The 72,089-nt window shown below is 46.9% G+C and overlaps 1 protein-coding gene across 2 annotated transcripts; it reads right to left on the bottom strand.

The window, feature by feature from the left end:
- Nucleotides 1-38,174: 38,174 nt before the first annotated feature.
- LOC120651383 lies at nt 38,175-42,076 on the bottom strand. Of its 2 annotated transcripts, XM_039928859.1 has the most exons (4): nt 41,643-42,076; nt 41,206-41,275; nt 39,909-40,242; nt 38,175-39,820 (listed from the first exon to the last, which is right to left on the bottom strand). In XM_039928859.1, the coding sequence occupies exons 2-4, from the start codon at nt 41,247-41,249 to the stop codon at nt 38,669-38,671; spliced, it is 1,530 nt and encodes a 509-aa protein (XP_039784793.1). In that variant the 5' UTR covers nt 41,250-41,275; nt 41,643-42,076; the 3' UTR covers nt 38,175-38,668. The 2 variants fall into 2 exon arrangements, with proteins under 2 accessions (XP_039784793.1, XP_039784794.1); XM_039928860.1 differs by lacking the exon at nt 41,206-41,275.
- Nucleotides 42,077-72,089: the final 30,013 nt, after the last annotated feature.

Below are 72,089 nucleotides of genomic sequence, written 5' to 3'. Positions count from 1 at the left end.
CCCAGCGAGCCCATCACGGGCCCAACGAGCCCATCCGCCGCTGCCGCCGCCGCCCGCCGGATCCAGGCTCCACGGCCGCGCCGCGACCGGATCTATCCCATGGAGAGCGCGTCGGGCCGCCGTAACCGGAGGGAGAGAGGGCGCCGCCCCTCCGCCGTGGCCTCGCGCCGCCGTCGAGGTTGGTAAAGAGCACCGCCACCGCCGTCGGCTTGGGGGAGGGGCGCCGCCACCGCCGTCTGGGTGGAGGAGGGGCGCTGCCGCCACCGTCGGGGTAGGGGGAAGGGGCGCGGCGCCATCATCGGGGAGCGTGCTAAGGCTGTCGTCGCCGGCGGGGGAGGGCTTGGCGCACTTGGCGGCGGCCTCCTCGCCGCTCGGCTACATGAAAATGGGATAGGGCGGATTGGGGAGCGCCGACGAGGTAAGCCGTGGAGCACGACCTCCCGATCCACCGCCGTCCTCACCAGATCCGCTCGAGGGATGAGCGGATCCGCACCGGAGAGGGTCCGCCACCTCCGCCTCCGAGCTCCCCACCATCGAGCTTCGTTGGGCCCCCTGCTCTTCTAGCAGGCTCCCCGCGGCTGCAGCACCTCACCCCGCCCGCGACGCACTGCCTGCCCGCGACCGCGTGCGGCGCTCCCTGTCAGAAGGCAGAGGGGAGGCAACGGGGGTGTGGGAAGGGAGCGGCAATGGAGAAGGCGAACGAGAGAGAGAGAGAGAGAGAGAGAGAGAGAGAGAGAGATAGAGAGAGAGGGGCACACGGGACTGGTAGCCATGGGGCGAAGAGGGATGGGGTGGGGGTGGTAGTGGGTTAGGGTTAAGTTTTTATTTTATAGCTGAGGGCCGCAGACAGGGCCTGGGTTGGTCCGGATTTTATGAGGCGGTTGTCTTATAGATGTCCGACTCCATAAATAATTAACCGAGACGGTTATTTAAACCGACTCGATAAATAAAATGTCCGCCTCAGATAATCTATTTTGCGAGGTAGTTTTGGAAACCGCCTCAGTTAATAGAAAATGACCGCCTCAGTTAATCCCTGGCATTAACCGAGGCAGTTATTTTTCATCTCTGCCTCCGAGGCCTTTCCAAAGCGTCTCGGTTAATCAAGTTTTGTAGTAGTGTGCACCAGTTAAACAGACGGAGGCATCAGTGCATTCGACTATGCATTGCCTAGAGAGCATATCAGACAACAAATGACCAAGTGCTCAGCATCGGTTAAACCGACGCCCGTCGGTGCATCCACATCAGCATTAGAGCGAGTCAGGAAGACCAGCGGCTAGGTGCAAGCCGTGTGTGACCGGTTGAACCGACGGTCCCTCACCGGTTAAACTGACGCTTACGCAGAAAAATGGCCAACGGCTACTTCAAGTTTTTGGGTTATATATATGACATCCCCCGGCTATTTTGAAGTTGTTGGAGTTCCTAGAAGACATACACACACACACCAAAAAACATCTCCAAGCAATCCAAGAGCGTAGTGATCACATCTTTAGTCCTTAGCACATATTTGAGAGTGTTAGTGCTAGGTTAGCTTGTAAGTGAGTGAGATAGCAAGGTGTTGCTGCCATGTGCTTAGTTCTAGAGTGAACCAAACTTTGTATCTCGATGTGCTAGCCCCTTAGAGCATTGGTGGCTCACCAGCATGTCAACAATCCTCCGGCTTAGTGTGGAGCGGCATTGGCAACTTTGTGCGGGGGACGTGGAGACCCCAATCCTTCATGGGCCGGCTCCTTAGTGAAAAGCGAGATCAAAGTGACCGTGATTGTGTTCATGAAAGAGACTTGATTGCCGGGAAGCAATACTCTTGATTGAGAGCTTCGGCAATGTGGATGTAGGAGTGACTTAGTGTCAAACTAAACCACGTGATAAATCCTCGTGTCGAGAGTTTGCTTCCTCTCCTCTCTCCTTTATGTTTCCGCATTTCATACTAGCAATCTTTGTGTACCTTTACTTTCATGAGAACATATCAGATGCAAACCAACCCCTTCGTGCAAACCGTGCAAACTTTAATCTGGGCCATCGGATCGACATCCAAGGGGCATGAGGGATTGGATAATTTTACAATTAATCGTCCGTCTCTAATCACACTTTGCAAATCCCCCTCCCACTCCCCCAGCGCACCCCCTTGGATGTTGATCTGGTGGGCAGATTCAAGTTTGCACAGTTTGCACGAAGAGGTTGGTTTGCATCTAATATGTTCCCTGCTTTCATAGAGTAGTATCTTGATAGGATTGGCTACAAGTTTCTAAACTCTTTTGGGATGAGAGTTTCAGACTAGAAGAATCGTAGTTGCATATATAGATAGCTTGATTTATTTTAAATTTATTTGCAAACTAGTTGTAGCCTTGAGGTAAGGTTTTAAGTTATCTAATTCACCCCTTCCCCTCTTAGCTAGAGCAGCCAATCACTTTCAATGAAGTAATCGGTGAGACCATCGGTGAAGGTGAAGTGCTGGACGATATTCATTGCTGCCCCAGCAGATTAGGCAGAACAACCTGCGGGTGAATGGCTGCAGCTGCCGCTCCACTGCCATGAGTTTCCTTTATAGGTCGAAATTGACCAAAAATTTCCCTTCAGTCAATTTTTTCATGTTTTTCCTACTTGTGCACGGATGGTCCAAATTCACTGGCGCAACGATCCCACACTTATAATATTTTATTCTTCTTTTTATTTATGAACAAGTGATTCTTAATAACTTAGAAATAGTTTCAAGTCAAATTCTACAATTTTTTTTGAAACAATTTGAATTTTTTAATTTGGTCTAATATTTCCGATATATCTTGTTTATCCTATTTATCTATTTATCCATAACCTCTGATAAATTTTTATTTCGGATAATGAAAATCCATATTTTTAGATAAAGGATAAAGTGTCTAACCGGCTTTATTCGTCTCAAGAGATGAAATCAGTCCACGTTATTACAAGACTCAAGTTCTCGTCATGGCACATGCACCATAGACCACACAATCACAGGTTGTAGCACAAAGCAAACTAACAAACACATAGGCTTGAGGCCTTGGTTGAGCTCTAGTGGACCTAGACCTCATAGGGAACCCACTCGTGGGTATAGCAGGGCGCAACTAGGCCGGATTCCACTGCACAGTGAGGGAGCGTGGACCGAGGTGGCGCAGATACTGTGGGGGGCTTGAAGAGACTATGCAAGGCACATGAAATGAGGATGCTAAGGCAGAACCTTGACTTAACAGAATGGTACAGAAGAGACATAGTCAAATTTTTAATGGCACTGAATGGATAGTTTAAATTTTGATGGCATAGAAAAGAAAAGGATGAGTTAAATTTTCAATGACATATTGAGAATTTTCTCAAAAAATTAATAGGATGGTACTTAGGAGCTTTTGTCCTAGGACAGAACCTGCTGATAGGTCGGGGTTTTACACCACGTTGCACATACCTGCACCTTTTTCCTTTTTGATAAAGGAGCTTGCACATTTGCTGACGACTCACGCAAGGAACGTATCACCGGATCAGGCTTGTAATCCCTCAAAGATCTAAAGCCGCACCCTCATGCAAAAGCATACTTGTATCTTTAACTTTCTTCCAAATGTGTATACTTCATCCGTCCACGAACGTAGGCATCTTCTTTCTGATAATCTATGCAAAATGCCAATCGTATAGACTAACAAAATCAAAAGCTAGCGCATTCTGAAAGCAATCAACGGACTAATTAAACCAAAAGCACATCGAAAAAGTGATTAAGGAGAAGCTGTTATCAGCAGATCAAGCGTGATCGATCCACTAAAACATCAATCGTACTATGTATGTAGGCGCAACCAACCATGCTTAGTTAGCTCCTCGATTAACCTCAGCAAGCAAAGCAGGAAACTATTAAACGCTTGAAACCTCCAGCAGCTGCCGGCTGGCTAATCACCTTGCGCTTGATCTCCAGCTTCAGGTAAATTAACTCATTCCCTTGTCATGTTTTTCTCCCTTGTATTTTTGGTTCATATAAATACAGTCCGTTATATATTTTTCTCAGATCAATCATGGATGGAATTAGCTATGGTGCCCAGTTATTATGCCCCCGTATCCCAGTTGATTTCGTTGGGCGCATGAATAGGGTGGTCTGGCAAATCAATGGGCTGATGCTGTTGAACGCCGTTCTGATTGGAGTGGTCGTATGCGTGGGCGCCTACGCCCCGCGCTACCGCCGACATCCCTTCATTGGGTTGCTGTTCCTGGGATCTACCACCTTGTTCCATCCCATTGTCTCTAGTGTTTCCTCGGCTGCTAATCAGGACTATCTCAGCTTCAACAACGTCCGAGGCGCTTTGTATTATCAAGTGCTCACAGCAAAGTGCCGCATGCAGGATGATAAAATCGCCCTAATCCTGGTATGGACAGGACTAGTGCTAATTATTGGCATCAATACAAGTACAGTAGTTGCCTGTGATACAAGAGAAGGTAAAAACATTGAACCCCCCCCCCCTACAGAACTGTTGGTTAAAGCAATCTGGTTGGCATACCTGGCATATTCCACAAGACTGTTCAATCTCTATTCAGGATCAGGACAGAAGATCATTTTTCATCTATTTGTTATTATCTTTACCAAACTGCTTCTCAAGTACTCTCTATTTTACATGTCCCGACGAGGATTGCGCCGATCATTTGCGCTTGGGCGCAATCCTCGTCTTATTGCCGGGTACATGGCTCAGCTGCGGCAGCGCCTAGGTGAAAGCCACGAAACTCCGCCTCAAATTGATGGGAGTTCTGTTCTTCCTGCACCTGCCCTTGTGGTTATGGGAGAGGATAATGTACAAGTGCAGAAGCAGCCTTATGGCTATAGCTTCAGACACACAATCCAGCAAGGCGCCAGACAAGGACAAGCAGCAGGAGATTAGTGACCTTGGACAAAGTTTGGCGCCTGGATGACACACTTCTCGGGACAACATCACAACTGTAGGAGAAAAACATGACTTAGTACTTAACATTTTCAGGATCTAGCACCTAATCAACATGAGCACAACCCAAATGAAATGATGAGTTTAGATCTAGACCGGCGAGAAGTGGCATCGCGGGCATAGCAGATGCACTGGCCATCTTGGCTGGGGACGAGAGCGACGTAGGAGCCGTAGTCGTTCCCGTAGATGTACCCGACGTAGTGGAAGGAGTTCGTCACGGGTACCGAAAGCCTTTGGGTCGCCACCGGCACTGTCCAGGGACGGCGGCGGCGGGTTGGCGACGGCCTTCAGGAGGCTCCAGTGCCGCCACGAATCGGGCGGCTGTAGTGGGGCGGCTAGGGTTTGGACTCAGTTGGACAGACTTTCCAAAGGCCGGGCCCCACTATTTATTATGGCGCTGGGCGACCTGAGGCCGCAACCACGTGTACGGTTGCGCCTCCGATCAGGGCGCGTAACGGGATCTAACGGCGTTCTTATCCTCTTTTTCCCGTTTTCTGATTTTCTAGATTTTCGGCGATTTTGACCACCAAAAATTCCAACATTGTCCCCTTTGGTCTAAAGGCCGATAACTAATGCCATACTTTAAAGTAGAGTTATGCAAGAGACAGTGAGTTACAATAGTGAACGAATCTCACTGCAACACAGTTGTCTACGACGCACAGAACTACTCAATCTAATGGGAGGTGGTTGTCTTATGACCCTTCCAAGATCACAGGCTATCCGATAATCCCATGCCGGCAATAAGCTCATGAAAAATATTGGGAGGTATGACTTTTGTTAGTAGATCCGCGAGCATTTCCTTAGTACTTATATGCTCTAACTCAATAGTATGATCTTGGATTCTATCCTTCACAACAAAATACTTAATCTCGATGTGCTTAGCAACACCACTCAATTTGTTGTTGTTAGCATAGAAAACTGCAGTTTTATTATTGCAGTATAATCTTAGTGGTTTACTTATGCTGTCTACCACACTTAGTCCGGGAATAAAACCCTTAAGCCACACAGCTTGCCCTATGGCCTCGTAACATGCCACAAACTCAGCTTGCATCGTAGATGCTGCTGTAAGCGATTGTTTGGAACTTTTCCATGAAATCGCTCCATTCGCAAGTGTGAAGACATAACCTGATGTCGACTTCTTAGTGTCAACACAACCAGCAAAGTCGGCGTCTGAATAACCAACTACTTTTAAATTCTCAGTTCTCTTTATATGTGAGCATGTATTCCTTAGTGCCCTGCAAATAACGCAGAACTTTCTTAACCGTTTTCCAGTGGTCCATGCCTGGATTAGACTGAAATCTGCCAAGCATCCCGGTAATAAATGCTAAGTCAGGACGAGTACACACTTGTGCATACATAATGCTTCTAACAGCTGAAGCATATGGAATTGTTCTCATTTGATCAATTTCTAATTGATTCCTGGGACTTTGAAATTGCCCAAACTTATCACCCTTAACAACTGGAGTAGCTGTGCTTGAATATTTGTGCATATTATATCTTTTAAGGACTTTCTCTATATATGCCTTTTGAGATAATCCCAATGCACCCTTGGACCTGTCTCGGTGTATCTCAATGCCCAGAACATAAGAGGCATCACCAAGATCCTTCATGTCAAAGTTCGATGAGAGAAATCCTTTTGTCTCATACAACAAGTTCTTATCGCTGCTTGCTAATAGGATGTCATCCACGTAAAGCACGAGAATGATTAAAGAGCTCCCCTTGACCTTAATGTATATGCAATTGTTCACCACATTTTCAACGAAGCCTGATTTCTTAATTACTTCATCAAACTTAAGGTACCATTGTCTGGACGCTTGTTTTAATCCATAAATGTATTTCTTTAGTTTGCATCCTAACTGTTCTTTGCCTTCCATCCTTCCGGTTGCGCCATGTATACACTCTCATGCAAATCACCATTAAGGAACGCAGTCTTAACGTCCATCTGATGTAACTCGAGATCGAATTGTGCTACTAGAGCCATAACGATTTTGAACGAGTCTTTGTTTGAGACAGGTGAGAAGGTTTCTGTATAATCGATTCCTTCTCTCTGTGTGAATCCCTTAGCCACAAGTCTTGCTTTGAACCGTTCGATTTTCCCTTTGGAGTCATACTTAGTTTTGTAGACCCATTTACAGCCTACTTTCTTAGCTCCATCAGGAATTTCTACCAAGTCCCAAACCTTATTTGTGCTCATGGATTTTAGCTCTTCTTCCATGGCCTCAATCCACTTGTGGGAGTATTCACTACTCATCGCTTCCTTAAACGAGTTCGGATCATCAACCTTCCCCATATCGTGTCCTTCACTTAAATACACGAAATCTTTTGAGACATTTGATTTTCTTTCTCATCCTGATCTTCTTAGAGGTTGCGGTTCCACTGCGGGAGCAGGTTCAACTTCTTGCTCTTGCTGAACCTCTGACGTCCCATCAGTGGTTTGATCCTGTGTGACCTCAGCAGGCTCTTCCACAATTTCTTGATGCTCGTTATTTATAGGCACATCCTCATGCTCACTTATGGCAGGTGTTCTCTCCGCATTAACTTCTGGAGGATCAACTACCTGAGTTGATGTTGTAAAGCGAGTCATAGGCACATAATAATTTTGAGTCATCGGAGTGGGATCATAAGTCCGCATTTCCTCAAGATCAATTTTGCTAGGCTCAGTGCATCCATTTTCCTCTAAGAAGACAGTATGCCTTGTCTCAACAAACTTAGTGGTACCCTTAGGACAATAAAATTTATATCCCTTTGATTTTTCCAAATAGCCAATGAAGTAGCAGCTTTCTGTCTTAGGATCTAATTTTCTAAGGGATGGATTAAATAATTTCGCCTCTACTGCACAACCTCAAACATGCATATAATTTATGCTGGGTTTCCTACCAGTCCAGAGCTCATAAGGAGTCTTAGGGACTGACTTACTAGGAACACAGTTACTTATGTGTGCGGCAGTTTTTAGCGCTTCCATCCATAAACTCACTGGCAATGTAGAGTTCTGAGCATACTGTGCACCATGTTCATTAGAGTGCGGTTTCTTCTCTCAGCTACTCCATTTTGCTGAGGTTCACCAGGAGTGGAATACTGAGCTACTATTCCATTTTCTTGAAGGAACTTAGCGAAGGGACCGGGGATTGTCCATATATGGCATGTCTCCCATAATATTCGCCCCCTCTGTCTGATCTTACCACTTTAATCTTCAACTCATGCTGATTTTCTACTTCAGCTTTGAAGATTTTAAACTTATCAAGTGCTTCAGACTTTTCTCTTATAGGGTAAATATAACCATAACGGGAGAAATCATCAGTGAAAAGTAATGAAATAACTAAACCCATCCACTGATCTTACATTAAATGGACCGTAGATGTCAGTGTGAATTAATTCTAATAATCCTGAACTGCGCTTAGCTCCATCCTTTTTAATTTATTTTACAAATTTTCCTTTAATACAATCAACGCATTGATCTAAGTCAGAGAAGTCTAATGTAGGGGGTATCTCTTCTCTAATGAGATGCTCCATTCTCCCCTTCGAAATATGGCCTAAACGTGAGTGCCATAATTTCGACGAAGTCTCATTACCTCTCTTGCGCTTATGGTTGATATCACTTACATTCATCACAGAGATATAACTTTGAGACAATAAATAAAGCTCATCATGTAAAGGTGCATAGCAAACTGTATCACCATCACAACTTATTACACATCTATTGTTCCCAAAACTGCACGAATATCAATCTCGATCTAACTTAGAAATAGAAATCAAGTTTCTCTAAATGGATGGAACATAAAGGACATCTAATAAACGAAGAGTGAAGCCATTGTGAAGTGATAACTGAAGAGTCCCAACGGCCTCCACTTCTGCTTCAACCCCTATTGCGACTTGGAGCTTTCGAGTCCCCCTTCTTATAGTCCGCGCGCTAGACAATCCCTGTGGGGAATTAGTAACATGAACAATGGCACCTGAGTCAATCCACCAAGTACTTAGTGGAAAATATGCATAAATGGACTCATCGACTATAGAAATTAAGTCGTCATTACCATTCTTAATGCACCACTCCTTGAAGCGGTCACAGTCCTTTGTGATATGGCCCTCTTGCTTACAATGGAAACATATGATGGGGCCATCTCGCTTAGGACCATCATAGGGTTTCTTAACCTTCTTATCCTTCTTGGAGCGGAAGACCCTCTTATTCTTGTTCTTAGAACCATCTTGCATCACATGGTTCACAAGCTCAGGTTGCTGTGAGCGAAGCCTTTGTTCCTCTTGAGCACACTTAGACACAAGTGTGGTTATGTCCCACTGCTTATCACTCCCATTGTGGTTATGTCATGAATCTCTTAGCACTCTTAGGCTCCTTCTCAAGAGCTCCCCTGATAGTGGGACTGATGGTCAAACCCATGACCATGAGAGCAACTCTATCAGAGAGCTCCCAACGCTCCTTTTCCTTCTCATAAGCAGCAGTGCGCTCAGCAAGGGTGGTGTCATCACCCCCTTGTGCAACTGGTGCTACAGGAGCTTTGTCTCTCATGGAATGATCCTTATCCATCATGACCAAAATCAGCTCGATCTCACTGCTCCACTTTGCGAAGTTATCGCTTAACAGCTTCTCCGCACCATTGACATAAGCAATGATACTGGTGGGAGTGGGATCTGAGTATAAGAAAAATAGAGTTTAATCAGTAATGACAACATAATGAATTAATGAATTAATCAGCGTTGTAAGCATCTAGGCCCTCTAGGTATGTTTCGGTGATTAATGACAGCCTTTATTGTGACTAATGAGTTTGTGCAGCTTAATGAATCATTATCGCTCATTTGGTCATATGTTAAAGAGGCCCCTCAATTTTATTATTCAAAAAGGCGATATCGGTATTCAACTCAAATTTATATCAAGACTAAGGATCTTTCTAGTCCTAAGTGTCGTAAGGTTGAGAAGGACACTTAGGTTAGTATAGGTTTTATAGTTTTGTAGTGATCGCAATATTAAGAGGGGTTAAGACCAAGTAACTTGAACATGGACATGGTCAATTAAAAATGGATGCACACTATGGTCACTCAGGTTCTAAGAAGTTCAAATAAGTGGTTCTCAACTTATATCTCAAGAATATTTGGATTTCATTCAAGACTCAAATCAGAAAAGGCAAAAATCAGAAAAAGTCTATACACCGGTTTAACCGACGACTCAACTTTTCTATACGTCGGTTAAACGCAGTTAACAGAGTCTGGACAGGTTCTATACATCGGTTAAACCGATGATGTTTGAATTAATGTCGGTGCATTAGTCCAGAGATGGTTTTTCCAGGGATTTCAGAAGTTGTACTCACCGGTTAAACCGACGATGGATTTGAGTTAACGTCGGTGCAGTTGTCCAGAGAGTTGGTTTTTCAGTTGATCAGTGGACAACTACACTCACCGGTTAAACCGATGATACGTCGGTCAATCTGCTCGAGTTGTAACTGCTAGTTTTCCAAATGGGTAGTTCACATTCATTGGTTAAATCGACGCTGGCTATTGGAGGTTCGTTAGATTAACCGGCGATAAGTAGTTTTCTGGCAGCTTTTTCTCCAACAGCTCTATTCGTGTGAGCTGCCTATATATACCCCTCCAATGGGTCATTTTGAGCACTCTTGACACCAGGCAACATTCATACACTATACTATTGTTGAGAGCCACCTTGAGCTTCATCTTCCATACATTTGTTCATTCAATCATTCAAGAAGCAAGACTAAGGACTTGAGTAGAGAGAAGCTTGTGTGCATCCGTTCTTGGTGATCGGTTCTTGCTCAAGTGAAGGCCCTAGCTTGTTACTCTTGGTGATTGGCAGCCCTAGCTTGTCCAAAAACTCAAAAGTGAATTCTCATGTGTGTAGGTGAACTACAAAGCCGGTGGAAAACATTTGGTACTTGATAGCGGTTGCTCTCAACACATGACCGGCAATGATAGCATGTTCACCTCTCATGAAGACCCCGGCGATCATGAACATGTCACCTATGGTGATAACTCAAGGGGGAAAGTCTTAGGTTTGGGAAGAATAGCTATTTCAAAAGATTTATCTATTTCTAATGTCTTGTTTGTAGAAGCACTTAGTTTTAATTTTATTTCTATTGCTCAATTATGTGATCTTGGACTAACGTGTACCTTTGACAAGAATGGTGTTGTAGTAACTCTTAAAGAAGACAAGTAATTGGTATTCACGGGGCTTAGGCATGGCAACATTTACTTGGTGGATTTCTCTTCAAAGCAAACAAGCTCCATGACATGCCTCTTCACCAAGTCGTCTCTTGGGTGGCTTTGACATAGAAGAATTGCTCATATTGGCATGAGCAACCTCAAGAAAGCCCACAAGAGAGGGATGATCACTGGCTTGAAGGACGTCACATTTGACAAGAACAAATTATGTAAAGCATGTCAAGCCGGAAAGCAAGTTGCAACACATCATCCCATCAAGACGACATTGTCTACCTCCAAGCCGCTCGAGCTACTTCACATGGATCTCTTTGGTCCAACTACATACAAGAGCATTGGTGGTAACCTCTATTGCCTAGTAATCGTTGATGATTTTTCACGTTATACTTTGTAACACCCGGTTTATAAAAGAACATAAACCGAGCAATCATATACGTGCCAGGATCAAGTCACACGTATATACAACAGAATGAACAGTATATCATAGCACATATCACGTAAAAAGACATAATAAAGCGAATACGAATGTTATTTATTACATTAATGACAAAAATGTCTAATACAGCGGAAGCGAAGTACAAAATACGATAAAAGCTCTCCGAAGCTGAAGCAGGGCGCCACAGGGACGTCGACTGGGAGACGAACACCTAGAAGTCCTCGTAGTCCTGGTAGCGCTGGACGAACTCCCTCGTGTCGGCAGGAACTGAGCAGCAGTAGCGTGGCCAAGAGGGAAAAGTAGAGAAAAGGCAAGGGTGAGTACACAACTTGTACTCAATAAGTATAACACAAACTATGAGGCTCTAGGCTGGCTGACTCAACTGCATTAGCTTTTAAGTGTTGGCAAAATTTTATTAAAGCTATTTACTACGAGTTGATGAATTACCATTAACCCAGTTACATAGTAATTAATCAGAATTAATTATGTAACTACTGAGAAACCAAGCCAAAACCAAGCCACCAAGGTAACCCCGAGAAGCACCTCCCTCGTCGGAAAGAGATAACTTCACTAATCAAAAGGAGGATCTGGGCCGCTCATAACCGTGAGCACGGCTAGTATACCAGTTTTACACTCTGCAGAGGTTGCACATCTTTACCCACAAGTCGTGAGCTACGCCAGATGTTCATCACACTTCCTTAGGTGAGATGACTAGCGACTCACTACGAGGCCGTTACAAAGGACACGTTGGTAAGGTGTAACCGCTAAGGAATCAGGCTCCGCAACGATGGTAACCACCTCGAGGGGGTACAAGACACACAGACCAGCCTCGTAGCCTGACCACCATTGAAGCTCACCACCCCCCATGCCCCGTCGGTAAGTTACTCCCGAACCAAAATGGCCTAATTAGTAAGCCAAGACCGTCCCATTCCAGTCTTGTGGTAGCGCTGTTGTCCCAGGTTGTCGCTCTATGAACCGGTCCTTATGGAGAGTGGCCAACCAAGCAATAAGCACCGTGCTGGCCCCCTAAACCATGTTTCTAACAAAAGCCAATTTTAACGAGACGTGAGCCACTCAAGCCACACAGAGTGCCACTCTCAGAATTAAGTTCAAGTAAACCATTAGTCAAATTAATTAAAAAGGACCAGAGTGTGTTATAGCGCAGCAACCTAGCACAACTAACCAAAATGCAACCCAAGGGTATATTTAAAGGATATAAACTGGCTAGGAAATCCTTAAAGGCATACAATATTAAAATGCAGTATGAAATTGTATTTAAAGATGATAGGTTGTTCATGTTATACTTGCCTTCCTCGTACTGCTCCTGCTGCTGCTCGAACTGCTCGGAAGAAGGCTGCTCCTGGTACTGGTACTGGGGCTCCTCAGATGGATCAACGTCTACTCACGAACACATGGCCAAAACAATGCACGAAAATAAGCATACAAGCAAACACTAACAAAAACTAAGAAACAGTACAACAATACATAAAAACAGCAAGAAAAACTAAGCTAAAACTATTCTACTCGTTACAACGATCGCGTGGATATAAAGAACGCTAAAAACGGAGCTAAAACGCATAAACTAGGCCCAAAACAAGTTCTAGGGGCTTATTTGTAAGAAAACTGAAGCTTCAGGGGCTTTTCTGCTAAAACCGAGGGCTAAAACGTAATTAAACACTAACTCCAGGGTCTAACTCGCAAAAACTACCAGACTGGACGGCGGGTTGTATTTTAAAGAAACCCAGGGTGTTAAGTGCTAAAAACCGGACCTAAATCTATTTGTTTTTGAACTACCAGGGACGGCGGGTTTATTAAAGAAGACTCCAGGGTCTCTTATGCAAAAGAGCCTAGCTGAAGCGGTACGCACGGATCTGATCCATTGGATCACGATCCGGCGGCTGAGAACAAAACGGTTCGGGATCTAATCTAAGCCGCAGGAAACGGATCCGACGGCCGGGATCGAATGGGCGCGCGGTGCGGCGGCGGGACACGCCGGAGCAGAGCTCCACGGCGGCAGGCTCGCCGGAGACGCCCAATCCGGCGCTCCGGGGGTCAAATAGGCCCGGAGTTGGGTCTGGGGTGGACTTCAAGGTATGCGTAATCCACTGGAAGTGGATTCGCGGGGCTGCAGGGTGCGCGGTGTGGTGCACGGCGATGAGGGCGGCTCGGGGCGGTGAGCCTCGCCGGCGTGGTGTGTTCCGGGGGTCCCAGGGCTACGGCCCGTCTAATCTAGCGCCAAAACGACAAAGGGGGTGAGCTGGTGCTTACAGAGGGCTCGGGGCGGTCGATTCGCGGCGCAGGGGACCGGCGGCGAGGTCTGGGCGGCGAGTCGGTGCTGGGTCCGGGGAGAGGTCGATGGGGCGCAGGTCCGGGCCTCCTGGGCGCCTCAGATCGACGCGGGTGCTCCTGCGGTGAGGACAGGGGTTCAGGGGGGCTCCGGGGTCACCGGCGGCGAGGAAAACGCAGTGGCGGAGGAGCTTACCGGCGGCGAGGTCTCTGCTCCGAGCGGAGGCGAGGCGGGGCGATGTGCTAGGGTTGCGGGCGGCGCGAGGAGTGGACGGGGCGCAGGGAGGGTTGCGGCGCTAGTTAAAGGGAAGAGCCGGGGATCGCGGGCGCGGTTGGGGAAGGGAATCCCCGGTGGTTTCGCCGGAGATCTCGGCGAGCCGTCCCGCGGGGACGACGACCCTGCCAGGCGGGCCCGGCGGGTCAGCGAGACGGGGAAGGGGATCGCGGGCGAGTGCGGGGTCGCGGCCGCGGTCGCTGATGTGCGGGCCCGGGGCGCAGCGGGTGAGGGGGACGCGCGCGCGGCGCTGTGCGGGACGAGCGTGGGGAGGCGCTGGCAGGTGGGGCCAGGCGCGACGGTGGCGGAGCGCGCGGCGTGGGCTGAGCGGGGCGCTGGCGCTGAGCGCGTGGAGGGAGGCAGGCCGCGCGCTTGGGCCGAGCTGGCACGAGCTGCGGCTGCTTTGCGGCCCGGCTGTAGCGAGCGGTGCTGCTGGGCCAGGCGAAGTCTGGGCTGCGGGTTTGGGCCGGGGAAAAGAAAAGGAAAGGCCCGCAGGGAAGGAGGGTTGGGTTGGGTTTTCCCATGGGCTGGGTTGTTTTGGGTTTGGGCTAGCCCTAGGGTTTGGGCTTCTTTTCTATTTCTAAACTACACCCAAACTAAATTGAATTCAAATTCAAATTTGAATTCAATCCTAGCACTCAATCAAATAAAAGAGATGCTCCGGCATGATGCAACAACAAAAATTTAAAACTATGATAAAATTTTAATTACTTAAGGAACAAAAATTAGATTAAATGCCATCTAAACACAATAAACCTTAGAAAATTAAATAAAGCCAATTTAATTTATTAAAAAAATGCTGAAATTTAAATTAGGGTGTTACAGACCCTACCCCCTTAAAGAAATCTCGTCCCGAGATTTAGCTGGGCTGGCTAGCAAAGAGATCTGGATATGTCTTCTTTAGCTCATCTTCTCGCTCCCATGTAGCCTCAGCTTCACTGTGGTGACTCCACTGAACTCGGCACATCTTGATGCGTTTGTTCCGAGTGACCCTCTCTGATGTCTCCAGGATCTTCACCGGATGCTCAGTATAGGTCAGATCTTCCTGCACATCGACTCCATCCAGTGGTGCCTGCTCCTCGGGTACTCGCAGACACCTCTTCAGCTGAGATATATGGAAGACATCATGAACTCCTGAGAGGCTGAGAGGTAACTCCAGGCGATAAGCAACTTCGCCTTTCCGCTCTAGCACCTTGAATGGCCCCACATAACGAGGTGCTAACTTTCCCTTGACATTGAATCTGCGAATTCCTCTCATCGGAGACACCTTCAGATACACATAATCACCGACACTGAAAGTCAGGTCTCTCCGTTTGCCATCAGCATAGCTCTTCTGTCTGCTCTGTGCAATCCTCAGATTTTCTCGCACAGCCTGAACCATCTGCTCTGCATCATCTATGATCTCAGGGCCAAAGAGCTGCTTCTCACCGATCTGATCCCAATAGAGAGGAGTCCTGCACTTTCTGCCATACAATGCCTCAAAGGGAGACTTCTTTAGACTGGCCTGATAGCTGTTATTATATGAGAACTCAGCAAACGACAGGCACTTATCCCAACTAGTACCATACTGGATAGCACAAGCTCTCAGCATATCCTCCAACACTTGGTTGGTTCTCTCTGTCTGCCCATCTGTCTGAGGGTGATAAGCCGTACTGAAACGCAGCTTCGTATCCAAAGAATCATGGAGCTGCTCCCAGAAACGAGAAGTGAACTGAGACCCTCTGTCAGATATGATCTTCTTGGGCACACCATGCAAGCAGACAATCCGAGAGATGTACAACTCCGCAAGTCTAGCACCGGAGTAAGTAGTGTTCACTGGAATGAAGTGAGCAACCTTCGTCAATCGATCCACTACTACCCATATGGAGTTGTACCCTTTCTGAGTACGAGGTAATCCAACAATGAAGTCCATAGTGATTTCCTCCCATTTCCACTCTGGAATCTTCAAAGGCTGTAACAGACCTGCTGGCCTCTGATGCTCAGCCTTGACACGCTGACAGGTGTCACAAATAGCCACGTACTCTGCCACTGAACGTTTCATCCCATACCACCAGAAACGTTCCTTCAGATCATAATACATCTTCGTGCTGCCCGGATGGATAGAGTATGCTGTATCATGGGCCTCACTCAGTATCAACTTCCGAAGATCCTTCACATCTGGCACACAGATCCGGTTCTTGTACCACAAGGTACCCTGATCATCCTCTCTGAAATGAGGAGCCTTGCCCTTCTTGAGCAACTCACGGATCTCCTGCAGCTTCTCATCATCTTTCTGATGCTGCCTGATCTCTGACTCTAGAGTCGGTACTGCCTCAAATGCTGCACTAGAAGTATGATGCAAGAAACCCAGACTCAACTGCTCGAACTCCTCGCATAACTCTGGAGGCATCTGGAAAGCCACGGCCATGTTGACATAACTTCTTCTGCTCAGAGCATCTGCTACAACATTGGCCTTGCCCGGATGATAGTGAATCTCCAGATCATAGTCCTTGACCAACTCTAGCCATCTTCTCTGCCGCATGTTCAGCTCATTCTGCGTGAAAATGTACTTGAGGCTCTTGTGATCAGTGTAGATATCACACCGCTGCCCATACAAGTAATGCCTCCAAATCTTCAGAGCATGCACAACTGCGGCTAACTCGAGATCATGAGTAGGATAATTCAGCTCATGCCGACGTAACTGCCGTGAAGCATAAGCTATCACTCTGCCCTCCTGCATCAGAACACACCCAAGACCATCCTTCGAAGCATCACAATATACCGTGAACCTCTTCGTCTGGTCTGGCAGAGTCAGGACTGGCGCCGTAGTCAACCTCTTCTTCAGCTCATCAAAGGCCCTCTGACGCTCATCAGTCCATACGAAAGCCACATTTTTCTCCAGCAAAGAAGTCAAAGGCTTCGCGATCTTGGAGAAATTCTCAATGAACCTCCGATAATATCCAGCTAAGCCCAAGAAAGATCTGACTTCCTTCACTGTCTGCGGTGTCTCCCACTCGAGCACATCCTTCACCTTGCTTGGATCAACAGCAATGCCTCCCTGAGAGATAACATGACCGAGGAATGGAACCTCGTCAATCCAGAACTCGCACTTGCTGAACTTGGCATACAACTGATGCTCTCTCAGTCTCTGCAATACGAGTCTCAGATGCTCCTCATGCTCTTCTTCTGTCTTGGAGAAGATCAGAATATCATCAATAAAGATCACCACGAAGACATCCAGATAATCCATGAAGACCATGTTCATCAGATGCATGAAGAAAGCCGGGGCATTAGTCAGGCCGAAGGACATGACCGTATACTCATATAGCCCGTACTTGCAGGTGAATGCCGTCTTCGGAATATCCCCAGGACGGATTCTCAGCTGAAAATATCCCGAACGAAGATCAATCTTCGAGAATATACGAGCACCTCGAAGCAAATCGAAGAGATCCTCAATACGGGGCAGTGGATGCTTGTTCTTGATAGTGACTGCATTCAGCTCACGATAATCCACACACATCCTCTTCGAGCCATCCTTCTTATCTACTAGCAGCAATGGAAAAGCCCAAGGAGAGAAGCTGCGACGGATATAGCCCTTGGCTAGCAACTCATCAATAGTCTTCTTGACTTCTTCATGCTCTATAGGTGCCATACGGTAGGGCCGCTTTGCAATAGGAGCTGTGCCAGGCAAGAGATCAATACAAAACTCAATGGCGCGTTCGGGCGGCATACCTGGCAGATCATCCGGAAAGACATCCGGGAATTCAGACACCACGCGAATACCGTCCGTGGGTCTAGCCTCCATCTGATGAAGAAATCCCGAGGGTTCTGAAGCACTGACTGTCACCTCTTGGCCATCAGATGCTGTCAGGTGAACTGCTCGATGAGCACAATCAATTCTGACTCCCCACTTGGCAAGAGTATCCATTCCCAGAATCACATCGATACCCTTGGTGTCTAGCACCCTCAGATCAGCACTGAACGTTGCCCCCCTTATGGCTACACTGACTTGGGGGCAAATAATATGGGATCTCAACTCCCCTCCCGGTGAAGAGACTAGCAGACACTTCCTTAATGCAGTGGTAAAGAGACTATGCTCCTCAACATATGACTTGGTGATGAAAGAATGAGTAGCACCAGTATCGAAAAGCACTGTAGCTGGATGGGAGTTGACCATGAACGTACCAATAACCACGTTGGGAGCCTCGGCCGCTGACTCGGCCGTCACGTGGTTCACCCTGCCCTGTGCTGGCGCCCTGGGCTGAGCTGGGCGCCCCTGCTGTCCCGCCTGCGCCTTCCGGGGGCAAGCGTTGGCGTAGTGCCCCGGCTGGCCGCAGTGAAAGCAGGTGCGAGGAGGTCCCTGAGCCTACTGTCCGGTAGGAGCTGCCGGACGTGGAGCCTGCGGTGCCGGTGGAGCTGGTGGAGCACGAGCCGGAGGTGCTGGTAACCTCTGGCCCTGACCTGCCTGCTGCTGTCGAGGCGGGTACTGCTGCGGTGGCCTCTGCTGGTACTGCTGAGGAGGCCGGTACTGAGGCTGGTACTGCTGGGGCTGCTGGAGTCGAGGACGAGTGTTGCTGCCGGAAGCAACGGGGACAACCTTCCTCTTCTTGTCCTCCATCTCCAAGTGCTTACGCTCAGTGTTGAGCGCACTGTCAACCAGATGGTTGAAGTCGTCGAAGCGGAGGTTGAGCAGCGCGTACTGGAGGTAGTCCTCAAGACCCTCCATGAAGTGCTCCTGCTTCTTGCGGTCATCCGCAACCTCGGCAGGGGCGTAGCGTGCCAGCTGAAGAAAGCGATCACGATACTCTGTGACCGACATAGTCCCCTGAATTCACAACGACAGATAGATATCGGAAGATTAACTCAAGATTCATAAAGATAGAACAAGGGGCATTAGCTCAAAAGAAAACGCTGAATGATTATACTTAAGATTACCTGCTTCAGAGCAAGGAACTCCTTCTGCTTCATCTTCATAACGCCCGCGGGGACGTTGTGGCTGCGGAAACGCTCCCTGAACTGGAGCCAGGTGAGAGCCTCGCGGTCGTGAACTGGGTGGGACTCCCACCAGTCCAAAGCTGCCCCTCGCAGCTGTCCTGCTGCGTACAAGACGCGCTAACGGTCATCGCACTAGGCGATGTCCAGCTGACGCTCCACTGCACGGAGCCAGTCGTCAGCCTGAAGAGGGTCGGACGTGTGAGAGAACGTCGGCGGGTGACCCCTCAGGAACTCAGCACGCCTGTCGCGAGGCTGCGGCGGTGGAGGAGGCGGAGGCTGAGTGTGAGCGTGCTGAAGAGCCTGAACGGTGTTGTTCAGGGTAGCCATCATCTGCATTTGGAGCTGGAAGTACTACTCCGGAGTCAAGGGCGGAGGCATCGGGATCCCAGTACCCTGGTTGTTCTGACCCTGCTGCTGGCCAGAACCGGAACCGGTGCTCCTGGTGTTCACCATCTGATTTGAACAAAAGATTTCACGAGTAAGGATATTGCAGGAATAAACTCAGATGGATATGATAACTCTTTGCGGAAAAAGACTCAGCCATGATAAAGTAGACAGGATAGAGTTGACTGTTTTACCCCCAACGATCTAACTCATTTTATTAATTAGTTAACTTTAACATCTGAGTGATTTTCTTTAAGCAAATTTTTAAACTACTAAGCTATGCAATCAGTCAAAAATCCAAATCAAACATGTAGCATAATAACAAGCAGACAATTTTCACAACTTAGCCGAGTTTAGCAATAGACTCGACTAACACAACGCGTCGCAGAACGTGCTATCGGGTTATTATAAAAAGGTCACCTAGCTAACTCATGGTGGTCAGATGACTGATTCAGGCCAAAATCTACGAAACTATTCTTCAGAGAGAGAAATCAAGGCAAGAAGGGTAAAAAGTCAAAGAAGTCAAAGGGTATAATAGTAAAATAGTTTCAGCAGACAAGGATTGGTGAGAAGAAGTCCTAAAACTCGACCAGTTCTATCTAGGCTTCGTCCTACAGTCGATATGGCTCTGATACCACTCTGTAACACCCGGTTTATAAAAGAACATAAACCGAGCAATCATATACGTGCCAGGATCAAGTCACACGTATATACAACAGAATGAACAGTATATCATAGCACATATCACGTAAAAAGACATAATAAAGCGAATACGAATGTTATTTATTACATTAATGACAAAAATGTCTAATACAGCGGAAGCGAAGTACAAAATACGATAAAAGCTCTCCGAAGCTGAAGCAGGGCGCCACAGGGACGTCGACTGGGAGACGAACACCTAGAAGTCCTCGTAGTCCTGGTAGCGCTGGACGAACTCCCTCGTGTCGGCAGGAACTGAGCAGCAGTAGCGTGGCCAAGAGGGAAAAGTAGAGAAAAGGCAAGGGTGAGTACACAACTTGTACTCAACAAGTATAACACAAACTATGAGGCTCTAGGCTGGCTGACTCAACTGCATTAGCTTTTAAGTGTTGGCAAAATTTTATTAAAGCTATTTACTACGAGTTGATGAATTACCATTAACCCAGTTACATAGTAATTAATCAGAATTAATTATGTAACTACTGAGAAACCAAGCCAAAACCAAGCCACCAAGGTAACCCCGAGAAGCACCTCCCTCGTCGGAAAGAGATAACTTCACTAATCAAAAGGAGGATCTGGGCCGCTCATAACCGTGAGCACGGCTAGTATACCAGTTTTACACTCTGCAGAGGTTGCACATCTTTACCCACAAGTCGTGAGCTACGCCAGATGTTCATCACACTTCCTTAGGTGAGATGACTAGCGACTCACTACGAGGCCGTTACAAAGGACACGTTGGTAAGGTGTAACCGCTAAGGAATCAGGCTCCGCAACGATGGTAACCACCTCGAGGGGGTACAAGACACACAGACCAGCCTCGTAGCCTGACCACCATTGAAGCTCACCACCCCCCATGCCCCGTCGGTAAGTTACTCCCGAACCAAAATGGCCTAATTAGTAAGCCAAGACCGTCCCATTCCAGTCTTGTGGTAGCGCTGTTGTCCCAGGTTGTCGCTCTATGAACCGGTCCTTATGGAGAGTGGCCAACCAAGCAATAAGCACCGTGCTGGCCCCCTAAACCATGTTTCTAACAAAAGCCAATTTTAACGAGACGTGAGCCACTCAAGCCACACAGAGTGCCACTCTCAGAATTAAGTTCAAGTAAACCATTAGTCAAATTAATTAAAAAGGACCAGAGTGTGTTATAGCGCAGCAACCTAGCACAACTAACCAAAATGCAACCCAAGGGTATATTTAAAGGATATAAACTGGCTAGGAAATCCTTAAAGGCATACAATATTAAAATGCAGTATGAAATTGTATTTAAAGATGATAGGTTGTTCATGTTATACTTGCCTTCCTCGTACTGCTCCTGCTGCTGCTCGAACTGCTCGGAAGAAGGCTGCTCCTGGTACTGGTACTGGGGCTCCTCAGATGGATCAACGTCTACTCACGAACACATGGCCAAAACAATGCACGAAAATAAGCATACAAGCAAACACTAACAAAAACTAAGAAACAGTACAACAATACATAAAAACAGCAAGAAAAACTAAGCTAAAACTATTCTACTCGTTACAACGATCGCGTGGATATAAAGAACGCTAAAAACGGAGCTAAAACGCATAAACTAGGCCCAAAACAAGTTCTAGGGGCTTATTTGTAAGAAAACTGAAGCTTCAGGGGCTTTTCTGCTAAAACCGAGGGCTAAAACGTAATTAAACACTAACTCCAGGGTCTAACTCGCAAAAACTACCAGACTGGACGGCGGGTTGTATTTTAAAGAAACCCAGGGTGTTAAGTGCTAAAAACCGGACCTAAATCTATTTGTTTTTGAACTACCAGGGACGGCGGGTTTATTAAAGAAGACTCCAGGGTCTCTTATGCAAAAGAGCCTAGCTGAAGCGGTACGCACGGATCTGATCCATTGGATCACGATCCGGCGGCTGAGAACAAAACGGTTCGGGATCTAATCTAAGCCGCAGGAAACGGATCCGACGGCCGGGATCGAATGGGCGCGCGGTGCGGCGGCGGGACACGCCGGAGCAGAGCTCCGCGGCGGCGGGCTCGCCGGAGACGCCCAATCCGGCGCTCCGGGGGTCAAATAGGCCCGGAGTTGGGTCTGGGGTGGACTTCAAGGTATGCGTAATCCACTGGAAGTGGATTCGCGGGGCTGCAGGGTGCGCGGTGTGGTGCACGGCGATGAGGGCGGCTCGGGGCGGTGAGCCTCGCCGGCGTGGTGTGTTCCGGGGGTCCCAGGGCTACGGCCCATCTAATCTAGCGCCAAAACGACAAAGGGGGTGAGCTGGTGCTTACAGAGGGCTCGGGGCGGTCGATTCGCGGCGCAGGGGACCGGCGGCGAGGTCTGGGCGGCGAGTCGGTGCTGGGTCCGGGGAGAGGTCGATGGGGCGCAGCTCCGGGCCTCCTGGGCGCCTCAGATCGACGCGGGTGCTCCTGCGGTGAGGACAGGGGTTCAGGGGGGCTCCGGGGTCACCGGCGGCGAGGAAAACGCAGTGGCGGAGGAGCTTACCGGCGGCGAGGTCTCTGCTCCGAGCGGAGGCGAGGCGGGGCGATGTGCTAGGGTTGCGGGCGGCGCGAGGAGTGGACGGGGCGCAGGGAGGGTTGCGGCGCTAGTTAAAGGGAAGAGCCGGGGATCGCGGGCGCGGTTGGGGAAGGGAATCCCCGGTGGTTTCGCCGGAGATCTCGGCGAGCCGTCCCGCGGGGACGACGACCCTGCCAGGCGGGCCCGGCGGGTCAGCGAGACGGGGAAGGGGATCGCGGGCGAGTGCGGGGTCGTGGCCGCGGTCGCTGATGTGCGGGCCCGGGGCGCAGCGGGTGAGGGGGACGCGCGCGCGGCGCTGTGCGGGACGAGCGTGGGGAGGCGCTGGCAGGTGGGGCCAGGCGCGACGGTGGCGGAGCGCGCGGCGTGGGCTGAGCGGGGCGCTGGCGCTGAGCGCGTGGAGGGAGGCAGGCCGCGCGCTTGGGCCGAGCTGGCGCGAGCTGCGGCTGCTTTGCGGCCCGGCTGTAGCGAGCGGTGCTGCTGGGCCAGGCGAAGTCTGGGCTGCGGGTTTGGGCCGGGGAAAAGAAAAGGAAAGGCCCGCAGGGAAGGAGGGTTGGGTTGGGTTTTCCCATGGGCTGGGTTGTTTTGGGTTTGGGCTAGCCCTAGGGTTTGGGCTTCTTTTCTATTTCTAAACTACACCCAAACTAAATTGAATTCAAATTCAAATTTGAATTCAATCCTAGCACTCAATCAAATAAAAGAGATGCTCCGGCATGATGCAACAACAAAAATTTAAAACTATGATAAAATTTTAATTACTTAAGGAACAAAAATTAGATTAAATGCCATCTAAACACAATAAACCTTAGAAAATTAAATAAAGCCAATTTAATTTATTAAAAAAAATGCTGAAATTTAAATTAGGGTGTTACACTTGGGTCATGTTTCTAGGCGATAAGAGTGAAACTCCGGAAGTCTTCAAGACATTTGCAAGAAGGGCTCAAAGGGAGTACAACTCCCCAATTGTGAAGATCCGGAGTGACAACGGCACCGAGTTCAAAAATATGAAGATTGAAGAATGGTGCGATGAAGAGGGCATCAAGCATGAATTCTCTGCCACCTACACGCCTCAACAAAATGGAGTGGTGGAAAGAAAGAACAAGACACTCATCACTCTAGCAAGAGCAATGCTGGATGATTATGGCACATCCGAGAAGTTTTGGGCGGAAGCAATCAATACGGCTTGCCATGCATCCAACCGAGTGTATCCCCACCGACTCCTCAAGAAAACTCCATATGAGCTCGTCACCGGGAAGAAACCAAATATATCCTACTTTCGAGTCTTTGGTTGCAAATTCTTCATTTATAAGAAGAAAAGGCTCGGTAAGTTTGAAAGTAGATGTGATGAAGGATTCTTTCTTGGTTATGCATCAAACTCCAAAGCATATAGAGTATTCAATCAAACCTCCGGGTTAGTTGAAGAAACATGTGATGTGGAGTTTGATGAATCTAATGGCTCCCAAGAGGAGGTTGTTGGCTATGACAATGTAGGTGATGAGGAAATTGATAAAGCTTTGAAGAAGATGTCCGTTGGGGATATCAAGCCAGAAGAGGTGCATGAAGGCAATGATCAAGGGGGAGGACCATCCTCATCTACACCAAGCACCTCCATGGCACCCCAAGTGGATGAAGATCAAGAAAAAGATGATCCACAATCTCAAGAAAATGTGCCAACACCAACACCCCAAGTCCAAGAATAAGAAGAGCAAAATATTCCACCACAAGCACATGTCACCCATGATCCACCCCAACAAACATCCACACATGTACCGCTAGTGAAGCATGGTCGTATCTCCAAGGATCATCCAATTGGTCAAATCATTGGTAGTCCTTCCAAGGGAGTAAGAACCCGCTCTAAGCATGCTTCATTTTGCGAATATTACTCGTTTGTTTCTTGTATTGAACCCACTAGCATAGAGGAAGCGCTTGAGGACTCGGATTGGGTGATGGTCATGCAAGAAGAATTGAACAACTTCACCCGCAATGAAGTTTGGGTCCTCGAAGCTCCTCCGAAAAACAAGAACATCATTGGCACTAAGTGGGTCTTCCGAAACAAGCAAGATGAACATGGGGTGGTGATACACAACAAAGCAAGACTTGTGGCAAAAGGGTTTTCTCAAGTCGAAGGTTTGGATTTTGGTGAAACTTTTGCTCCGGTCGCAAGACTTGAAGCTATCCGCATCCTTCTTGCTTACTCTTCACATCATAATATCAAGTTATATCAAATGGATGTGAAAAGTGCATTCTTAAATGGCGTTATTAACGAACTTGTTTATGTTGAGCAACCTCCCGGGTTTGAAGATCCGAGGAATCCTAACCATGTTTATAGGTTGCACAAGGCACTCTATGGGCTCAAACAAGCTCCAAGGGCTTGGTATGAGAGGCTTCGTGACTTCCTAATCATGCAAGGCTTCAAGATCGGGAGGGTGGACACCACATTGTTCACAAAAGACGTCAACGGGGATCTTTTCATTTGTCAAATCTATATTGACGATATTATCTTTGGCTCAACTAATGATTCACTAAGCCATGAGTTTGCTACCATGATGTCTAGGGAATTCGAGATGTCCATGATCGGCGAATTAACCTTCTTCCTTGGTTTTCAAGTCAAACAATTGAAGGAAGGGACATTCAGCCATCAAGAAAAATATACTAAAGATATCTTGAAGAATTTCAAGATGGATGAATGCAAGCCGATCAAGACACCCATGGCAACCAATGGGCATCTCGACTTGGATGTGGACGGTAAACCGGTTGATCAATCCCTCTATAGTTCTATGATAGGGTCTTTGCTTTACCTTACCGCATCTAGGCCCGATATAATGTTTAGTGTGTGCTTGTGTGCCCGCTTTCAAGCAAACCCAAAGGATTCACACCTCTCGGCTGTGAATAGGATCCTTCGGTATCTTAAGCACACCCCAAGCATAGGCTTGTGGTACCCCAAAGGCGCTAGCTTAGATCTCTTGGGATACTCGGATTCGGATTTTGCCGGAAGCCGTGTGGATCGCAAGAGTACCTCCGGGGGTTGCCACTTGCTTGGGCGTTCTCTAGTTTCTTGGTCGAGTAAGAAGCACTATTCCGTGGCTTTGTCCACCGCGGAAGCGGAATATATAGCGGCCGGTGCATGTTGTGCCCAAATGCTATATATGAAGCAAACCCTTTTGGACTTTGCTGTGAAACTAGATAGGATACTACTCCTTTGTGACAATGAAAGTGCCATAAAAATTGCCAAAAATCCGGTTCAACACTCTCGCACAAAGCACATTGATATTCGCCATCACTTCTTGCGTGATCACGAAGCTAAAGGAGACATATCTCTTCAAGGTGTGAGATCCGAGGAGCAATTGGCGGATATTTTCACAAAACCATTAGACGAGAGTACTTTTGTTAGGCTAAGGAATGAGCTTAATGTATTAGATGCGGCAAACGTCATGTAAGTTGCCTTGTCATATAAGAAAAATGCATACATATAGGACACTTGTCTAACCATGGTAAGATAGTGATTAGCATGGGTTTAGCTAGAGGTGGTGGTCCACTTGTTTTCCTCTAGGCTTGCAGAAAGGCTCATCATGAAGAAGCTTCCCGTGGGTTCAAACTTGACAAGTAGAACTTAAATTCTCGTTATGCATTTCTTGTCATATAGATGTGCACTTCATGTTTACTATTCTTTCGCATGTGGTTTTAGCTTGCACCATCATTGCATGCGTAAGGGTCACAAAGGAGATCACTTGATGAAAATGAGACTTGTTTTATATGCAAGATCTTAATTAATGAAAAGTGAAAAGAGCAAAGTGTTAGGTGCGTTATTGCCTAGTGAGTCATGTCATGATGAGTTTGAATCTCTCTATCTTCAATATTCCTATGACATGGCTCATACATTTTATTTGGCGCTTTGTCTCGCTTTGCGGCATTTCCTTGTGTTCAAAAAGAAAAATTACTAAGCTCTATGCTATCCTAAATATTTTGAGGGGTAAAGTCGCCTATGCAAGTCCATTAACTTGAGTTTAGTTGGATTTTATAAGTTCATTGGACTTAGCATAGAAGAGTGAGCTGAGTGAAGGTTTTTTGGGTTCACCGGTTAAACCGACGCTTAATGGATCTATACCCATCGGTTTAACCGGCGTTACTAAGTTTCTGTCTCAGCTCAGACAAACCAGGCGTTCAACCGGCGTATACAAAAGTCACAGCATCGGATCAACCGGTGAACGTAACACTGATCTGAACTAGCAATCAACCGGTGATAGCAATTTTTGACCGGCGAGTTCAATGTGCATAACATCGGTTCAACTGGCGTTCAGATGAATTTCTGCTGGAGTCTCGGGTGAACTGAACCGATGCAATCAACCGGCATTCCAAACCTAAGCATCGGTTTAACCGGTGTTAAGAAAAATCTTGGGGCCCACTTGTCATATGTCTCTTGCTCGCACTCAAAGCCCTCACTTTTTCGCCCGTCCATTACCCGTCTCCGCGCCGCCACTCACCTGTGTAGCCGCCGCCGCCGCTTGCCCACGCAGCCGCCGTCGCTGTTCCACGCCGCCTGCACGGCGCCGGTCCAGGCCGCCACCATCGCGCGCCATCCTCGCCATCGCGCCTGCACTGCAGCGCATCCTGCACCGCTCGTCTGCGCCGCCCGTGTGCGCCACCGCCTGCACCGCCCGCACTTGCTGCTAGCCGCCGCTGCTGCTTGACACTCAGCGCCACCACCACACACAGAGCCGCCGCTGACCGCCACAGAGCCGCCCACGCAGCCGCGCTTCCACGTCCTTCACGCCGTAGTCGCTCAGTGCTCGCAGGGTGTTTGACGATTTGCCTGATCGAGATTGGTCGCGAGAAGAGGAAGGGAAAGGAGGTTGTTGTGGAGAAGCCCATCCGCAAGCGGACTCGTGCAGAGAGGGAGGCCGAGAGGGCCGAGATGGTGGCCAAGGCCGCCGAGGAGCAGGCATCAGGCCGTGCTTGTCCGTTCAGTATCAGGGAGCAGCCAGCCAGGGGCAGAGGCAGAGGCCGAGGCATGGGCAGGGTCCGAGGTGCCAGGGCCACCAGAGCCACGACTGAGGCAGCAGCAGAGTCAGATCACTCAGATATAGCTGCAGATTCAGATGCAGATTTAGAGGCAGCACAGTCAGAGCAGTCTCAGGGGCAGAGTTCTCAGGGGTCACCGACTCTACGACGTTCTGGCCGCACTCGACAGACGTCCCCAGGAGGAGAGTCTTCGCTAGCGACCGAGCGTCGCACTAGACCCAGGACACAAGGAGGTCACCAGCCACATGAGCCTCGCAGGTCCACAGCAGCAGCAGCAGCTCGCAGAGCCGAGGCCCTAGAGGCCGAGCGCGCAGTGTTCTGTATGGACACTCTTGTGCGTCTGGAGCCAGGTGTGCTGCTCCAGAACTTGACCAAGGCCAATACGGCGAAGGTCAAGAGGCTCAGGTGGAGTGTTGGAGAGGAGGATTGGTTTCCCGTGACAGCAGGGCCGACCATAGGTTCTGGACACTTCTTCAGGCCAGCTTCTACGAGACCTACCAGAGGCGAGGGCACAAGATCTTCCCACACAGAGTACTAGACTGGGTCTCACTGAGGGCAGCCGCAGGGGTAGCAGATGTTAGAGAGCACTTTGCACACTTTAGAGGTCTGCCCAGGCTACTTCAGATGGAGCAGAACAGGTATATCGTGTACTGGGTCAGAGTGTTCTATGCCACAGCCTAGATCGGAGCAGAACAAGTATATCGAGTACTGGGTCAGAGTGTTCTATGCCATAGCCTAGATCGCTCCCGAGCGCAGAGACGTACACTTCGTGTTTGGAGGCCAGGTCTTTGGTTTGTCCAGGGCGACGATTGCAGGGATTCTCGGAGTCGATTTGGTCGATGTCTCCCTGCACGAGATGGTATACGGAGACGCAGATCCACCGCGCAGAGCTATGATTGGCGGGATTGCACCTTCTCACGAGGCAATCTCTCAGTGCTTCCGCCAGCCGTTTCCAGCCTCATATGCCAGAGTCCCCAGCTTGCTGACCCCAGAGGCATACGCAGTTCACATGGCTCTCCGTAGGACTTTGCTACCGAGGAGTGGCTACCCAGAGGGGTTCACTGGTCTGCAGCAGCTGCTACTACTACACATCCTCACTCACGAGCCGTTTGACATAGTGGACTTTATTCTGCCTGAGATAGAGGATGTAATCACTGACGGGATGGGTGTTGTACGTCAGTTTCCTTATGCTCACTGGATCAGCTACATCTGTTCTATGATTGTACCAGCTGAGTCACCCGTCAGTGCAGTTTACCGTCAGGATGAGGCCCCCAGGTTTCCAGTCTACTGTCCCACAGCACCACAGGACAGGAGGAGGGGCAGACAGAGCTGCTATGGCACGACTGTCACCTGAGGTGCAGGCCCGAGTGGCACAGGAGGACGAGGCACTGCTAGCAGCCGAGGCACAGCTTCCCGGAGGAGATGATGAGATACACTGGTCTGAGCTTGAGTCAGACTCCTCCGAGGACGTCGAGTACTTTCCTGCAGCCCCAGCTAGTCACGACCACGAGGTAGGAGGGTCCAGAGAGCTAGCTCCAGAGTCACCCACAGCTGCTACTGTTACAGAGTCCTAGGTGACTCAGCCGTCCGAGCTCACCTCTCTCCTTCAGCATCTTGTCACTCAGCAGATACTGGCGGGAGTGGGATCTGAGTATAAGAAAAATAGAGTTTAATCAGTAATGACAACATAATGAATAAATGAATTAATCAGCGTTGTAAGCATCTAGGTCCTCTAGGTATGTTTCGGTGATTAATGACAACCTTTATTGTGACTAATGAGTTTGTGCAGCTTAATGAATCATTATCGCTCATTTGGTCATATGTTAAAGAGGCCCCTCAATTTTATTATTCAAAAAGGCGATATCGGTATTCAACTCAAATTTATATCAAGACTAAGGATCTTTCTAGTCCTAAGTGTCGTAAGGTTGAGAAGGACACTTAGGTTAGTATAGGTTTTATAGTTTTGTAGTGATCGCAATATTAAGAGGGGTTAAGGCCAAGTAACTTGAGCATGGACATGGTCAATTAAAAATGGATGCACACTATGGTCACTCAGGTTCTAAGAAGTTCAAATAAGTGGTTCTCAACTTATATCTCAAGAATATTTGGATTTCATTCAAGACTCAAATCAGAAAAGGCAAAAATCAGAAAAAGTCTATACACCGGTTTAACCGACGACTCAACTTTTCTATACGTCGGTTAAACGCAGTTAACAGAGTCTGGACAGGTTCTATACACCAGTTAAACCGACGATGTTTGAATTAACATCGGTGCATTAGTCCAGAGATGGTTTTTCCAGGGATTTCAGAAGTTGTACTCACCGGTTAAACCGATGATGGATTTGAGTTAACGTCGGTGCAGTTGTCCAGAGAGTTGGTTTTTCAGTTGATCAGTGGACAACTACACTCACCGGTTAAACCGATGATACGTCGGTCAATCTGCCCGAGTTGTAACGGCTTATTTTCCAAATGGGCAGTTTACATTCATCGGTTAAACCGACGCTGGCTATTGGAGGTTCGTCGGATTAACCGGCGATAAGCAGTTTTCTGGCAGCCTTTTCTCCAACGGCTCTATTCGTGTGAGCTGCCTATATATACCCCTCCAATGGGTCATTTTGAGCACTCTTGACACCAGGCAACATTCATACACTATACTATTGTTGAGAGCCACCTTGAGCTTCATCTTCCATACATTTGTTCATTCAATCATTCAAGAAGCAAGACTAAGGACTTGAGTAGAGAGAAGCTTGTGTGCATCCATTCTTGGTGATCGGTTCTTGCTCAAGTGAAGGCCCTAGCTTGTTACTCTTGGTGATTGGCAGCACCTAGGCAATCTTGGTGATTGAAGGTGTTTCTTCCGGAGCTTGCCAAGGATTGTGGGAGCCCGAAGAAGTTTGTACGTGGCTTGAGCTCCACCACGCCGGGATGGTGAACGGAGACTCTTAGTGAGCGCCCAAGTCTCGGTGACATGGGAGGTGACAAGACTCTTAGTGAGTGTCACAACGTGGATTAGGGGTGTGTGCCAACACATCGACACCACGGGAAAAAATCCGGTTGTCTCTTGCCCACTCTATCATTTCAAGCACTTACTTTCATGCAATTATTCATGTGCTTGACCTTAGAGATCATAACTTAGCTCTACCTTGCTTAGTTTCATATCTTGTTGTATCTTTGATAGCTTGTGTAGTTTGCTTAGTTAGCCGATTGGTGAATTGAGCCTTACTAGCATTGCATAGGTTAAGGTTGCTTTAATTGTTTTAGAAATTTGAAAAATGCTCAATTCACCCCCCTCTTGGTCCATCGATCCTTACAATTCACCAACCCTCTTGGTCCATCGATCCTTACAAGCGTTGGCCAGAATAAATCATAACTTAAAGCAATTTGCAACACCATTGGGCAGTAGCAAATAAAGGAACTGAATGACTTATGAATAAACTTTGCATCACCGTTGGGCAGAAACAAAGTAACTTAGCATAATGAACGCAGCAGAAACTTAATTTTGCATCGGTGTTGAGCAGAAGCAAAATAAACTTAAATTTAAACTAAGCATCTCATGGCAATTATTTAATAACAACATTGGTCAGAAATTAAATAAATGCTCAAAATAAACTAAAACAATTCTGAATAAAATTCACGTTGGTTTCATTTACTCAGAATAGCAACTCACAAAATTCTCATGATTTTCAGTACAAAGATGCTCCAAACAAAATTCATTTACTACTCATATGAATTTATAACTTAAATACACTGAAAAAACAATCTCGGAAATGAATAAATTGGGAGAAAACTCGAGGGCCTAAATTTAATTGTGCTAAAAGCCCAAAAACCGATGGGCAGGTCGGCCATTCGGCCCGGCGCCACCCGCCCCCGCCCCCACCCCCAACCTGCCTGAGCCGGTGGCCCGACAGCCAATGGCTGGGCCGCCAATTCGGCCCACGCGGCTCCCCCCCGGTAGACAGATCTGAGCCGTTAGATCGGAAAGGGTTTGATCTGATGGTCCGCAGTGAATATCAGAGGTATAAAAGTGAGAGGCATTCCAGGAACCCTAACCCTAGACCATTTCTTTTCCTCTCCCCTCCTCTCCACCAGGCAGCCGCCGGTGCCTCTTGTGGCGCCGCCGCCGTCCATGGCGCCGCCCTCTCCAGCTTATGGCAACGCCGGCTAGCCACTTAGCGCAGCCAGCCACTTCATCGGCCGGCGGTGGTGCTCCACGGCCTTCTCTTATGCTATGGCCGGAGCCCCACTGTCGGCCGACGTCGTGCGCTGGGCGGCTCGACTCCCTGGGCGGCCGGTTCTCATGTCCCTTGGCACTTATGTGTGCGGCAACCTCATCTGCGGTTTGGGGGGACGCGGGTGCGCCGCCGGTCCCGGCGCCTCGCAGCGGCCATGGGGCCGATGGTGCATCCGCGGCTCGCCTTGCCGCGGCGCCGTCCTTTTTTTGTGTAGTCGTGGGAGCTTTGGTGCCACATGCAATGCGCCACCGCGGGTGCTTCTGATCCCTGCGACCTTATGCACGCCGCCGCGCGGCGCCGGTTAGTACGTTCATGCGGAACACCGGTGCCGCCGTGGGGGCAAAATCTTATGCAGTGTTTTGGGGCTTTCTTTGTGGGGAGCTTATGGATCTAAGGTTTCTTTGTATTTCTCATCTTACATCCTTCGGATTTACTCATTTCTACTTCTCTAACTCTCGGATCTAAAGGTGTTCATGCGAGATCTAGGCTTAGGATCGATAGATCTATACTAATCATGAACTAAAACTTAAACCGAGAACTTAGAACACTTAGATCGAGAACTAAAACCAACCAAGATCTAAAACTTGACTAGATCTAGGGTCCTAAAGGCTCACAGAGTAGGTGCTTAGACGAAAGATACCAAATGTAGGAAAAAAATATGACTTAGTACTTAACATTTCCAGGATCTAGCACCTAATGAGCACAACCCAAATGAAATGATGAGTTTAGATCTAGACCGGTGAGAAGTGGCATAGCGGGCGTAGCAGATGCACTGGCCATCTTGATTGGGGACGAGAGCGACGTAGGAGCCGTAGTCATTCTCGTAGATGTACCCGGCGTAGTGGAAGGAGTTCGTCGCGGGTACCGAAAGCCTTCGGGTCGCCACCGGCACTGTCCAGGGACGGCGGCGGCGGGTTGGCGACGGCCTTCAGGAGGCTCCAGTGCTGCCACGGATCGGGCGGCTGTAGTGGGACGGCTAGGGTTTGGACTCAGTTGGACTGACTTTCCAAAGGCCGGGCCCCACTATTTATTATGGTGCTGGGCGACCTGGGGCCGCACCAACGTGTACGGTTGCGCCTCCGATCAGAGCGCAGAGCGGGATCTAACAGCGTTCTTATCCTCTTTTTCCCGTTTTCTCATTTTCTAGATTTTCGGCGTTTTTGACCACCAAAAATTCCAACTACAACCAAAACACTTGTGCTTTTCATTCGCTTTTTTCAAGCTCCTCCGGTGCCGTTTTGCGAAGTACACGGTCCTTGAGGCTGGCTTCTTGGATGCCCATGAGTTTTTTCGGCAGACCTATCTCCAGGGTGATATGTATGAGGAGGTATATGGAGTGCTAGCAGATGAGCTTTCTTTCATCCACGATTACTATTACTCATCCTTCCCAATCTCCTATGCCAACCATCTGCTTACCATCTTGTGCATCGCTCTCTCCCTCTACAGCATCGCTTACTGTTTATGGCTCATCATATTTGTTGCTTCTCTGGTGGGCTCCAAGCAGATATTCTGTGTGAAAATGTGATCGAAAACGTATGCTGATGATATCCTTGCATTTGGAAACTCTTACTTTGAAGTGGTGGCGATTGTTTTAGTCCTTGCATTGCTTGTGCTTTCTGAGACAAGGAACATCATTTCCCACATCTGCTCTAACTGGACCAAAGTAGCTCTCATTTACCACTATGTCAATCATGCTTCTTGGCAGCGATCTCCCACCGTACAGAAGTGTATTGCCTTTGTGTTTAGGTATTGCAGATGCAAGCTGGTGAAGAGCTGGAAGGACAAAATGAACCAATGCTCAATACTGGAACTCCACCCAAGAAAGACTACAACACTTAATTTAGGATGTCTCCTCCGTTTGCACGGCCGAAAGAAGAAGATTAAGGTACCAAGGGCAGTGATGTCTTCCATCTTTAAAGCACTTAAAGAAGGCCTGACCGTAAAGCAGGACATAATTACTCAAAAGGTATGGTGTCTCCAAATACTCCTAATTAAGGCAGCCCCTTTGTGTCTCTCTGAATTATCATGCTTGCAACTGTAGTACTAAAATCTTTTGCGTTTTCTGTTCTGTACTCTGTAGCACATTCCGCCACCGTCATCTCCCATTTCAGGCTCCGTCCTTGAGATGGACACCAGCTCTTTATCAGAAAGTCACAAACACATAGCTTACTCCATACTCGTGTGGCACATAGCCACAACCATATTTGAAGTGAGGCACCCGGAACAGTCAGATCCAGAGGGCAACAAGATTGCAGCCACTCACTTGTCACGTTACTGTGCATACTTAGTGTCCGCCTGTCCCCAGCTAGTTCCTGACGACGACGAATGGTGCAAGAGCCTGTATAAGGACGTCAAGAAGGAAGCTGATCGAGTCCTCGCCGTGACACCTGGAGTGGAGTATCAGCAGCTGGTCCAATTGCTCAGCTCAAATGCTAAGCATCAAGTGCTCAGGAATGGTGCCAAGCTCGCGACACAACTGGAGGATTCAGGGAAGGGATGGGCGGCGCTGGCCCAATTTTGGGCTGAGAAGATCCTGTACGTAGCTCCGTCAGAGAATTTAGAAGGGCACGCTGATGCTATCGCCTTTGGTGGCGAGCTGATAACTCTAATATGGGCTTCGCTCGCGCATGCCGGGATTGTTAGTAAGCTTGATGTGCCTGCGGATACTGCCGCTAATTCTGGTCAGGTTTAGGTGCTCAGTATGTTCCTGCATGTCTTGCTTGCAGCTGGTTTTGTGCTCACTGCTCAGTATGTTACCGTGTTGGTCTTATTGCTTATTGTTGAATCCATGATTGAGGTGTGCTATATATGTATGAGGTATGATGTTAAGTGTCCTCGCAAAGAAAGTATGATGCTGAGTGTACCGGTAGAAAAATATCGTCAGTTTTGTTATGTCGTCAACACATTGGATTCTATTTCTAGATGCAGAAGTTTAATAGATGATCAAACGGATGTTACGGCGGGACACGGCATGGGCCGCAAATACTGAGCTACTGCTTGCTTACTTTTTCCTTCAATTCCTTTGGACCAGCTCGAGCATATTGACTGTTTCGGATCTGTAGCACGAAGCGGAAAAGCGGCAAGGAACAATCGAGGTCGCGTGCGTGACCTTGGATTAGAAATGTTGTTGACACCCAAAATTAGCATAGCTAAGGTTTGCTGGACAATCTGGGCAAACTGGTCAGATCTTGTCATGTAAACAAGTCAGGACAATTTTGTCAAATTTTCAATTGGACTTCACCATTACATAGATCTCGTCGAGAATGCATATATGGAACATCCAATTTGGTATCTGGATAAGTAAGTTATGCCTCTCGAAAGACCTGCACCTCAGACTGACCGATCAGACCGGTCCATGGCGGTTAGACCGGTCCGTAGACCCATCAGACCGGTCCAAAACCCCCAATCCGAGTTAGGAGTTGTATTTTGACACATGATTTGCAATAGTTTTGACTCTTAATGAGTACAGATCACCCCACCCTATAAATATAAAAATTTATGGCCGATTAAGACATATCCAATCGAACAAAACATTATGCATCTACCTTTTACCTCTAAACCCTAGTCTTTTCCAATCTCCCTTGCAGCCCATTGTGATCTCCACGGCCATTGATGGCGTCCTAAGCTCGCTGGTCAACCTAGGGCATGTCCGGCATTGTCCATTCCCTGACAGGGTCCCTCCGGGTGTGAGCATCGACGGTCTTTGCTAGTTTGCTCGTAAACTAGTCGTTCTTCGCTACGTAAGGGCGTTAGTTATCTCTTTGCTGGTTTGCTTGTAAACCTCACCGTCCTTCACCATGTAAGTATGATAGTTATCCCTTGAGACGACTGATTCCAGTGAAACCCTAGAAACTGGTCTGAATAATTTGCTCAACCAGTTTGACCAGTCTGCGCGGCTCGCTGCCATTCGGTCCGTTCGCGACTCGCACGCTCGAGTGCTCTCGTGTACTGACCGAACTCTGCATCAACACATTTTTTGCGACTCTACTGGGGAAGATAATTCTAGTTATTGAAACAACCAAATTTCTCAGCCCTAATCCTGTGTTAAATGATTTACTATCTTGATTCGCCATCGATATTGCATCTGGTCTTTAGACCAATTTCATCTGTACTTGTGGTATTGCATCAGGCTTCTTAAGCCGATTGCAATGTACTTTGCTTGCTGCTGCACATCGAATATCAAAAGAAAAGCAAAGTGTTGGTTATTGATTGCTTGGATTATCAAGAATATCTGGATTTATTGATCATAAGACCAGAGGCATCAAGACCTGCTAAAGAGTATACATGGCGGGTTATTCTTATGTTCCACAGCTAAATTACAACACCATGCCTAAGGTACATCATACAAGTACATCATATGTTTATGATAATTATTGTGCTAGTACCACGAATTCTCGTGTTGATGTTGCTAGATATAATGATAGTATGCATGTTACATCGACTAGTCATTATTCAGATAATAGTTTCTATTATACACATCATAATTTTAAAAATTACATGCAACAACCTATGTCAAATAATATGCGTACCTCCTATTTTCATGCTACTAGCAGCATACAATATACACCTTTTCATACATCGGCAGCGGAACAAGTTCACATGCCAATGAAAAATTATCAAGGCCAAACTAATATGGTGAGTTCGGCCAATATTTATGTGACACCATGTGCTAATAATTTTAATACTAATCAGCAAGGTGTTTCACATGTTTATTCATCGGCAACAAATTCACAATATTTGCCTCCATCTCAGAGTATGACGATGAATGAGAGAATTGGTCATGTTGATTTTAGCTATCTGGCCAATTATTCTCAAACTTCATGTGCTGCACAATATGTTACTAGGCGGAGGTTGCATCTACAATTTCAACACCACATGCAAATTTGAATTCTTATGATTCGGCTTCAAGTGTTATTTTTAAACCAAGCCGAATCAATGAAAATTCAGTAACCTCACATACACCTTCATACGCTAGTGCAGCAAATATTTTTTTTTCGAATTTGGTCCACTCTTTGAACAATTATTTAGAGCTTGGAGCCAAGAGTATAAATTTGAGAAGACTAAAGAAAGTTGTGAAACTCATCAGTCCAAAACACATGTTGATTGTGAATCCAACACATCGGACAATGAGAAAAAAGGAAACAATTCAGATATGAATAACAATTCGGTTGTGTCGAGAACTGAATCAAATAAAGATTGTTTTGAATTTATTGTATCACAAGAAATAAGTCCAGCTGTATAAAAACATGTCAGATCCAATAAGAGAGCTATACTTGATTTTTCTGAAGTCGAAGGTGGTGTGCATTTTGATAGTGATTATCGCACTATTAAGCAACAAGTTCTGGCTGAGAAAAGTTTGAGCGGTGAAGAACATCGCATTGTCAGGGAACATAGCAATAGAGGCGACGAGGGAACATACTCACTTTGTTCGGCTGGTTGTGGCTGGTGCTGATTTGCTGTGAGAGAAAAGTACTACTGGCTGGCTGGTGACTGGTGTTGATTTGATGTGAGAAAAATACTATTGCTGGTTGCCAGCAGAACAGAGTGGTGTCAACAGAAGGTGATTTCCAGCGAATTCAGGAAAGACCGGTCCGACTGTCCATGGATACGGCTGTGGACTACCCTCAAGAGAAGCATGATATCATCCACATCAAAGTTACACGCCTCTCTAATATACTCGACAAGGTACGCTTTGCAAATAATTTACCCAATTCCAAATCAGATCATATGGTTTCAGTCGATACATCTACTAGAGATATGATTGTGAGTAATCCTAGAAGATCGATTGAGGAAGACAATTTACTTGCTAGCAATAAAATAATTGCAGATAGTATCGGCCAATGCATTGTGAAAATTAGAAAGGCCAATAATAGTAATATTTTATCATTTAAACTTGCTCCATCATCATTGCCAAAATTTGTTTCTACATAGTTTAGTCGTGGTCATTCTGGAATTAAAAAGCAAGAAACCAAGACCGAAAAGTATTGTGAAATCCGATGATGATGATATAGTGGTAAGCACTAAAGCATCCAATATGAGAAGCACAATGTATAGCTGAATGGATCAATGAGAAATTTGAACCATTCGTTTGTTTAACCTTAAAACCTTCTCCACCAAAGCATCGGTTAAAGAAAATAAAATATACTTTTGATTTGACTTTGTGTGATGAGTTATTTGATATCTTGCTTGAATAGAATTTTATTAAACCTTCTGATCACAAAGTCTCGTTGTCATCTCTTGAAGCAAAGGAGCGAGATTATTGCAAGTTGCATAATTCATTTGATCACAATACTCATAATTGCAATATGTTTCATCAAATTATACAATCGGCCATTAACTCCGGACAATTGAAATTTGGTCATGCACAAAAGAATGGCCAATTGAAATCAATTGGTCATGATTATAAGAAGTTACAAAATTGACTAACATTGATCCGTTCATGTAACGATGAAAATATTGGTGAAAAGGAGAATTCTAACTCCTTGAGTGATGATAAGGGCATCGTCCATGAGTTACAAGGCAATGATATTTGTGAGGACGATGAACTTAGTAATTCTTCAAAAGACACTAGGGGAGCTGCGCGTCCTTGTGTTAGAGGAAAAACACCAATTTTGACGTGAACAATTGCAAAGCGAAACTATTAAGGAGGATGAACTATACACATTGTTTACCCGGATGCTTCCACTTAGTGCATTTCCAACAGTGTCGGCATGCAACTCAACATATCAATTCATTTTCTGCTACATGGATCTCACCATTGTATTGTTAGTGTTCAATTGTTCTGTTGGATGCCACCGCCACCATAATACTGTTTTGTTGTTTGCTGAGAAAATTCAGCAAATGTCATCCCTTCTTTTAGCCTTGATGATAGAGGGGGGATTTTTTCCATAATATTTTGCATGTGCACATCTTCAGCACACGAACCCGCTGATCCATTACTGATGATTGAAGTCTCATTGTTATGACTAGACTGCTCTTCAGTGTCCAAACAGTAATCAGGATAACTTAAAGTTTTATCCCATGAGGGCTGAAGGAAGACTGCAAAAGTCTCACGGCTGATGTCTGTAAAACTTGTAGGTCTACTCACAGAATGAAGTGTAGATTTCAGTTTCCCACTAGACAAGATGTCTGCTGCCTCTCCTACCTGAACAATGAAGCTCTCAGGAGAGCATTTAACAGAGAATATCTTCCTCCCATTGCATAATTGCAAGTGTGTGTGCCCATTAGGATGATGGTATTCCTGGCCGATTAAACATTCTTCTCCCTCAGAAGCACTCAGGAATAATGGTGCTGTTAAAACAGTAAGGATTCCAAAGTCGTAGTGCCACTCTTGCCATAGATTCAACAGGGAAATTTCAGCAGCCTGACCATGAACCGATGTATCTCTAGAATTATTATCTTTTATTGCCATTACAGGAGTCATATCTTCTGACTTGATGCAGCAGGGGCACAATGATCTGGACCTCCTTTGAGAACCCAGTTGATAAGGTTTTACTGCCACTTTCTTTAACGAGCATTTTCTTGTACTGCTCTCCTTCTCCCTGATAATAATGTTATCCAACTCAGAGTGGTAGTGAATGAGCCTTGCCTTTGCAGTACCGAAGTTGGTGATGCTCTTTTCTAACTGACCTCCACCGATAACAATGTCACAAGCTCGTGCAATCAAAATCCCAAGCTCCATCATGTACAAGCCCAGTTCTGTAACGAGCTCACCAATATTCTCCATATCATCGTCACAGTTAGATTCCTCAGATCCCTCAAAATCATGTATCTTCTCCAAACAAACAATTCTATTGCTGATGTTTTCAGTGTTGGTCACCAGCTCTAGCAAGGTGAGTTTACCTGAATGCCTTAGAAGCTTCGCAAATGAGGACACAGACCGATCGAGCTTCTTCAAAGGCACGTCGCTGCCCAAACCATGCTTCTGAAATAATCCACAGAAACATATCAAGCACATTTTGCAGTTTCTAGATCGAAAAAAGAGAACATGGAAGGGGATGAAGCGGGCTCACCTTGAGGATTTGGGAGCGAGTAGGATGGTCCATGAGGGCAAGGCGGCGGGACAAGGGGAGGAGCCGCCGTCGGAGGGCGCCCACATGTGGCACCTCAGTGATGGCCAGCAACCCGGATCCACCTCGGCCGAGCTCGGTAGCGACGGTGTCCAGGATGAGGCGACGGCGGTGGTCCTCAGCTGGCATTTTAGGAGATTGGAGAAGGACTAGGTCGGACAAGGAGAGCTCCGCGATGTCCAGTACTATCGCCGCTGCCATCTTCGCCATTGAGAAGATTGGCAAGAGCTTGGAATCTTTCGATGTCCGAGAAGAAATGCGGCGGCGTGACGAAGTCCTGTGTAGTGCGTTTCACACGAATAAGGTGGTCTGGTCTGTATTTTTTAAAAGAAGAAACCAAAGCTCATCCTAAATCTAATTTAGTAGGGCTCAGATTTGACAGAAATGGATTATCACTGCCGGCTTGTATCAAGGACCAGCGGTGAAAATGAGTTATCACGCCAGTTCCACTTCCAGCCACGAGACGGCAGTGATAGCCCTTTTCACCGCCAATCTGTGTTACTGGACGGTGGTTATAACCCTTTTCTGAAGTAATATTTTTCCAGCCCAATTTCCACAATAAAAGCACATTTCAACAATAAAGTTCAGTTACAAATCCTCCACTGGTCCTTAAAGATAATTTCATAACTTTACACTCCGAATTCTATGCCTGCTAGTCAGCATCTGTAATAACTTGGGAGCATGAGTCATATGTGGGGAAAACAGTAAGGCATGAAACACAAAAGAAACACCTATTAACCAGAAGGTTGTTAAGTCAGACTAAATCCTGTTCAAAGTAAGGAACAGCCTCTGAAATTTAAGATGCTGATGTAGAATTGATTTGCACTAAAAAAATTCGAGCAATGAAAACCATAAAATCTACTGTATAAATTCTTTTTTTTCTTTTGCATCAGATTAAATGATTCCTCATCAAGCAGCACCAAGAAAAGACAACTGAAAAACTGCTTCTGGGCACCACACACAATGCAGGAGACTGCACCCTACAATTACAGTAGTCACACAAGCTAAGGCTCAAGAAGTTTTTTTCAACATAGGACAGTAATGCAAACTCAGTGTATGATAACAATTTTTTTTCTTAGCATCCAGCCATCTTACTATACTTTATGGACCGTGGTGCAACTCAAGTTTAGTTTCCATGTTAAATCTGTAATAAATCAGTGTATAATAATTTCCTTTCCTAATCTTGTAGAAATTTATTCCTGACCATAATGACTTAAACACTCAGAAGAGAACCCTAGACCTTGAGAGGCATGTGGTTCCGAGGAATAAGGGGATCGACTTCATGAGCCCTGCTGCTGTCAGAAGTTAATCTGCGGTGCATACATATCTGTCTGAAACATGGTGCAAAATAACAGGAAAGGAAACAAACATGGTGCAAAATATCTGTCTATTGTGGTAACCGACAAAGAATATAAAACCAAAGAGGCGCGGCTTTGACTTCACTAAGAATTGCAATAGCATGGCCAGTAGCCATTGAAGCTGGATCAACTTTGATCATCATAAGAAAATTAGCAAAGTAATATTCCATGGGAAGGAAAAGCAACGACCTTATGTGCATGAACCCTTATTTATTCTAGCAGAACAAAAGCCATCGGTGCACCAGCGGATTAGCCGCGCTTCAGTGCCCAACCCATACATGTATACTTAAAAACAAACATGCTTCAGTGCCTTAAATACCTGGCTGAGGCAATCTGTCGAGCACTTGGTGGGCGAGGTGGTGAAGAACTCCTGCAACAGTCAGCGCCGGGGCCGGCGTCGCGGGCGTACGCGCTCGGTGGGGAAGAATGCGTCACTGTCGGACGCTCGCGGCCGATCGGACTAGTGACAGGGAGGCACGCTAGGCCGCGTCGGGGAGGCTACCAGCGGCCGCGGGCAGCGGCGGTGGCGGTGCACAAGGGTCGGAGCTCGAATGGCGCGGCGGGGAGGGGTCCCAGTCCGATGGGCGCGGGCGTCGTCAGGGAGGCGACGGTCGGGAGCGGCGGCGCACGCAGGCCGCCGGAGGGCGGCGGGCGGCGCTAGCACGCTGAGTAACGTGCTGGAGGCCGCAGCCCGCAGGTCACGCTAAGCACGCCGGAGGCCGTACGTCACACCCGTAGGAATTGCGGCCGCTTTCACCGCCGGCCCAACAAGGTGCAGCTTCCATTCTAAATTTCTTTATCAATAGCTATTTTATCAAGCCTTTGTCAGTAGCATTTTTTTTAAAACTACAACCCACAGTTAAGAAAGTAACTTACTCCATGAAAACTACAAAAAAGTAACTTTTTAACACATTGATATTTCCATGCTTTTATTAAGAAAAGTAACTTTTATACTTCGTGAAAGTTAAGAAAAAGTTATATTGTAGTATATGAATTTTATAAAAGTAATATTGTAGTATAATAATTTTAGAAAAAGTAATATTGTAGTATATGAATTTAAAAAAGTAACTTTCTAGCAGAAAGTAACTTGCTAATATTATACATAATATGAAGTAACTTATGTCTAGTTTATACGGCAAAGGAAGTAAGATTTGATTTTTTTTTTTAAAAGTAACTTTACCATTTTGAGAAAAACATATTCAAGTGGGTCTTGTTTTGGATAATAGGATTTTGATTTGGTTATATGATTATGAAACTATTGATTTTTTTTGAGTTGACATATATCATGCAATATAGGGAAAGGTGAGAGGAAGTCATATTGTTTCTGCGACATAGGGAAGATGCGCGCATCGTGCTGAAAGGGAGGGCTCTCTGGCTAACGCTAAATGGAGAGATCTCTTCGTGTAGTTGCTTCCCTTCTTTTAAGATTAAATGGAGAGGCCTCTCCATTTAGATTTTTCCTTACTCAAAGGGCTAATTTTTTCCAGCATAGGAATCATGTTAGAATCTAACTGTTTTTCTAGCATATATCTTTTTGGCAAAAATATCTTTATGGATTTTCCTCTCCCTTTTTCTTTTTTATTTTGGTTATTTGTCATCAGAAACACTAGTTTCCAAACTGCATCACTCATGAGGCATATAAATGACGCGGGTTGGCTATTGGTGTCACTTATATACCTCATTAGTGATGGGGTTTGCCAACTCACGTCACAGATGAGGGATATCAATGACGGGAATAAAGGGTTATCCTTGATGGTGATTTTCACGTCACTAATGTGGTTCATATCAGTGACGCGAAAATATGCCGTCACTAATTAGCTTCTAGGACCATTACTAATATAGGTGTTCTGGCGTAGTATGTCTCCAAACGACAATTGGTGTCGTAACCACCAACATAGACGACACCACTATTTTGGTTGTTGTTCTTTCTATCTTAGTTTCTGTGTAAAACTTGTATGCATCACAACACTAGATGGTCTAATGGCCTATAGATCAAGTGCAAGACAACCAGTATCAACTCCCATCAACGACTTACTGTCATGGTCAGTACCAACCGCAACACATAGAATCAGAGGCTTCGAACAATACATCCATCCACGACCCATCTGTAAAATGACAAGAACGAATGTAATTTCAAACTAATGTAAATTGCAATATAGAATTGTGCAACTCTAAATTTATTAAAAAGACTTTCTAAAACGGGTTATGTGAAAAATACCTTCTAAAAGTTAAGTTCAAAATATTCTAATATAATGAGAAATGGCTACAAAAAGTATGACATGAAGAGGTGGGGTCGAGTAGAAGAAGAAGGGGGAGGGGGGTTTATATTGTACCACTCTCACTGCGGATCCTTGGCCGGAGGACTGGTAGTGAAAATGATTTTCAACGTTGGTTCCATCCTCTACTATGCCTGCCTACTTTGGAGCTGGCGGTAAAAATATTTCACCACCTGTTCTAGCAAAACTGGTGGTGAAAATAGCGTTGCCCCAAAATGATTTCTTTAGTAGTGTAGGTCTGGGTGTAATTACTCGAGAGAACCAAAAACCAAAACTACCCTACGACCAAAACGAATTGAGCGAAACCGGAAAAATCGATCACCAATTCGGCCTCAGTTCATCACTAACCAAAACAATTCTGGTTAGCTCGGTTATATGTCTCGATAACCAAAATAATAAATTTTTACCCAATGTTAATTGAATGCCTAGTGTAACGTCTCGCTTCCCCGAGGCCGGGCCCGCTTACATCTGGCTGCTTTCTAGGACATAGACTGCCCTTACAGACCAACACCAGTCTTTTTTGCACACTTTGTCCTCACTCGTGCGCGCCCAGGAAGAACTTTCCGGTCGGTCACCCATCCCAAATTTCTCCGGGCCAAGCACTCTTAACCTCGGAGTTCTTTGGAGACCGGCTTCCAGAAAAAAAATTACAACTTTTGTATGAGTATTCTATTAATCCTATTAAGCCCTGTGCCGGGGTGACACATACTCATCCCTTAAAAGACCGACGTTCTCGTCGGTCAATCCCAAGCCAGGAACGTCCTCTCTTGGCCACGTCCCGTACGTCCTGTGCCAGCAGCCATGTGCCACGTCCGTGCGTCCAGTGCCAACGGTCCCTGTGCCATGTCCGTGCGTCCAGTGCCAATGGTGCATCCCAGATGCCCGCGCACTGACCCGCCACGCGCCCGTGCACATGCCGGTGGCATCTGCGCTCCCATGCGCCCATGGGCATGCCTCCGCACTTACGTTCGTACATGCCCGTGAAACCACGAGAGTCGGCTCTGATACCATTCTGTAACGTCCCGCTTCCCCGAGGCCAGACCCGCTTACATCTGGCTGCTTTCTAGGACATAGACTGCCCTCACATACCAACACTGGTCTTTTCTGCACACTTTGTCCTCACTCGTGCGCACCCAGGAAGAACTTCCCGGTCGGCCACCCATCTCAAATTTCTTCGGGCCAGCCACGCTTAACCTCGGAGTTTTTTGGAGATCGGCTTCCGAAAAAAAATTGCAACTTGTTCGTATGAGTATTCTATTAATCCTATTAAGCTCTAGGCCGGGGTGTCACACCTAGTAACTAGAAATACAGCGCAGCCCAACCCCCCGCCCCCAAAAAAAAAATCTAGCATACTTAAGGCCCCCCCCCCCAACACTATCGGCCACTCCCCATCTTGACCTTAGCCACCGACTCCCACTCGCAGCGGCCACTCATTTGCCCTAAGATCCCTGGCCTCCCGGCTCCCATGCTCACGCAGTGGTGGCTCAACGTGGCGGTGGAACACCAGTCGCAGTGATCCGCACAGCCCGTGCGCGGTGCAGTTGGCATAGGTGGCTGGTACGGTTCGATGCTTCTGCTCTAACTACCTACCTCTCCTATTGTTCTTCACGATGACTGTGCGTCCGTGCCTCCCCGACTGAGCCATGGTGATACCGAATCCTCCCCAAGATCCACTACTACGAAAAGCATTTGTTGGGGTGGGTAAAAATGCATTTTTTGGGGGCGGATAGCGCGCCCGTTGCTAGTTCTCACTGCTAAAAATACCTATTTTCAATGGCGGATGATAAAACCGCCCCTAAAAACACATTTGTAGGGGCGGGCCACCCCCACCCGCCCCTACAAATCCATTTTCAGGGGCAGGTCACCGCCCTGCCCGCCCCTGGAAATACGGGCGGGCAGGGGGGCGATTTGCAGTGGCGGGTGGTGGGATGGTCCGCCCCTGCAAATGAATTTCCGACCCGTCAAAATAATTAGTAATTCATTTTTAATTTGTTTCGCGGTGTTTTAAAATTTGAATTCCCGCTTTATATTGATAATATAAAAGACTAGCAGTACACTCAAATAACAAGGGTTATTTAGATAGGTGTCATTACAATTCTGCCGATTTGGAGATCTACCATTGGAATTCAACTAATAGCATCGGCACCATTACAATTCAATACTTATTTGAGATATGCCATGCTCTACACCAGCAGCGACGTCAGGCCCACCTGCAGCTGTATTCGAACCCGTATTGCCCAAGCTGCCCCTGATACAAGTGGATAAGATGTGCCAGTCCCCTCTCGCTCTTTCTCCTCTATCTCGTCGACCCAGTCGCCCCTCTCGTTATCTTCCTCTTCTCAACTAGTCGCCGGCGATTCCTCTTCCCAGTTCGTCGCCGGCGATTGACCCAGCGATTCGTCATGGTGGGGAGCAGTTCGAGCGCAGGGGCTAGTTCAAGCGCGGAGGGGCATCAACGAGCTCTTGTTCTTGATGCGGCGATCTAGGGAGCATGACCTGACCAACTGGGACGGCGACGACGCGGCAAGGATGATCTAGTTCGGTTCCTGGTCGCTGCAGCTCAGTGCGTTTGCGAGGCCGTACAGGCCGTTGTGCCGTCACGGCCGGCGACAGCCTCGGCGAGGCGAACCGGGCACGCACAGCGACACTCTTGCTGCCGCTGGTGCCGGTGTCGGCACTTGGAAGCCGTCGTCGTCGCCATTGCATGGAGCCATCGGCAAGCTCACGAGCTCATCGGGGGCATGGCCCCTTGCGGCCGGCTAGCAAGAAGCAGCAGCGGCGGGCAAGAACCAGCTAGTGTTGCAAGCCCCAGCGTCAATCAAAAGCTGCAGAGTCACAGGTGCACTGAAACGCAATTGCAGGCTTAGGGGGAGAAACAAAATAGGACCTCACAAGCCTTTTGTTTGGCATCTTAGTGACATTATTCTGAAAGTGAATGCAATGTGGTGATGTATATGTTTGTACTGGATGGCTTGAACTTCTAAAGAAATTATGAAATGAAATGTGATGTGGCATGCAAATGTGAACAGATTGATAGTTCAAATTCATAAATTTCGACACCAGGTTCACAGAGAGTCGAAATTCTTAGATTCACAGAGTTCACACAACACAGGCACAGGAGAACCTTACAGTTTCAGATAACATCACAGAGTGGCCATAGAAGCGCCTAACAGGTTCATTTGGCATAAAGGTTCACAAATTGGCCACATATAAGCCTTACAAGTTCAGTGGATAAGATAACAGATATGTTCGCAAACTTAACAAAATAAACGAAGTTGTTGACTTGAGGTGCTTCAGTTGTTGATGCCTTGATTAAGCCAATCCAACAGGCTCCTAACAACTCTAGGTGGTGGGGCAGTTAATTTTTTTTCTATTTTTTCTTAGTTGGTGTCTTTTTCTTCTTGGGTGTACCCTTCTTCTTGCCTGGTGCCTTCTTGGCCAGTGCCTTCTTTTTCTTCTTCTGGTGAGGTGCTTCACTAGTGCCCTCATCTTCTTGTCGCGTCCTGGAATGCAAAAATATATATGTAATCATGAAAACAAAACTTTGGCAAGAATTATTAAGAAACCTAACAAGCTCAAGCAATATTACCTCTTATTTTGGGGTTCAGTTTCAGTTTCTACAGCTTCATCTTTTTCTGGTTCTGCCAGCTTGCAGGTCTTTTCAAAGTGCCCATACCCTTTGCACCTCTTACATCTTACTTTCTTTTTGTTGGGATTTTTCTCTAGACATCCTCTGATTCTTTGTGTTTTAGGCCTGCCTGCAACTCTTTTCTGTCTAGGTGGAAATATCTTAAAACCAAGGTTCACCTCTGGCCAGTCAGATCTATCTGGCATAGGTTCAACCCTGCCTTCATATGCTGCTCTAAATTTGGCCACACTGTAGTATTCGTGCACAAAATCAGAGATTTGAAGTCCTCTATTGGATAAGATCCATGCCAATGCATGTTTGCAAGGTTTTCCAGTGACTTGCCACATTCTACATGAGCATTTGTGCCTATGAAGATCAACTGTGTGCCTCTTTGTTCTATTCCATTTATCTACTAGTGTCACCTCCGCAAAGTCATCATCACTAACAAAAACTTTGACAACTTTAAGATTCTTGCTGATGAGGTTGAGTTCCTTTGTGACATTTGGCAAAATCCCTTCAACCATTTCGCTCCCAACCTTCCTTCTAAGGTATCTCTTCTCCATGATCATCTCCCGTAATCCATCCACTAACTCATGTACAAGTAGCCCCTTAAGTGGCTTTATCTGGCTGTTAAAACTCTCTGAAACATTGTTTGTCAGGTAGTCACATTTGCTGTCTTCTGAGAACCCACTTCTATACCAAATCCTGCTGTGCCAATCATTGAGATACTTAATTGCATCTGGAGCAAACTGGTAGATCTTATTCATGTGCCACCTAAACAACCCCTCAGTGTAGCTCCTTGCAGCTGGATACATGTGCTCTGTGAAGACATCTCCTTAATAATGCTTGATAAAGTTTCCATACATGTGTCTCATACATTCCCTATTCTCAGCTTCAGGAAATACATCACCCATTGCTTCTTCTAGACCTTTGCAGGCATCTGAGCATATCACCAGTCCATTAGGGGATCCAATAGCTCTCCTTAACTACTGCATGAACCACACCCAATTGTATTTTGTCTCTGAGTCAAAAATTACATAAGCAACATAATACAACCAGTTGTGTCCATCTACTGCTGTAGCTAATGCCAACTGCCGAGTATATTTACTATTTAATTTAGAAGCATCTACTCCTACAAAAGTTCTACAACCAGCAAGAAATCCATCAATATATGGCTTTAAAGCTACAAAAATCCTTTTGAAGCACATCTTCTTTCCAATCTTCTGTAACTCTATCTCTACAATAGTGCCAGGTGAACAGATCTCCATCTGAGCCTTCCAGTTAAATAGCAGTTGAAAACTTTCTTCATATTTACCACGAATCTGTTGAAGGGCTAGATTCATACCTGACCAAGCCTTGGAATATTTCAACTTGATCCCATAGTCCGACTCCACCTTTTCCTTGGCTTCCTTTGCTCCCTTTTCGGGGTTCTTCTTCATCCATTCAGCCAACCTATCAGCTACCCAACCTTGAGTGGGCATCTTCCCCTCTCTCAGCTTTGTACTTGGACAATTGTGCTTTGTAGTAAGCCTCTTAATCTGTAGACATCCAATGAACAATGTTAGCATACATATAAGTGCATATATAACAAACATAAAGAAAACTAACCACACATCTTGTACCTGTATTGTTGGGGAATCATGAAGGACCCTTGATGCATGAATGCGCCAAGGACATCCCTCATGAGAACACTTGGCGATGAATCTGGTTTTATCTGTTTGCAAGCTAGCAAACTCAAAACCCTTTACAATAGCATGGTGTCTCACCGCTTTCCTGAATGTGATGATGTCAGGAAATATGGCATGAAGGGCGATGTTTGGGTTTTCAGGATCATGAAGGACATTAATATCCTCTGGATCTGCATCATCAACCTCAATATCATGATGGATATCTTTATCGGCCACATGCTCAAGTTCATATGCATCAGGCTGTGCATTGTTAGCTTGGGGAGGTGGTACTGATATGTAGAAGTGTTCATCATGAACACTAACATATTCTTCTTCATGGTCAAATATATCAGGCTCTGAAGCATCTGCCTCCTTAGCTGTAGCCTTGGATGCAGACACTCCTTCATCTATTTGTGGGTGAGACTGTGCACCACTGGCTATTTTAGGTGGACTCACTTCAATACATGGCAGCACACAGAGAGGTTGTAAGCAGTCAAACTCATTTTCATCACGTTGTCCATTGTCCAACACAGCCACAATTACTCAACAATACATCTATGGCTTGTACATTTCAAACAAATCAATCATTTGAATTTCATTTACAAGCCTGTCATCCTCACCCAACCTCTTATCATAAAACCACACTGAAATAGACTGGTTTGTGGCCAATTTCACCTCACTAGACAGGCTTGATGTCAACAAATCAAGTGTCAGGCCTCCTACCTCCATATCCCACTTAATAACCTTGCCTTCACAATGGGTTCTACCACCATCACTGGTAGTGGTGACAAAACCTTCAACTTTAATCTCTAAAGAAAACATGTCAACCCTAGCAGCAACCGAACAAGAGAAAAACCCAAGTCAACTCTACCAGCAAGCAAGGATGAGGAAAAATCAAGTCAAACGACACTCAATCCTACTACATTCGAGCAAATCCCTTCTAATCCAACCGTAAGTCAGCACAAATCCATTCTAATCCCACCACGAGTCATCTACACACAGGCTCTGTACTGGTACCTCACTGCTTCATCGTCCATGCTGCCCGCCTTCCTTGTCTTCAGTCTGCCTCGCTCTCCATCGCTGGAGAAGAATGGATTCGCCCGCCGCCGCCGTCGCCGTCTCCAATCACCGCGTGTAGGGATAGGGATTGGGTCGGGGTTGAAGGGAGGAGTGGGGTTGGGGGACTCGACTGCAGGTGGGTATAGGCTGAGAACATCTTATCCACTTGTATCAGGGGCAGCTTGGGCAATACGGGTTCGAATGCACCTGCAGGTGGGCCTGACGTCGCTGCTAGTGTAGAGCATGGCATATCTCAAATAAGTATCGAATTGTAATGGTGCCGATGCTATTAGTTGAATTCCAATGGTAGATCTCCAAATCGGCAGAATTGTAATGGCACCTATCTAAATAACCCAAATAAAAATGCAATCAAATCAAATTTCATAAGATAAAAGACTAGCAGTACAAGCTGTTCAATGATAATAGTAGTGATACATTCATGCATATTACAAATTTGAAGCTACTGCATTGCTCGCATCCGTAGATATATAAAATAGTTGCGGCCTCCAATCGTCCACCCTAGAACTTCATCAAAATATATTAGAGCACGAACAAGTGCACTCTCCTCCGCTTCCCAATGCCTACCACATATAGAACTACAAATATCGAACAATGGAGTGTTAGGTTGACTTGCCCTGCAAAAGGAGAGCTTTGCTTGAAACCTGAAATCTCTTGTAAAATATGGCTCTCCACCCATGCAAGTCAAACCTAAAGTGTCCATGACTTGATTCAGAATAGCTCGAAAACTAACTGCTACGATCGTATATTCTCCATCAATGAGATCCTGAAAAGTGATAATAACGTTATGAAAGTTAAAAGAATAATGCAAAGTTAACAATGACTAAAAAGAGAATCTCATACTCTGTCTTGTCGAGTAAGCCGACAAAGCCTCTCTGTAGTCAGAATAACATTGGATTCTCTCGCCTGTAGCTGCTTAATTCGAAAATATGAAAAGTCGGGCACAAAGTACCCATGATCCTTAAGCTGCTGCATGCATGCCTCCACCGCTAGCCTCTCATAAGTTGTCCAAATGGGTGCCTCTCCACCCACTGTGGCAATTGAAACCATGGGTATCATCGAGGAGGATGGATCCTCTCCTGGTTTCATCGAGGACAAATCTACATGTCGAACATGTACTTGAAAAGAAATATGTACCCTTTTGATATATGGTTGCCGAACAAGCTCAAGGTGAACCACAAAAGTAGTACCACCCAAACCTTCGACAACATCTTGAAGCCATCTAACAAGGTTGATATGCTGCATTGTATGTGAGCAAATTTAGAATTTATTGAAGCTGCATTGTATGTGAGCAAAACTATATGAAACTAACAAATGAAACTTACAACATTTGGAATTGATCCGCGCGTTCGATCACCCGGTGGCAAGGCAACGACTTGATGGAAGTGTATGCCTGGTTGTTGAGCATCACCATCGTATATAAGCCCATGACCCCTACCAAACCCGCCACCACGACCACCACCACGAAACATCTAACAATATTCACATTGAGTAAATATGAGTAATGAAATTCGTAGTGTAACAAAATTCACTAATTCAAGTACTCCCATTCACATTCAAATGAAAAAAGTTCTAACCCTAATCTCTAACTGTTGACGCAAAAATCAACATACTGGGATTCGAGGGCAAGTATTCGCCAAGCTCCAGAAATGTCAACCAAGCGTGCCAGTCAATTTGACCTGCAATTGACAAGGGACAAACAAAAGTTAAATCTAAGAGCGTATCGGCTAGAATTCCGAATATCACTCGCACAAACGTATCGGCAAGCTCTACCGATAGAGAATATGACAAAAGAATATTAAATGCAGGTGCGGAGTAAATAAACGCGTCGACAGACTAGCCGATGCAGAAAACAACAAAATCAGCTTATGGGAGCCGATTGCACATATGTGATAAGATCTAAGCTACGAATGTGTAACACAGATGATGTTGCTCGATAATGCTCGAAACAGATCTAAATCGGGCTTTGTGATAACAAGATATTATTACAAATTCTACAGCCGATCTAATATGTTTCTAAGCAGATAGATGTGATAATGACCAAAAACATAGGAAAAACCTATAAATCTAGCTGTTGAGGCTCACTAACGATCATTTCCAGGCGTCAACTTGATCAGAAAATCATGAGAGTTTGCATTTCTTACACGCATCCTTATTCAATAAAGTCCCTAAACCACACTTTATCTTTTAGAAAATGCAAGTTGTATTCTGGAGCTAATATGCAGGTTGCAAGCACACTTTGGCCTGACATAAAATCACAGAAAATATCAGAGTGACGATTCAGGCTCAAATGGACCAAATGTAGCCCAAGAACCAATCCAAATAAAGTCAAGATAGGCCAACCCCAACGTGGATCAGACAAGGAGGCCCAGGACAGCCTGCCAGAAGAAGTTGGGGGTGGTTGGTGGCCCGAGCAGGCCAACCGACCTACCTGGTCGGCCGACCTGGCCCGTGGGCCCCACCGCCTCAACCAGGGCACGTGGTGCCTCCCCATTGGTGCCTTACGTCGGTTACAGAGGTTCTCACCCGTGGCTCCCGGCTATAAATACAAGGGGGGGTAGAGAATGAGGACACACACACCACCACCACACTTCCTCTCCTCTCTTGAAGTATGTTCTGAGTTATCGGATATATGCTTCTTGATATGGTTGCGTTATTATTTAATGCTTGCATTGCATGATCACCCTGTGCTGGAGGTGGTTAGTCTTTTGTTCTTAGAACTCTATCAACTGCTCCAGTATTCGTATGATTGCTCTAGTGTGATGTCTGTTCATCTGGAGGGTGGGGGCTCCGCACGGGACACTAGAGTATCCCTTACTAGTGTAGACATGGTGTCTAGATTAGCTAAGAGTTGCTGGATGTCAACTATACTCACGTTTTGTAGAGGTAGCCAGCAGGTGGTGACAGCATTGTCCGAGCCCGAGTAATCCTCCACGTTCGGTATGGGGGGTAGGAGGTACATAAAGTTGCCGGGGTGTATGGGCTCCTCCCGTTGCTTCGATAGCGATCTCCGTATTGTGTAGTTTAATCTCTGACGAGCTAACCTATGAGAAAGTATAGATATAGCTAGCCTAGCACAGTTGACTCGAGCTCTAACTTCTGCCTTGCTCCCGGCCTAGAGCGTCTTTTATCTCTCTTTTATTTATTTATTTATCCAAGAGGGTAGTTTGTGTGTGTGTCACACTACATCCTACCATGTTATTATCTTATCCCTGTTTATGCATGATAATATCCAATCTAGATAAAGTTCATCAACTAGTCTATATCTCTTCACTCACCGCCTTCCCTGCGGAAATATAAATGACACCCCGGTATACTCTCGAATAAAATATTATAGCAGTATTCCGTGCGCTTGCGGATTTATTCGTGGTTCATGAAATACCTGCCACCCCAATTGGCGTCTGTGGGCGTCATTGCTGTTTCCCGGTGGTGACGTTGGCAGGCGTCAACAAGCATTTTTGGCGCCGTTGCCGGGGAAGGCACAGATTGAAGTATATAGACAAAGTTATGAACAAAATCGAAATTGGTATTCACTTGCTAAACAGGCTAACTTGGCTTTGTTTTCTTGTCTTTGTTGATATGAAAACAGGATAGTGTATGACCGGTTTCGACTTGCCGCAAAACTTTCATTTCATATCGTACCTCCTCAGATCTCACTCCCGGTAGCCGAACCAGTCAGCGCATCATCATTAGCTCCTAGAGCTATGGCCCAGAAGACACTCCGTGATTACTCTGCTCCGTCTGCTAACCAGGTCCCTATCGGGCCCAAGGTTAACACCGGAGGAGAAAATTTCAAGATCAAGACGGGTCTCATTATGATGGTGTAGACCAGCCCTTTCTGTGGCAAGGCCAATGAGGATGCCAGCGCTCATCTCCAGCAGTTCCTGGAGCTCTGCAGTACTTTTGTTATCAAGGGTGTATCGCAAGATACAATCTGGCCCTGTCTGTTTCCGTTCTCTCTTTTGTGGAGAGCGAAGCAGTGGTTTTATGCTAACAAGGCTGCTGTGGATACTTGGGACAAATGTGCCAAGGCGTTCCTCTCGAAGTTCTTCCCGACAGGCAAAACCAATGCTCTTCGTGGTCAGATTTCGAACTTCCAGCAGGCATCAAATGAGTCAATTCCTGAGGCTTGGGAAAGACTTCAGGAGTACATTCTGGCATGTCCGCACCACGAAATGGACAATTGGCTCATTCTACAGAGCTTCTACAACGGGTTGACATAGTCATCCCGTGATCATGTGGATGCCGCTGCGGGTGGAGCTTTCTTCTCGCTGACCATTGAAAGAGCTACATCTTTGATCGAGAAGATGGTGTCCAACCAAGGTTGGAGCGATGATCGCCTCCAACCACGCCAGCGAGGTATGCACTCCGTCAAGGAGGCCGATACGCTCGCTATTGAGATTGATCTCCTCCTCAAGAAATTTGAGGATTATTCCCAAGATAAGGCTCAATTGCAAACACTTCAAGCCTTGGAAACTCGCATGACGTGCGAGGACTGCGGGAATGTTGGACATTCGAGCGACAATTGCCTAGAAACACAAGAGGAAGCTCTATTCCTCAATGGCAACAATGATTTTCGTCCACAAGGAGGTCAGGGATGGAATCAACCACGCCCATACTACCAAGGAGGCAATGGAAATTCAAATTCTTTCAATCCAAACCAGCCTACCTTGAGAGATCTTGTCTATGGCCAAGCGAAGATCAATGAGTCCCTTCAGAAGAAGTTGGCCGCTATAGACAAATCTATGGAGACCATCCATGCTAAGATGGACGGATTCTCCATGGCTATGCAGAACCAGCTGAGTTTCAATAAGGCGCTAGAAACTCAATTGGCTCAACTAGCTGCTTCTACGCCTGCTGCTGAACTAGGGAAGATTCCGGGGCAACCCGAATCAACTCTAGAGAGCGTAAATATCATCAATGCTATTTGGAAAGGGCCACTTAGCAGGACACCCCTCAGCTATGCAGAGAAGCTCACACGCCCAAGAAGAGGTGCATGGGGCGAGTTAGCAGCTACAATAAGAGAAGATCCCGAAACCCCAGTGATCAGCTGCTCAATCTTTGATTGTGAATTTGAGCATGCCCTTTGTAACCTTGGAGCCAGTGTTAGCATCATACCCAAGGTAACATTCGAGAAGCTAGGCTATCCATCAATTTCCCCTACCACTATGTGTATTTAGCTGACGGACTCCACGATAAGATATCCAGAAGGAGATGTGGAAAAGTTAATGGTAAAGGTCAAGAATACCTACATATTAGTGGACTTTGTAGTCCTTGATATGGAAGGAGATCTTGGAATCCCGCTCATACTTGGGCGACCATTCCTCAAGGATGCAAACGCCAGAATTGATGTAGGGACAGGAAGAATCAGCCTCCGTATCATGGGAAAGACCATGAAATTCAAGTTTCAAAATAAGAGAGAGGTATTCCTGATTCATGAAGATAGTGAGAAACAAGGGTTATGGGCAGAGCCCGGTTGGGATGGTCAAGACTATCACCCCCCATCAAGGCCAGTTTGGGAGGATTGGGAGATTCTGTCGGTGTCCTGACCCGGGGGTTCGGATCCCAACTAGTAAATACTGCGTGTTTCCTTGTCCCAAATATTGATGCAAGAGGCAACACAGTAACGCACGGGTTTATCCTGGTTCCGGCCACGGGGCCGTACATCGAGCAAAGGGGTGTGCGAGGGCACTATATTATCTTGCACCCAGAGTGCTTGTAGTAGGGGGACAAGCGAGGCGAGAGAGGGAGGGAGGCTCCCAAGTCTCTGCTAGAAGAGGAGTCAGTTGAGGTGAGTGCTCAGTGGTGCTGAGAGTGTGACGATGATCGCGAGTGTAGGTCACCATCCTTGTTAAAGGAAGCCCGCCTCCTCCTTTTATAGTTATAAGGAGGGGCGGTGTACATGAGTAGGGGAACGTGGAAGTCGTCATCTTCCCCCGAATCGCGGGGCTGCAGTGGTCGAACACTATAGGAAGTACACTGTGGGGCATGGCGTCGGGCGTGACAATCTTCCTGGATGTCGTCCGTGGTCTTGCGGAGATCACGCCGGTGTCTTGCCAGCCCCACAGTGTACGGTCCTCCAGACATGGCGTGATGCCATTTCGTGGGCCCTGCAGGTCAGAGTCTTGCGTGCACCAGCGGTGGTGGGGCACGCGGCGGTCCCAGACCCCCCTGGACGGAGTGCTGGCGTGCACACTAGGAGGTCCGGGAGACACGTGGAGGTCCCGGACCCCTCGAGGGGGGTGGTCCGGGACTTCGGCTGTGTATGCTGAGTGTCCCTACTGGAGGGGCACGTGGCGTCGCCGGACCCCTTCCCAAGCAGGAGGTGGGTCCGGGGCCATGCGTGTGATGAGGTGGAGTCCGGACGGCCGGAGTTGGCAGAATGGTACGGGAGCAGTGCCGAGCACGTCTCATCCCACGTCGCAGGTCTCACAGTGTTGCCACAGCAGCCGGGATGGCGGAGCAGTGACTGGAGTTGGCGGATGGGACTCCGGTCACAGCCACTATGGGGAATGGCGGCCTGACGCCGTCCGTCCTGAGCGCTGTGGTGGAGTGGTTAGCTTTTAATGCTTCCGTACGATGGGCGGGTGAGCGGCAGGGACGTTTGTCCCTTGCGCCGAGGGGTGGCCTCGAGCGAGGCGGAGATGTGGGGCGCGGTCGAGGGTCTTGATGGGAACCCTCGAACGAGGCGGAAATCGCCCCGTGGGTTCGACAGGGGTGCGAATGGGCCGCACGTTGGGCTTCTTTGAGTCCTTTCCTTTCTTCCATATTGGAAGGAGGTTGTGGGCCTTCATGGGCCCAGTTGCCTTAACATGTGTTTTTGTCTTTTAGGGTGATCTTAGTACCCCGATTCGGGTGTCCCTAATCGTGGTACCCGACAGTAGCCCCCGAGGCTTTGGTCGAGTCAAGGGATTCGGCCAAAGGGTGTTTCGGCAATTTTCCCCCTTGAAGTGACCGGTCGGTGCTGTACACCCGCCAGGCGCACCTGGGTGCCAGCCCTGCGGATGTGACAATTCGTCGGTTGGGGTAGTGTGCCTGCGAGGAGAGTTCTTCGAGGCGCGTGCCTTTTTTGGTTTGTTCTGGGGACGAGACGTGTCCGCGCGCTGAGGGGGCCAGGGCGACGATGGCGACTGCTGCGCAGCAGCTGGTGCTTTCATCGCGCTGTCCCGCGCTCAGGGCCTTAGCCCCGCTTTCCCTAGTTGCCTTGTGGCGCGCCGTTCGAGGGCGGTCAGCCTAAGCCGATGCTGTGCCGCTTAGCGTCCAGGGGTTCAGCTTCGCTTTATTTCGTTTGGTCGCATCTCGGCGCGGTAACCGAAGGCATCCTTTGCTCGTGGAGTGCCGCGCCGTCACGGGCGGTCCAAGCCCTTGTCCTTCGATAGGCTTGAAGCTTGGTGCCCGACGCAGCTATAAATAGGGGTCGTGGGGTTCCCTTTCCTCTCCACCTTCCCTGCTCTTTCTTCCAGCATCGCCTAAGTCTTGTAATGTTTTCCTTTGCCTTTCGTGACCGGCCCCCAGATGGGGTGGCCTGGCTTTTTTAGGTTTTGGTGCTAGAATAATGCTTGTGAGCGGCGGAGGAAAGCCGGAGAGGGCGTGCGCACCATCCCTCAGCTTCAGTGGGATCAGCAGAAGAGCATTGGGCCCGTGGGGTCCTGCTCCTGCGATGTCCCCTAGCCTGAAGGGGGATGGAGACGCCTGACCATGGCGCTGGTGCCAGGCCTGGTGGTTGTTCTTCGCATCGTCCCCCCCCGACAACAAAGTTGCTCTCTGGGAGACGGTGTGGAGGGTGCTGTCCGCCAGCTCGACCCCCCCACATAGTCTTAGGTGGAGGAGATGCTAGAAGAAAGCTTGCGAGGAGAGCATCCCGCTGGACCCGTGCGGTTTGGGGGCTATTCCTCGCATTCCTAGCAGCCTGGCCATCGCGTCAGCCAGGGCCTAGGTGCTTTTCTCCGTCGCTTGCTCCTCCCCAAGATAGGGAAAATTGACACGCAGGTGGCAATGTGTTTGTACCTTTCGACGGCTCCGCGCCAGTAACCCTTTGTAATCTTTATTTGCATCGAGCAATAAAGTCCCTTTCTCCTTTACGGGAAGGATGACCGAGGGTATAGGGATGTACAGAGGGTTACAACCCTCGAACATGTGTGAAGTTTCCTTCGTGGGGGCACGTTAGCGCACCCGCGGGTGTAGCCCCCGAGGCCTTGGAGGAGAGTTTGTGCTCGTCCAAGGGCTATAAATGTCGCCTCGCTGGGTTGCCTCACTGGGGTGGCCGTCCAGCGTCTTTTTCAGCCGGCATCGGCACTCTTTCAGCCGCCCTCGGCATTCTTGGCGCTGGTACTGCGACTCGGCGTTCAGTTTAACCATCAGGCGGGTGCGCGTTAATAGTAGGGGACTTGATTAGACACGCGGAGCTTCACAATCGACAGTCGTCGACTTATTCGAGGGTGCGGCCTGAGCCGCGGTGTGCGAGGAGCCCCCGAGCCCCGGCCTACGTGAAGGCGTTCAGGGAAACCCTCAACTTTGATTACGACCCTCGTCGCCCTTCCACAGGGAGGAGGGGTGAAGCGCACCATGCTACCCATGCCCGGGCTGCGAGCTATGGCTGCTTCAGTGAGCTATTAGCGGGTAGTTCAAGCGAACGTCCATGCCACGTTCGATAAGGGTCGGCTTGTGGTCCATGGACACGTCACATAAAGCACTTGCGAAGGTTCGCTAGGTGGGGCTCGGACCCGTTCGATAGGGTCCGAGGGTTCGATGCTCTCCCTCGATGGGATCCCCCTATCTGGCGCGCCAACTGTCAGTGTCCTGACCCGGGGGTCCGGATCCCAACTAGTAAATGCTGCGTGTTTCCTCGTCCCAAATATTGATGCAAGAGGCAACACAGTAACGCACGGGTTTATCCTGGTTCCGGTCACGGGGCCGTACGTCCAGCAAAGGGGTGTGCGAGGGCACTGTATTATCTTGCACCCGGAGTGCTTGTAGTAGGGGGTACAAGCGAGGCGCGAGAGGGAGGGAGGCTCCCAAGTCTCTGCTAGAAGAGGAGTCGGTTGAGGTGAATGCTCAGTGGTGCTGAGAGTGTGACGATGATCGCGAGTGTAGGTCACCATCCTTGTTAAAGGAAGCCCGCCTCCTCCTTTTATAGTTATAAGGAGGGGCGGTGTACATGAGTAGGGGACGTGGAAGTCGTCGTCTTCCCCCGAATCACGGGGGTGCAGTGGTCGAACACTGTAGGAAGTACACTGTGGGGCATGGCGTCGGGCGTGGCAGTCGTCCTGGATGTCGTCCGTGGTCTTGCGGAGATCACGCCGGTGTCCTGCCAGCCCCACAGTGTACGGTCCTCCAGACATGGCGTGATGCTGTTTCGTGGGCCCTGCAGGTCAGAGTCTTGCGTGCAACAGCGGTGGTGGGGCACGCGGCGGTCCCAGACCCCCCTGGACGGAGTGCTGGTGTGCACACTAGGAGGTCCGGGAGACACGTGGAGGTCCCGGACCCCTCGAGGGGGGAGGTCTGGGACTTCGGCTGTGTATGCTGAGCGTCCCTACTGGAGGGGCACGTGGCGTCGCCGGATCCCTTCCCAAGCAGGAGGTGGGTCTGGGGCCATGCGTGTGATGAGGTGGAGTCCGGACGGCCGGAGTTGGCAGAATGGTACTGGAGCAGTGCTGAGCATGTCTCGTCCCGCGTCGCAAGTCTCACAGTGTTGCCACAGCACCCGGGATGGCGGAGCAGTGACTGGAGTTGGCGGATGGGACTCCGGTCACAGCCACTGTGGGGAATGGCGGCCTGACGCCGTCCATCCTGGGCGCTGTGGTGGAGTGGTTAGCTTTTAATGCTTCCGTACGACGGGCAGGTGAGCGGCAGGGCCGTTTGTCCCTTGCACCGAGGAGTGGCCTCGAGCGAGGCGGAGATGTGGGGCGCGGTCGAGGGTCTTGATGGGAACCCTCGAACGAGGCAAAAATCGCCCCGTGTTTTCGAGAAGGGTGCGAATGGGCCGCACGCTGGGCTTCTTTGAGTCCTTTCCTTTCTTCCATATTGGAAGGAGGCCGTGGGCCTTCATGGGCCCAGTTGCCTTAACATGTGTTTTCATCTTTTAGGGTGATCTTAGTAACCCGATTAGGGTGTCCCTAATTGTGGTACCCGACAGATTCATACTCCACCAACCGAGCCAGTGGAAGACGACCAGAAGATCCCTGACTTCATCACCAATACAGTATGGAAAGATCTGGAAATAGTTTATCCAACATCCGAGGATCCTGTTCCTGCGCCGACTACGCCATCAAAGAAAACCAAGAAGGTATGACGCAAGAAGAACAAGACATCATCGACCGCTACAACTTCTCCAGGTACGGACAAAACGACCTCAACCTGATCAGGTATGGAGAAAGGTCCTGCTTTTCGGACCCTAAACCAAGAGCTAGCTTGTGGGGAGGTTCCCTCCCCTAAGTCAATTGTATCCCTTTACTTGCTTTCAATAAAATTTGATAAAAACTTTCAAAAACAAAATAAAAATTTACTATTTTATTTCCCTTTTCCATCATGCGCGGTAAGAATGTTTTAACTCCATATGATGAGTTGAAAGGATGAGTTTTGCTTTGCTCTATCATGTCTGTTGTGCCTAGTTTGAAAATAAGAGTTCTCTTGAGTTTAAATCTGTTGGTTGTGCAAATATCTTGCCAATGAACTTGAAAGTTCCGTAGGTTGCATATGCTTGATCCAAGTCTAAGTTGTTGTGAGTTCAGATATGGTAAATAAGGTTGTGCAAGTTTGTTCTAGTGATGCTTGAAATCTGGATTTGTTTTCAAAATTTTTTTAAAAAGGCAAGTTCCTCAGTGATATGCAATGTCCTACCAGAGCCATATGTCATATTCCATAAAAAAGTTTACACATATGCTACTTGATGTTCTGTTGAGTTTTGTCAAATTGTGTGACCCTAGCGAGATGCTTTTCATGCTTTCTCGATCATAAGCACATACACGTTCCATCCATTTGCTACATTCCTACACTGGGAATTAGCACCGCCATCCATCCATTCCACACTAACAAATGCTCCATGTCTTGGTGATATCTCTCGTAGAACATCCCTGAAACAAAATAAAGTCAGATTATGGTTGCCCCAAAAAGAGAAAAGATGGCATGCCAGAGAAGCATGACCCAAAAAAAAGAGAGAAAAAAAGGGGGTAGCCATGTCTAAAAAAAAAGAGACAGGGACGATTCGAGAGAGAAAAGCCATTACCTCAAGGAGTAAGCCACATCTATCCATCCATCCATCCATCCACTCATACACTTGCACCTTTTGATCGAGATTGCATAACTTGTTTCCTCATGGATCATCTCTTTGACTTTACAACATATAGAATACAAGTGTGCCCATTCTTATCCTACCTTGAGCACCACAAAAGGCTTGTACTAGTAGGAAAGATCAAAGGCAAATGCTGCCCTGGTAAGGAAATACAAGTTGAGTGCCTCGAGAGAGTTATCCTGGGAACTTTGCCATGTTTTCAAAAATATTTCAAAAAGTATCTCCAGATGGATTGCGGATCTATGAGCAAGTAAGTACTACTCTATGCACCGTTCTAACTCTCAACAACCCAAGACAAGGAGACAGCTAAAAAGCCCCATGAAGGAGTAAGGTAATTGTGCAAAGGTATGCTAACCAACTTATTTAAGCTTATAGATGAATCTCTTTGCTTCAGACTATGACGTGACAGGTAGGGTACAAGTCAAAGTGATTTTCTGATCAACAACCTGATTTGTCCTACTTTGCTCGGAACGAGCAAAGGACAGCTTGGGGGATCTTGTTGACACTCACAAACGATCATTTCCAGGCGTCAACTTGATCAGAAAATCATGAGAGTTTGCATTTCTTACACGCATTCTTATTCAATAAAGTCCCTAAACCACACTTTATCTTTTAGAAAATGCAAGTTGTATTCTGGAGCTAATATGTAGGTTGCAAGCACACTTTGGCCCGGCATAAAATCACAGAAAATATAAGAGCGACGATTCAGGCTCAAATGGACCAAATGTAGCCCAAGAACCAATCCAAATGAAGTCAAGATAGGCCAACCCCAATGTGGATCAGACAAGGAGGCCCAGGACAGCCTGCCAGAAGAAGTTGGGGGTGGTTGGTGGCCCGGGCAGGCCGACCGACCTACCTGGTCGGCCGACCTGGCCCGTGGGCCCCACCGCCTCAACCAGGGCATGTGGTGCCTCCCAATTGGTCCCTTATGTCGGTTGCAGAGGTTCTCACCCGTGGCTCCCTGCTATAAATACAAGGGGGGTAGAGAATGAGGACACACACACACCACCACCACCACACTTCCTCTCCTCTCTTGCTCATCTTGCATAGTCTTTAGGCTTAGTGGAGTTTAGGAAAAGTCTAGGAGTCATCGAGTCGCTGGAGTTGATCGAGAGTTCTGGTATGGGTTCATCTCTAGCTCTCTCTTGTAATATTCGGTCGTTTGTAATAGAATTAGACTACGGTTACCGATATCTGCTTGAAGTATGTTTTGAGTTATCAGATATATGCTTCTTGATATGGTTGCGTTATTATTTAATGCTTGCATTGCATGATCGCCCTGTGCTGGAGGTGGTTAGTCTTTTGTTCTTAGAACTCTATCAACTGCTCCAGTATTCGTATGATTGCTCTAGTGTGATGTCTGTTCATCCGGAGGGTGGGGGCTCCGCACGGGATACTAGAGTATCCCTTACTAGTGTAGACATTGTGTCTAGATTAGCTAAGAGTTGTTGGATGTCAACTATACCCACGGTTTGTAGAGGTAGCCGGAAGGTGGTGACAGCCCTGTCCGAGCCCGAGTAATCCTCCACGTTCGGTATGGGGGGTAGGAGGTACATAAAGTCGCCGGGTGTACGGGCTCCTCCCGTTGCTTCGATAGCGATCTCCCTGTTGTGTAGTTTAATCTCTGATGAGCTAACCAATGAGAAAGTATAGATATAGCTAGCCTAGCACAGTTGACTCGAGCTCTAACTTCTGCCTTGCTCCCGGCATAGAGCATCTTTTAACTTTCTTTTATTTATTTATCCAAGAGGGTAGTTTGTGTGTGTGTCACACTACCTCCTACCATGTTATTATCTTACCCCTGTTTATGCATGAGAATATCCAATCTAGATAAAGTTCATCAACTAGTCTATATCTCTTCACTCACCGCCTTCCCTGCGGAAATATAAATGACACCCCGGTATACTCCTGGGTAAAATGCTACAGCGGTATTCTGTGCGCTTGCGGATTTATTCGTGGTTCATGAAATACCTGCCACCCCAATTGGCGTCTGCGGGCGTCATCGCTGTTTCCCGATGGTGACGTTGGTAGGCGCCAACACTAGCCGATATCGATAAATTTTGTATAAATATAGACGAAAAAATAGCGATGCGCCCGAGATCAAAGCCTAGATAAACTCGATAACTTTTGAATAGATCTGAACGAAGCTACAGCGATACGCCTGGTAGCTAAAGCTCAAATTTACTCGGTAAAACAAAAACTCACCAGCAAATCAAGTCGCTCGAATGTGAGACGTCCTTGATCAACTTGAAAGAACCCGCCGAAAAGGAAAATAGCGAAGTCGCCGACAAAAAAGTAAATTGCAAGGAAATTGTAAAGGGTTTGTTGTATTGGATGTGTATCAACTTTTTCCAGTCCCGTACAACTGATATATATCGCGCTAACAAGTCCTAGCCGATTACGGCAAACATATTACTTGACTAAAAAGTAAAAGACTTTCTAAAAGAAACTACATTAAAATTACAACCGAATTATCAGAATTCCCATAAAGCTCGGGCCTTCCTTCCTCTTCTAACTCGTCGGCAACTTCGATCGGCCGATTACCAAACTGCGCGGATTAGCATCTTCATGGAATATTCTTCTAGTCTATCGCCTGCAGCTCCATCGGCCGCCCCTGATCCTGTACACATTTTGGTTTCTTTCAAGTCGGCAACCTTTCCTTCATAGCATCACCTTCCTTGACACGTGTCAAAAAATGGTGTCAACACATGCCCCCCAGTTTCGGAGTAATCTATCTATTGCTCCGACATTAACTCCAATCATGATTGCCAATGTTCGAGTAAATCTCTGTCTTTTATGCAAGCAGCACATAAAATTCCTGTTTTGCCCTTCAAACAAAGACTATAGATATCCATCCCTCCTCTTTCGTGAGCAATCCCTCCTGCAACATTTCCTTTATTTCTCATCCTTTTCAAGAACACATCTGTTCCGCCGCCATTTTCAAGGTTGCAGCCGAAGCACCCCTAGGGCTCGAAGATTTCGGGTTCAAGAATCATCTTCCTCAACAATGGCATCCATTTCTGAGATCCCAGAGGTACGCTCCTCTCCTCATCCACCATCCCATTTCTTTATCCGATTTCTTGTTTTGCATCCCCTTATTTCTGCTTTTCTCTCTCTCCAGAATCTTAGGAGTAACATAATTATTCCTCTAGAAAGCCAATCCAGCATGATATGCCTAGGTCCCATGGGTAATCTAGACCCCACTAACATGATCAATTTAGAGACCAGCAGAATCCCTTTCAAATCGTCCAATATGAATCTGGATTGGTCTCAGGCCTTCAAATCTTAGCCGAATACCACCCCTGGATGGAGAAATTGGTTCCGTGGAGTAGCAAATTCTCACAGAATAGCCTGGGAACAATATGATATCAGCCAATGTTTGAATCTATCCTTATCTGAGATGGTTAGGAATGAGCCGATGCTTATATCGGCTTCCTTTTTCTGGTCCGATGCCATCAACGCCTTTCTATTTAGACATGGCCCAATGACACCTACTCCGTTGGACGTCATGATGCTGACTGGTCTGAATATCTCTGCTCCCGATAGACCATTCCACTTTTTAGAAAAATCCACCTTCAAGATTAAAACTAGGAGCATCGACGGATGGAAAGGCTACGTTGCCAAGAATATTATGACTGGTTCAGTATCAGTCAGGGAACATACTGCCTTCCTTAATATGTGGCTTAAGAAATTCATCTTCTGTGGCAAAGCTATTGACCCAACAACTAATAACCTCAAGATGGATGAAGATTTAGCCAATGGTAACATGATCCCTCTTGGCAAGCATCTTCTCGATTCGGTCTACCATCTGCTTCACCAAGTATCGGTCTGACTCAGAAACAATCAATCGATCACCAACCTCGGAGGCCCCTGGTGGTTTATTCAGCTATGGTTGCACATGTATATGCACAAGACCATGGTAGTTGATGTGAAAGAGATGAAATGTCCATCAGAAGAATTCTCTGAAGAAAAGGACACAGTCACCCACCGATGCACATCATTCGGTGAAGCTGCCATAATGATTGCTAATGACCCCAATGTCCGTGGCACAACCGACTTCTTTAAGTGCTTCTATAATGGATTTTTTGAAATTTCCACTATCTGGTTTGCATGTCATGATGATGATGACAATTATGAGAATCCCTTCAAGCTTCAGCCAAATTCTTGGAAAGATGATGAATATGCTACAAACAGCATGAAAGAAATAATCTCCCCAAGAATTTTACCAGCCAACTTCACATCTGGCAAGGATGCACCCACTTTCGAGTTCTACTATCCATTAGTAGTAGGCAGGCAATTGGGATTTGGCCAAGTACCACCCCTTCCCTTCTTTGCAAAAAAAATTCAGTCTAGAGAATCTATTGGCAGTGTTCTCTCCTACAGTTGGCAAAAGGACTTAGAACCTAATATTGATATGACACTCCTAGCTGACTGACAAATTGCGCCCTTCACCACCACTTATTTCACTCAATGGTGGTCAGAATGGCAAGAGCATCTCTTCTGCAGAACTGCAAACCTTTACTGCATTGCTCTGAGTGAGAACTATCAGGCAGCCAATGACGAGGTATGAACTCAAGCTGATTGTCCATAATAACTCATAATATTTCTGATTCTTCATCTTCTAACAATTATTTCTATCAAGGTGATGGTAATAATCCTCCAACTGTCAGTAGAAGTGGCCAGCCGATCAATTACGCTTTGCCAGCCGACAAACCTAACATCGGCTATGGTGCACCATCTCTCACAGACCTCGCCACTAGGAGGAAATGCAAGCTCACCAGTACCAAGACCCCAACTCGCAAGAAGAAGAATTCTTCAAGCCAACCCCCAATAGCGGCATCAGCATTGCAGACCGATGTTCTGACAGACCTCCCTTCTTCCCCTTTAGAAGGCAACTTTCTGAATCCTTTCACGACTGCATTTATTCTGATATTAACCATATTCCCAATTATCATTACCAAGATACACCTGATAATCAAATTTCTAGGAGAGAAGAATAAGACTCCCAAAATACATCTCTTCGCGCATCATCAACCATTCAGGTATCAATTTGCTCGGCAAACATTTGTATCCTTTCATGACTCTGAAGTTGACATTCCTTTTTCCTTGATTCTATCAGGTGCAGCATTCACCTCCAGTCTCCAAGAAATCCAGGGCAACTTCTCCATTAATCCAGGTACAATTTCATAACTCATTCGTAAATTTACTCTGCCAACTTCTGACCGTCATCATCCAGCTTGCCCATCAAGCATTAATCGGATCGTCAAGTCAACCGACTGCATCAAATATTATGATCCCGGCTTCTTCATCATTGCTTCTTGCTCCCACTGGCTCCAATTTCGATGAACCAAACTTGAAGCAGGCAAGTACCCTTTTTTCTAACCGATTTTATAACACTATCGCTTCTATTGGCTATTTTGACTCTTGCTTTTCTTTTAGGTACAAGAATCCCCAGACAACAATATGTTCTCTTTTCAGATTGGGGCTACATCTCAAGAAGAGGAAGGAGAGACATCAGCTGAATCAATTGCATTATCCGACGGTGTCAAAGCCAAGCTTCAGGAAACACTTCAATTTCTGCATCAAGACATCGGCCAACTAGTCAGAAATGCTAAGCCGATTCGTGCCATTTTAGAAGACTTGGAAGGCCAGCTCCCAGAATCAATCGAAGAAATGTTAACTCCTGCAGCCTTCATCGAGAGCCATCGCGTGCAAGTTCTTCGGGCTCAAAAACAACTTGCCAATCGCCTCCAACAAGAAGATATTGCCAACCAAAGAGACAACTCAAAAGCCCTTGTAAAGTCAGCTTGTGATGAAATCAAGTCTCTAAATGATACCCAGGCTGCCATCCAAAGAAACAAAGCCGAGTTGGAAGCCAAACATGATCGCCTCCTGCAGGAACTCAATCGAATCAACCAAGCAATAGATACTGCAAACAATGATCTTTCACAGATCCCACCGACTAGCACCAGGCTTGAAGGAGAGAAGCAAATGCATGCTCGTCAAGCATATCAACTCCATAAATGCCTGAAGCTAATTCTTGGTTCACCAGAGAGTGATAACCAAGTGATCCAAGAAGTCGATCAGATTCGCCTGCGTGCAAAAAAAGTGATCCAAGAGGCTCTTGGATCATTATAAAAACCTTCATCAACAGTTTGCATTGTAACTCTTAGAAGCTACAAATGACCTGGTTACTCATAACATGAATCCTCTAACAATGCAGATATCACCAGAAACATGCTTTCTTTGAATTTTTTATTGCTCTAAGGGCGACTCATATCGCTTCGGCCATATTACAACCGATGTATCCAAATTACAATTGGCTTTATATAATTTTTGCACTAGAGGCAATACTCCTTAGTATTGTCTATAACTAACATTTTGGCAGATATCATAACTAGCCATGCTCTTCATTGATCAAGACTCGTCTGAAGAATTCCCAGCTTGCATCGACATGGACTCATAATCAGCTACCCGAAGGAAATCCTTCTCCCATGCTTGACCAGAAAGGCAATTCATATTGTCATAACTTACAATGTGAGCTTCAGCCGATGCCACACTGAACGACGAATCGGCAGATACTATTTTGACAGAATCATCAATCCATTGTATGAGACATTGATGCATAGTAGAAGGAATGCAATAGTTGGCATGAACCAAATCCTGACCCAGAAGCAAACTGTATGAATCTTTGCATTAATAACAAAGAAAGTAGTAGGAAGGGTCTTACAGCCAATTGTTAGATCGACGCACAATGCTCCCAACACAGGAGATACAACTCCCTCAAAATCTTTGAGCATCATGTCAGTCTTCATAAAATCATCCTGATTCTTTCCCAACTTGCGTAGCATCACATAGGGCATTATATTCACAGTTGCACCCCCATCTACAAGCATCTTTGTAACTGGTTTGCCATCGGCAAATCCCTTCAAGAATAATACCTTAAGATGTTGCCTCTTGTCATCTTCTAGTTTTTCAAATGTTGCTGGTACTGGCTCCAAATTTAGCTGTGCCATGGCTTCCCCCAAATCTGGTTCTTCATCTTTATCATTTGGTGCCATGAACTCCTTTGGCATTATGAAGACCATGTTAATCGGAGCAGCCGATGATCCAGAATCTTGCTCATCATCAGCTTTTGACTTAGCGCGCCAAACTTGCGACTTCACTCCTTTCTTGCTCAGAGTCTACTCTTATTCCTCCTCTATAATTTCTAGCTGGCGTAACCACTGAACACGCCTCTTCTGCGACCTGGTTAAACCTCCTGGACACCATTGAGGCTGACTAGCATGATGTACGTGCGATTCCTTCTCTGGATCCCTGCACATCGGCTGATCATCTTGCACCCTGTCATCGGCCATCTTTTCTAGCCGATCATGTGCAGGCATTCTTCTTCCATCAGGATCACGTAGCATGGTCCTGCCTCCCAGTCTATCGCGCACAGAATTCCTTTTTCCTAGCCGATCATGCACCGGAATGCGCTCACGTCGATGTAACTCATGATCGTGACGTGGCTTTTTATATGATCGGCTGCCTTGACCATTGCACTCGGGATAATCATCTGCCGACGGCAATGTCAACCCTTCCTCCTAGCAGTAAATAAAGAAAGGACACCTCCAATGTTCCTTTTCACGATGTGTCTCCTCATCTCTGTGTTGCTGCCTTTCGCGGTCACGCTGGAACTTGTTCAGTAGCATCTGAGACGTGACACGTCTTCGTGGCGCTGAAGAACGTTCGGCTTCTTCCTGTAGACTCTTCCCTTTGACCACATCGGCTGTTATCTGTGCCTTGGGATCAACAGCCTCGGATTTCTTAGCTGATGATGACGTCAGGATCTTGGATTATAGAGGACTTTTCTCCTTGGCCATGTCTACCATGTTGGTAGCAAATGGATGCTGATCAATCTTCATTGTCCTCTTGGGTGCCTCAAATTTCAGCTTCCCTTGCTCGAAGGCCAACTGAATTTGCTGCCGGAAGACCTTGCACTCATTTGTGTCATGAGACGTGGCATTATGCCACTTGTAGTTTTTCATGTTCTTGGGCTCTTCTTCCAACAGGATATTGTGATATGGCTTTAGCTTGATTAATCCTTCCGACAATAACAAGTCAAAGATCTTGTCGGCTTTGTTGATGTCAGACCCGTATGATTCGGGTTCCTTCTTTCCAAGCGGGCACATCACCGGCTTCTTGTTACTCTGAATCCACTCAGCCGATGTGACCGTTTCTTGCTCTTCATCAGAATCGGGATCAACAGAATACTCAACAAGATTTATCTTCTTCTGAATAGGCTTCTTTGACTCGTATGATCGAGTCTCTCCTGTCATCCGACTTGCGATCTGGCTGATGCTCTCAAATTCTTATGATGCATATTTGTCTTTAATGTGTGGCAAGAGTCCTTTGAAGGCTGCATCGGCCAACTGCTGATTTGATACAACTAAACTGTAGCATCGGTTCTTGACATCTCTGAATCTCTGAATAAAGGCAGCTACTGATTCATCGTTCCTCTGCCTTAAACTGGTCAGATCTGTGAGCTTCAGTTTTGTAACTCCAGAGAAGAACTAATGGAATTACTTTTCTAAATCGGCCCAATATAATATGGAATTTGCTGGTAGTGTAGTAAACCAAGCAAAGGCCGATCCAGACAAAGACAAGGAGAATAATCGGACTCTAAGAAAGTCCTGATTGGCTGCTTCTCCCAATTGCAGGAGGAATCTATTAACATGCTCTATAGTAGAAACATCTCCCTGTCTTGAAAACTTGGTGAAATCAGGCATCTTGTACTTGTATGGGAGAGGAATCTAATCATAAACTGAAGGATAGGAAGTCTTGTACATAACAGACTATTGCTTTGGCCTTAATCCAAACTGCTCCCTCATTACTTCAGCTATTTTGGATGCCCAATCGACCTGCTGACCAACTGCTGGTACTTGCTGAGGAGAAACCATGTTCGTTGGACTTGTTGCTGCTGCAGGTTGTGGTGACATAGGGGTCATCGGTCGTCCTGCCGATGCCATCTGCTGTGTCTGCTGAACCATATGATTGGGTGACTGCTGAGCTATCTAATTGGCCGGATGTTGGACCGTAGGGTCCATGTATGGCACGTTCACATATCGCAACACTCCAGTCATCTAACAATGGAATATCCAATTGACTCCACCCTGATGAGGGGATTTTGAGATAAGAATCTCTGAAGGGGACTTGGGTTGGAGAAGTAGTGCCAGATGCTGCTATGGAGTCATCGGCGGTGGTGCCGATGCATTGAATTGTGCAGCCATCTGTGGATTCCACGTATTCTGAGCAATCAGTTGTGCTGCCGATGTACCTTGCTGAGAAGCCATCGGCTGAGTAGCTGATGCATTAAACTGAGGAGCCATCGGCTGAGTAGCCGATGCATTAAACTGTGCGGTGGACAATGGAGTAAAGAAATCAGGTGGCATACCATATCCAGTAATTTGGATCCCATCCTTTTGGGAATCCAGACGCCAATCCTCCTTGCATAGTTGTAGGAATCGGTGGAGGAGTTGAATAAATGGGATCTGCTGGAGCTGCTGATGTGGCAGTAGTAGTCTGCATTGACGCCTGATTATTACTTGTTTCTGGTCGGCTATCAGGAGCCGACAAAGCTGCTGCCATAGCCGTTTCTATAGGAGCAAATTTCATCTGATCCGGATGTATATAGCTTGGACCCACACAACCTGGGAACGTGCATTCTGCAAAATTTTAACCATCGCATTATGCACTGTATTACCCATGACTATGGCACTCATGATGAATGCTTGTCCTACGGCTTGATAGACCGTATCTATCATCTAGTTTTGACGCTGCGTTTCTGTCAAAGGCTAGAAAGATGGAAAGTCAAACTTCTTGACCACTTCACCAAATCTGGTGGCGCTGAATGATTTGAGGCATTCATGCTTGTATCTCTCAACAGCATCAAGATATTCTTTTTGTTGGTCTTCATTGAGTTTGCTTTCGTCAACAGGGACATAGTTTCCTCCATTGACTTCAGTTTCATCACCGATTTTTGCCATGTTGAAGCTTCTGGTCCCACCAAGAGTGACAAAAGATGTGTTGATGCAAAAATCAACACACTAGAATCCGAGGGCAAGTGTTCGCCAAACTCCGAAAAAGTCAACCAAGCATGCCAGTCAATTTGACCTGCAATTGACTAGGGACAAACAAAAGTTAAATCTGAGAGCGTATCGGCTGGAATTCTGAATATCTCTCGTACAAATGTATCGGCAAGCTCTGCCGACAGAGAAAACGACAAAAGAATATTAAATGCAGGTGCGGAGTAAATAAATGCGTCGGTAGACTAGTCGATGCGGAAAACAACAAAATTAGCTTATGGGAGCCGATTGCACGTATGTGACAAGATCTAAGCTACGAATGTGTAACTCAGATGTTGTTGCTCGATAACGCTCGAAACAGATCTAAATCGGCCTTTGTGATAACAAGATATTATTACAAATTCTATAGCCGATTTAATATGTTTCTAAGCAGATAGATGTGATAATGGCCAAAAACATAGGAAAACCCTACAAATCTAGCCGATATCAATAAATTGCGCCCGAGATCAAAGTCTAGATAAACTCGATAACTTTTGAATAGATCTGAACGAAGCTACAGCTATACGCCCGGTAGCTAAAGCTCAAATTTATTTAGTAAAACAAAAACTCACCAGCAAATCAAGTCGCTCGAATGTAAGACGTCCTTGATCAACTTGAAAGAACTCGCCGAAAAGGAAAATAGCAAAGTCGCCGACAGAAAAGTAAATTGCAAGGAAATTAAAAAAGGTTTGTTGTATTAGATGTGTATCAACTTTTTCTGG

Source organism: Panicum virgatum, chromosome 9K, assembly GCF_016808335.1.
Source record: "Panicum virgatum strain AP13 chromosome 9K, P.virgatum_v5, whole genome shotgun sequence".
Classification (NCBI taxonomy): Eukaryota; Viridiplantae; Streptophyta; class Magnoliopsida; order Poales; family Poaceae; genus Panicum; species Panicum virgatum.
This window is presented reverse-complemented; position numbering and strand designations above follow the sequence as displayed.

Coding starts and splice junctions, on each gene's coding strand:
- LOC120651383 (XM_039928859.1), bottom strand. CDS start 41,249: ATGAAGTCGATCCCCTTATTCCTCGGAACCACATGCCTCTCAAG. Junction 40,243..41,205: donor GGAACCACATGCCTCTCAAG/GTCTAGGGTTCT, acceptor CGCACTACACAG/GACTTCGTCACGCCGCCGCA. Junction 39,821..39,908: donor CTCGCTCCCAAATCCTCAAG/GTGAGCCCGCTT, acceptor GGATTATTTCAG/AAGCATGGTTTGGGCAGCGA.